Here is a 56,481-nt window from a genome sequence, read left to right on the forward strand (position 1 = left end):
CCTCACTCATTCTCTCCATGTGCCCAAACCATTTCAAAACACCCTCTTCTGCTCTCTCAACCACGCTCTTTTTATTTCCACACATCTCTCTTACCCTTACGTTACTTACTCGATCAAACCACCTCACACCACACATTGTCCTCAAACATCTCATTTCCAGCACATCCATCCTCCTGCGCACAACTCTATCCATAGCCCACGCCTCGCAACCATACAACATTGTTGGAACTACTATTCCTTCAAACATACCCATTTTTGCTTTCCGGGATAATGTTCTCGACTTCCACACATTTTTCAAGGCTCCCAGAATTTTGCCCCCTCCCCCACCCTATGATCCACTTCCGCTTCCATGGTTCCATCCGCTGACAGATCCACTCCCAGATATCTAAAACACTTCACTTCCTCCAGTTTTTCACCATTCAAACTCACCTCCCAATTGACTTGACCCTCAACCCTACTGTACCTAATAACCTTGCTCTTATTCACATTTACTCTTAACTTTCTTCTTCCACACACTTTACCAAACTCCGTCACCAGCTTCTGCAGTTTCTCACATGAATCCGCCACCAGCGCTGTATCATCAGCGAACAACAACTGACTCACTTCCCAAGCTCTCTCATCCCCAACAGACTTCATACTTGCCCCTCTTTCCAAGACTCTTGCATTTACCTCCCTAACAACCCCATCCATAAACAAATTAAACAACCATGGAGACATCACACACCCCTGCCGCAAACCTACATTCACTGAGAACCAATCACTTTCCTCTCTTCCTACACGTACACATGCCTTACATCCTCGATAAAAACTTTTCACTGCTTCTAACAACTTGCCTCCCACACCATATATTCTTAATACCTTCCACAGAGCATCTCTATCAACTCTATCATATGCCTTCTCCAGATCCATAAATGCTACATACAAATCCATTTGCTTTTCTAAGTATTTCTCACATACATTCTTCAAAGCAAACACCTGATCCACACATCCTCTACCACTTCTGAAACCACACTGCTCTTCCCCAATCTGATGCTCTGTACATGCCTTCACCCTCTCAATCAATACCCTCCCATATAATTTACCAGGAATACTCAACAAACTTATACCTCTGTAATTTGAGCACTCACTCTTATCCCCTTTGCCTTTGTACAATGGCACTATGCACGCATTCCGCCAATCCTCAGGCACCTCACCATGAGTCATACATACATTAAATAACCTTACCAACCAGTCAACAATACAGTCACCCCCTTTTTTAATAAATTCCACTGCAATACCATCCAAACCTGCTGCCTTGCCGGCTTTCATCTTCCGCAAAGCTTTTACTACCTCTTCTCTGTTTACCAAATCATTTTCCCTAACCCTCTCACTTTGCACACCACCTCGACCAAAACACCCTATATCTGCCACTCTGTCATCAGACACATTCAACAAACCTTCAAAATACTCATTCCATCTCCTTCTCACATCACCACTACTTGTTATCACCTCCCCATTTACGCCCTTCACTGAAGTTCCCATTTGCTCCCTTGTCTTACGCACCCTATTTACCTCCTTCCAGAACATCTTTTTATTCTCCCTAAAATTTACTGATAGTCTCTCACCCCAACTCTCATTTGCCCTTTTTTTTCACCTCTTGCACCTTTCTCTTGACCTCCTGTCTCTTTCTTTTATACTTCTCCCACTCAATTGCATTTTTTCCCTGCAAAAATCGTCCAAATGCCTCTCTCTTCTCTTTCACTAATACTCTTACTTCTTCATCCCACCACTCACTACCCTTTCTAAACAGCCCACCTCCCACTCTTCTCATGCCACAAGCATCTTTTGCGCAATCCATCACTGATTCCCTAAATACATCATATTCCTCCCCCACTCCCCTTACTTCCATTGTTCTCACCTTTTTCCATTCTGTACACAGTCTCTCCTGATACTTCTTCACACAGGTCTCCTTCCCAAGCTCACTTACTCTCACCACCTTCTTCACCCCAACATTCACTCTTCTTTTCTGAAGACCCATACTAATCTTCACCTTAGCCTCCACAAGATAATGATCAGAAATCCCTCCAGTTGCACCTCTCAGCACATTGACATCCAAAAGTCTCTCTTTCGCACGCCTGTCAATTAACACGTAATCCAATAACGCTCTCTGGCCATCTCTCCTACTTACATAAGTATACTTATGTATATCTCGCTTTTTAAACCAGGTATTCCCAATCATCAGTCCTTTTTCAGCACATAAATCTACAAGCTCTTCACCATTTCCATTTACAACACTGAACACCCCATGCATACCAATTATTCCCTCAACTGCCACATTACTCACCTTTGCATTCAAATCACCCATCACTATAACCCGGTCTCGTGCATCAATACCGCTAACACACTCATTTAGCTGCTCCCAAAACACTTGCCTCTCATGATCTTTCTTCTCATGCCCAGGTGCATATGCACCAATAATCACCCACCTCTCTCCATCAACTTTCAATTTTACCCATATTAATCGAGAATTTACTTTCTTACATTCTATCACATACTCCCACAACTCCTGTTTCAGGAGTATTGCTACTCCTTCCCTTGCTCTTGTCCTCTCACTAACCCCTGACTTCACTCCCCAGACATTTCCAAACCACTCTTCCCCTTTACCCTTGAGCTTCGTTTCACTCAGAGCCAAAACATCCAGGTTCCTTTCCTCAAACATACTACCTATCTCTCCTTTTTTCACATCTTGGTTACATCCACACACATTTAGGCACCCCACTCTGAGCCTTCGAGGAGGATGAGCACTCCCCGCGTGACTCCTTCTTCTGTTTCCCATTTTAGAAAGTTAATACAAGGAGGGGAGGATTTCCGGCCCCCCGCTCCCGTCCCCTCTAGTCGCTTTCTACGACACGCGAGGAATACGTGGGAAGTATTCTTTCACCCCTATCCCCAGGGATAATATACATATACACACACACACACACACACACACACACACACACACACACACACACACACACACACACATACATATATATACATATGAAAAATGTAAGAAACAATTTAGAAAACAAACTTTTAGCTTGAAATGAATGAAAAAATGAATATATATATATATTTATATTCATTTCACTTTGTTGCTGTCTCCTGCGTTAGCAAGGTAGCGCAAGGAAATAGACGAAAGAATGGCCCAACCCACCCATATACACGTGTTTATACATACACGTCCACACACGCAAATATACATACCTATACATCTCAACATATACATATATATGCACATGCAGACATATACATATATACACATGTACATAATTCATAGTCTGCTATTATTCATTCCCATCGCTACCCTGCCACACATGAAATAACAACCCTCTCCCCTCCGCATGTGCACAAGGTAGCGCTAGGAAAAGACAATAAGGCCACATTCGTTCACACTCAGTCTCTAGCTGTCATGTATAATGCACCGAAACCACAGCTCCCTTTCCACAGTATTCATTTATTTATTTATTTCATTTAATTGCTGTTTCTCGCATCAGTGAAGTAGCACCAAGAAATAGATGAAGAATGGTCCATCCACTTATATACAGAAATATATATACATAAATGCCCATACATGCACATTTACATATATACATTCATGTACATACACATACATATATACATTCATGTACATACACATACATATATACACATGTACACATTCATACTTGCTTGCCCTCGTCCATTCCTGGCACTAACCCGCCCCACAGGAAACAGCATCGGTACCCCCTGCTTCAGCAAGGTAGCGCCAGGAAAATAGACAGAAAAGGCCACATTGGTTCACACTCAGTCACTAGCTGTCATGTGTAATGCATCAAAACCATGGCTCCCTATCCACATCCAGGCCCCACAGACCTTTCCATGGTTTACCTCTGATGCTTCACATGCCCTGGTTTAGTCCATTGACAGCACTTCGCACTGGTATACCCCATCATTCCAGTTCACTCTATTCCTTGCATGCCTCTCAGCTTGACTCCTGTTTCCCTTTTTAGAAATTCAAAGACAGGGAGGAGAGGGTTTCCAGCCCCCTTTTGCTGCCTTCTATGACACACGGAATACGTGGGAGGTATTCTTTCTCCCTTATCCCCAGGGATAATATATATATATATATATATATATATATATATATATATATATATATATATATATATTATACTTTATATTTTGTCACTGTCTCCCACGTTAGCGAGGTAGCGCAAGGAAAACAGACGAAAGAATGACCTAACTCATCCACATACACATGTATATACATACATGCCCACACACGCACATATACATACCTATACATTTCAACATATACATACACAGACATATATACACATGTATATATTCTTACTTGCAATCTTCATCCATTTCCTTCGGCACCCTGACACACATGAAATGGCACCCCCATCCCCCTGCGCATGTGCGTGGTAGCTCTAGGAAAAGACAACAAAGGCCACATTCGTTCACATTAAGTCTCTAGCTGTCATGTGTAATGCACCGAAACCACAGCTCCCTATCCACATCCAGGCCCCACAAAACTTTCCATGGTTTACCCCAGACACTTCACATGCCCTGGTTCAATCCACTGACAGCATGTCGACCTCAGTATATTACATTGTTCCAGTTCACTCTATTCCTTGCATGCCTTTCATCCTCCTGTATGTTCAGGCCCCGATCACTCAAAATCTTTTTCACTCCATCCTTCCACTTCCAATTTGGTCTCCCACTTCTTGTTCCCTCCATCTCTGACACATATATCCTCTTTGTCAATCTTTCCTCACTCATTCTCTTCATGTGACCAAACCATTTCATTACTTACTTGATCAAACCACCTCACACTATATATTGTCTTCCAACATCTTTCTAATACTTCCACCCACCTCCACACAACCATATCTATAGCCCATGCCTCGCTACCATATAACATTGTTGGAACCACTATTCCTTCAAACATACCCATTTTTGCTATCCAAGATAATGTTCTTGCCTTCCACACATTCTTCAACGCTCCCAGAACCTTCGCCCCCTCCCCCACCCTGTGATGCACTTCTGCTTCCATGATTCCATCCGCTACCAAATCCACTCCCAGATATCTAAAACACTTTACTTCCTTCAGTTTTTCTCCATTTAAACTTACCTTCCAATTGACTTGTCCCTCAACCCTACTGATCCTAATAACCTTGCTCTTATTTACATTTACTCTCAGCTTTCTTCTTTCACGCACTTTACCAAACTCAGTCTCCAGCTTCTGCAGTTTCTCACCCGAATCAGCCACCAGCGCTGTATCATCAGCAAACAACAACTGACTCACTTCCCAAGCCCTCTCATCCACAACAGACTGCATACTTGCCCCTGTTTCCAAAACTCTTGCATTCACCTCCCTAACAACCCCATCCATAAACAAATTAAACAACCATGGAGACATTACACACCCCTGCCAAAAACCGACATTCACTAGGGGTGACTGTGTTGTTGACTAGTTGGTAAGGATATTTAATGTGTGTATGACTCATGGAGAGGTGCCTGAGGATTGGCGGAATGCATGCATAGTGTCATTGTACAAAGGCAAAGGGGCTAAAGGTGAGTGCTCAAATTATATGGGAGGGTATTGATTGAGAGGGTGAAGGCATGTACTGAGCATCAATTGGGGAAGAGCAGTGTGGTTTCAGAAGTGGTAGAGGATGTGTGGATCAGGTGTTTGCTTTGAAAAATGTTTGTGATTAATACTTAGAAAAGCAAATGGATTTGTATGTAGCATTTATGGATCTGGAGAAGGCATATAATAGAGTTGATAGAGATGCTCTATGGAAGGTATTAAGAATATATGGGGTGGGAGGCAAGTTGTTAGAGGCAGTGAAAAGTTTTTATCGAGGATGTAAGGCATGTGTACGAGTAGGAAGAGAGGAAAGTGATTGGTTCTCAGTGAATGTCGGTTCGCGGCAGGGGTGCGTGATGTCTCCATGGTTGTTTGATTTATTTATGGATGGGTTTGTTAGGGAGGTGAATGCAAGAGTTTTGGAGAGAGGGGCAAGTATGCAGTCTTTTGTGGATGAGAGAGCTTGGGAAGTGAGTCAGTTGTTGTTCGCTGATGATACAGTACTGGTGGCTGATTCGGGTGAGAAACTGCATAAACTGGTGACTGAGTTTGGTAAAATGTGTGAAAGAAGAAAGCTGAGAGTAAATGTGAATAAGAGCAAGGATATTAGATACAATAGGGTTGAGGGACAAGTCAATTGGGAGGAAAGTTTGAATGGAGAAAAACTGGAGGAAGTGAAGTGTTTTAGATATCTGGGAGTGGATTTGGCAACGGATGGAACCATGGAAGCGGAAGTGAGTCACAGGGTGGTTCCAACAATGACATATGGTTGCGAGGCATGGGCTATAGATAGGGTTGTGCGGAGGAGGGTGGATGTGTTGGAAATGAGATGTTGAGGAAAATATGTGGTGTGAGATGGTTTGATCGAGTAAGTAATGAAAAGGTAAGAGAGATGTGTGGTAATAAGCAGAGTGTAGTTGAGAGAGCAGAAGAGAGTGTTTTGAAATGGTTTGGTCACATGGAGAGAATGAGTGAGGAAAGATTGACCAAGAGGATATATGTGTTGGAGGTGGAGGGAACGAGGAGAAGTGGGAGACCAAATTGGAGGTGGAAAGATGGAGTGAAAAAGATTTTGTGTGATCGGGGCCTGAACATGCAGGAGGGTGAAAGGAGGGCAAGGAATAGAGTGAATTGGATCGATGTGGTATACCGGGGTTGACGTGCTGTCAGTAGATTGAATCAGGGCATGTGAAGCGTCTGGGGTAAACCATGGAAAGTTGTGTGGGGCCTGGATGTGGAAAGGGAGCTGTGGTTTCGGGCATTATTGCGTGGCAGCTAGAGACTGAGTGTGAACGAATGGGGCCTTTGTTGTCTTTTCCTAGTGCTACCTCGCACACATGAGGGGGGAGGGGGATGGTATTCCATGTGTGGCGATGTGGCGATGGGAGTGAATGGGGGCAGACAGTGTGAATTGTGTGCATGGGTATATATGTATGTCTGTGTATGTATATATATATGTGTACATTGAGATGTATAGGTATGTATATTTGCGTGTGTGGACGTGTGTGTGTGTATACATTGTGTATGGGGGTGGGTTGGGCCATTTCTTTCGTCTGTTTCCTTGCGCTACCTCGCAAACGCGGGAGACCGATAAAGCAAAATAAATAAAATAAAATATATACCCTGCATGATCCAGGTTCCCATTTTATCGACCAACCCCTAGGGTTGGATGAACAGCTGGGTGGATTGCGGAGTGAGTGCCACAACCAGGATTTGAGCCTGGGCAGCCTGTGAATGCATCACTGCTAAACGAGTCCATCTGCTAAGATTTCTTTAATCTCTTGCACTTTTTGTTGTTCCTGGTCTGCTTCTAGTCTTACATTGGATTGTTGCACAAATGTCCTCTGATTTGGGGTGTCTTATCACTGTTTGGTTGAAGAAAAGTACCATCAAAGTAAGTAGTTTCAGCTTTCTGATCTAGTTCATTCACCTGAATGATAGAAATTTATTGTCTTGTGACAAACAGATATCAATAACAGCCAGTATGGATTTCCTTAAAAATGAATGTACGAAGCTCAAGCTGTTTATGACTGAAAATGCCTTACAAGAATCAAAGCATATCTTTATCTCTTAAACAGCTCTACTGAATTTTGTGGCTGCCTTGCTGTGAACAAATATGTCCATAACATTTTTAAATTACCTTTTGGGCAAACCAGGAAAAATACAGTAGAGCTGAATTTTGTGGCTGTCTTGCTGTGGACAAATATGTCCATAACATTTTTAAATTACCTTGTGGGCAAATCTGGAAAGATACAGTATAAAGTATGTACTTACATATTGGTGGTACTAACTGGTTCATACAGTAATTTTCACTGCTGAGTGCTCTTGGAGTGCTACCTTTAGCATGCCTGCTGTGTGAAAGTAAGGTATAGTAACTGGTGTGTAACTCTTCTTGCACTCTGTAATAATGTTAAGAGTAACACTATTAGACAAACACCTGAGGTGTGCGGTCACTTTTATTTTTTTTGATAATTTTGGAGCCTCGCTGCCCCTAGAAACACTGCGCTGGAGTTGCTCTATGCCAGTGACCTGCCATGGGAGAGGCAAAAAAGGCTAAGAATCGGCACTGAGTCTACCAATTATGCCAAGGGTTAAGAGGCGAGCGATTGAGGGTGATGGTGCTAAATGTAAATGGGATGACTGGTGAGAGTAAAAGAAGGGAGATTGTGGAGGGTTTAAAAGTTTTAGCTTGGATGTGCTAGGGAATGTGAAGTGAAAATGGAAATGATGAATGTAAGTTATGGGAGGGCATGGAAGGAGGACTTGTATGGACAGGAATGAGTGAAAATTATCAAGAAAGAGGAAAAGAAGGATGTGCAATTCTGCTACAACGAAGAGTATGGGAAGGTGTTACAGGGCATGGATGGAATGAGTCAATAATAGGAATCAATAATAGAAATGTACCAGTGGAAGTTCAGCAAAGGAGGGAAGAATACTATGCAATTTCATGTGTGTCGGGGTGGCGACGGAATGGATGAAGGCAGCAAGTATGAATATGTACATGTGTATATATGTATATGTCTGTGTATGTATGTGTATATGATGAAATGTATAGGTATGCATATGGGCATTTATGTATATACATGTGTATGTGGGTGGGTTGGGCCATTCTTTCATCTGTTTCACTGCCTCGCTAATGAGGGAGATGGCGATTAAGTATAACAAAATAAAAATAAAGAACATATATATAAATGTGAATAAGAGCAAGGTTATTAGGTAGAGTAGGGTTGAGGGTCAAGTCAATTGGGAGGTAAGTTTGAATGGAGAAAAACAGGAGGAAGTAAAGTGTTTTAGATATCTGGGAGTGGATCTGGCAGCGGATGGAACCATGGAAGCGGAAGTGGATCATAGGGTGGGGGAGGGGGCGAAAATCCTGGGAGCCTTGAAGAATGTGTGGAAGTCGAGAACATTATCTCGGAAAGCAAAAATGGGTATGTTTGAAGGAATAGTGATTCCAACAATGTTGTATGGTTGCGAGGCGTGGGCTATGCATAGAGTTGTGCGCAGGAGGGTGGATGTGCTGGAAATGAGATGTTTGAGGACAATGTGTGGTGTGAGGTGGTTTGATCGAGTAAGTAACGTAAGGGTAAGAGAGATGTGTGGAAATAAAAAGAGCGTGGTTGAGAGAGCAGAAATGGGCGTTTTGAAATGGTTTGGGCACATGGAGAGAATGAGTGAGGAAAGATTGACCAAGAGGATATATGTGTCGGAGGTGGAGGGAACGAGGAGAAGTGGGAGACCAAATTGGAGGTGGAAAGATGGAGTGAAAAAGATTTTGTGTGATCGGGGCCTGAACATGCAGGAGGGTGAAAGGAGGGCAAGGAATAGAGTGAATTGGATCGATGTGATATACCGGGGTTGACGTGCTGTCAGTGAATTGAATCAGGGCATATGAAGCGTCTGGGGTAAACCATGGAAAGCTGTGTAGGTATGTATATTTGCGTGTGTGGACGTGTATGTATATACATGTGTATGGGGGTGGGTTGGGCCACTTCTTTCGTCTGTTTCCTTGCGCTACCTCGCAAACACGGGAGACAGCGACAAAGCAAAAAAATATATATATATATATATATTTTTTTTTTTTTTTTTTTATACTTTGTCGCTGTCTCCCGCGTATTGCGAGGTAGCGCAAGGAAACAGACGAAAGAAATGGCCCAACCCCCCCCATACACATGTACATACACACGTCCACACACACAAATATACATACCTACACAGCTTTCCATGGTTTACCCCGGACGCTTCACATGCCTTGATTCAATCCACTGACAGCACGTCAACCCCTGTATACCACATCGCTCCAATTCACTCTATTCCTTGCCCTCCTTTCACCCTCCTGCATGTTCAGGCCCCGATCACACAAAATCTTTTTCACTCCATCTTTCCACCTCCAATTTGGTCTCCCTCTTCTCCTCGTTCCCTCCACCTCCGACACATATATCCTCTTGGTCAATCTTTCCTCACTCATTCTCTCCATGTGCCCAAACCATTTTATATATATATATATTATCCCTGGGGATAGGGGAGAAAGAATACTTCCCACGTATTCCCTGCGTGTCGTAGAAGGCGACTAAAAGGGGAGGGAGCGGGGGGCTGGAAATCTTCCCCTCTCGTCTTTTTTTTAATTTTCCAAAACAAGGAACAGAGAAGGGGGCCAGGTGAGGATATGCCCTCCAAGGCCCAGTCTTCTGTTCTTAACGCTACCTCGCTAACGCGGGAAATGGCGAATAGTTTGAAAGAAAGAAGAAATATATATATATATATATATATATATATATATATATATATATATATATATATATATATATATATATATATTCAAACTCACCTCCCAATTGACTTGACCCTCAACCCTACTGTACCTAATAACCTTGCTCTTATTCACATTTACTCTTAACTTTCTTCTTTCACACACTTTACCAAACTCAGTCACCAGCTTCTGCAGTTTCTCACATGAATCAGCCACCAGCGCTGTATCATCAGCGAACAACAACTGACTCACTTCCCAAGCTCTCTCATCCCCAAACTTCATCCTTGCCCCTCTTTCCAACACTCTTGCATTCACCTCCCTAACAACCCCATCCATAAACAAATTAAACAACCATGGAGACATCACACACCCCTGCCGCAAACCTACATTCACTGAGAACCAATCACTTTCCTCTCTTCCTACACGTACACATGCCTTACATCCTCGATAAAAACTTTTCACTGCTTCTAACAACTTGCCTCCCACACCATATATTCTTAATACCTTCCACAGAGCATCTCTATCAACTCTATCATATGCCTTCTCCAGATCCATAAATGCTACATACAAATCCATTTGCTTTTCTAAGTATTTCTCACATACATTCTTCAAAGCAAACACCTGATCCACACTCCCTCTACCACTTCTGAAACCACACTGCTCTTCCCCAATCTGATGCTCTGTACATGCCTTCACCCTCTCAATCAATACCCTCCCATACAATTTGCCAGGAATACTCAACTGGAGGAAGTGAAGTGTTTTAGATATCTGGGAGTGGATCTGGCAGCGGATGGAAACATGGAAGCGGAAGTGGATCATAGGGTGGGGGAGGGGGCGAAAATTCTGGGAGCCTTGAAGAATGTGTGGAAGTCGAGAACATTATCTCGGAAAGCAAAAATGGGTATGTTTGAAGGAACAGTGGTTCCAACAATGTTGTATGGTTGCGAGGCGTGGACTATGGATAGAGTTGTGCGCAGGAGGATGGATGTGCTGGAAATGAGATGTTTGAGATCAATGTGTGGTGTGAGGTGGTTTGATCGAGTAAGTAACGTAAGGGTACGAGAGATGTGTGGAAATAAAAAGAGCGTGGTTGAGAGAGCAGAAGAGGGTGTTTTGAAATGGTTTGGTCACATGGAGAGAATGAGTGAGGAAAGATTGACCAAGAGGATATATGTGTCGGAGGTGGAGGGAACGAGGAGAAGAGGGAGACCAAATTGGAGGTGGAAAGATGGAGTGAAAAAGATTTTGTGTGACCGGGGCCTGAACATGCAGGAGGGTGAAAGGAGGGCAAAGAATAGAGTGAATTGCAGCGATGTGGTATACCGGGGTTGACGTGCTGTCAGTGGATTGAATCAAGGCATGTGTATGGGGGTGGGTTGGGCCATTTCTTTCGTCTGTTTCCTTGCGCTACCTCGCAAACGCGGGAGACAGCGACAAAGCAAAAAAAAAAAAAAATATATATATATATATATTTATATATATATATATATATATATATATGGGTATATATGTATGTGTCTGTGTGTGTATATATATATATGTGTACATTGAGATGTATAGGTATGTATATTTGCGTGTGTGGACGTGTATGTATATACATGTGTATGGGGGTGGGTTGGGCCATTTCTTTCGTCTGTTTCCTTGCGCTACCTCGCAAACGCGGGAGACAGCAACAAAGCAAAATAAAAATAAAAAATAATCCCTGGGGATAGGGGAGAAAGAATACTTCCCACGTATTCCCTGCATGTCGTAGAAGGCGACTAAAAGGGGAGGGAGCGGGGGGCTGGAAATCCTCCCCTCTCGTTTTTTTTTTTTTTTTCCAAAAAGAAGGAACAGAGGGGGCCAGTTGAGGATATTCCAAAAAAGGCCCAGTCCTCTGTTCTTAGCGCTACCTCGCTAACGCGGGAAATGGCGAATAGTTTAAAAGAAAGAAAAGATATATATATATATATATATATATATATATATATATATATATATATATATATATATATATATTATCCCTGGGGATAGGGGAGAAAGAATACTTCCCACGTATTCCCTGCATGTCGTAGAAGGCGACTAAAAGGGGAGGGAGCGGGGGGCTGGAAATCCTCCCTTCTCATTATTTTTTTTTAATTTTCCAAAAGGAACAGAGAACGGGGCCAGGTAAGGATATTCCCTCAAAGGCCCATTCCTCTGTTCTTAACGCTACCTCGCTAATGCGGGAAATGGCGAATAGTTTAAAAAAAAAAAAAAAAAAAAAAAAAATATATATATATATATATATATATATATATATATATTTTTTATTCATTCATTCCCTGGGATAGGGGATTAAGAATACTTCCCACATATTCCCTGTGTGTCGTAGAAGGTGACTTAAAGGGGAGGGAGCGGGGGGCTGGAAATCCTCCCCTCTCGTTTTTTTTAATTTTCCAAAAGAAGGAACAGAGTGGGGCCAGGTGAGGATATTCCAAAAAAGGCCCAGTCCTCTGTTCTTAATGCTACCTTGCTAACGTGGGAAATGGCGAATAGTTTAAAAGAAAAGATTTATTCATTCATTTCATTTTGCTTTGTCGCTGTCTCCCGCGTTAGCGAGGTAGTGCAAGGAAACAGACGAACGAATGGCCCAACCCACCCACATACACATGTATATACATACACGTCCACACACGCAAATATACATACCTATCCATCTCAACGTATACATATATATACACACATAGACATATACATATATACACATGTACATAATTCATACTGTCTGCCTTTATTCATTCCCATTGCCACCCCGCCACACATGAAATAACAACCCCCTCCTCCTCGTGTGTGAGGTACCGCTAGGAAGACAACAAAGGCCCCATTCGTTCACACTGTCTCTAGCTGTCATGTAATAATGCACCGAAACTACAGGTCCCTTTCCACATCCAGGCCCCACAGAACTTTCCATGGTTTACCCCAGACGCATCACATGCCCTGGTTCAATCCATTGACAGCACGTCGATCCTGGTATACCACATCATTCCAATTCACTCTATTCCTTGCACGCCTTTCACCCTCCTGCATGTTCAGGTCCCAGTCACTCAAAATCTTTTTCACTCCATCTTTCCACCTCCAATTTGGTCTCCCACTTCTCCTCGTTCCCTCCACCTCTGACACATATATCCTCTTTGTCAATCTTTCCTCACTCATTCTCTCCATGTGACCAAACCATTTCAAAACACCCTCTTCTGCTCTCTCAACCACACTCTTTTTATTACCACACATGTCTCTTACCCTATTATTACTTACTCGATCAAACCACCTCACACCACATATTGTCCTCAAACATCTCATTCCCAGCACATCCACCCTCCTCCGCACAACTCTATCCATAGCCCACGCCTTGCAACCATACAACATTGTTGGAACCACTATTCCTTCAAACATACCCATTTTTGCTTTCCGAGATAATGTTCTCGACTTCCACACATTCTTCAAGGCTCCCAGAATTTTCGCCCCCTCCCCCACCCTATGATTCACTTCCGCTTCCATGGTTCCAACCGCTGCCAAATCCACTCCCAGATATCTAAAACACTTCACTTCCTCCAGTTTTTCTCCATTCAAACTTACCTCCCAATTGACTTGACCCTCAACCCTACTGTACCTAATAACCTTGCTCTTATTCACATTTACTCTCAACTTTCTTCTTTCACACACTTTACCAAACTCAGTCACCAGCTTCTGCAGTTTCTCACATGAATCAGCCACCAGCGCTGTATCATCAGCGAACAACAACTGACTCACTTCCCAAGCTCTCTCATCCAGAACAGACTGCATACTTGCCCCTATTTCCAAAACCCTTGCATTCACCTCCCTAACAACCCCATCCATAAACAAATTAAACAACCATGGAGACATCACACACCCCTGCCGCAAACCTACATTCACTGAGAACCAATCACTTTCCTCTCTTCCTACTCGTACACATGCCTTACATCCTCGATAAAAACTTTTCACTGCTTCTAACAACTTGCCTTCCACACCATATATTCTTAATACCTCCCACAGAGCATCTCTATCAACTCTATATCATATGCCTTCTCCAGATCCATAAATGTTGCATACAAGTCCATTTGCTTTTCTAAGTATTTCTCACATACATTCTTCTAAGCAAACACCTGATCCACACACCTCTACCACTTCTGAAACCACATATATTTTTATTTGTATATATTTATATTCATTCATTATACTTTGTTGCTGTAATTTGTGTGTGTGTCATCCCTGGGGATAGGGGAGAAAGAATACTTCCTATGTATTCCCTGTGTGTCACAGAAGGTGCCTAAAAGGGGAGGGAGCAGGGGGCTGGAAATCCTCCCCTCCCATTTTACTTTTTCCAAAAGAAGGAACAGAAGGGGCAAGAGAGGATGTTTCCTCTGAGGCTCGGTCCTCTGTTCTTAACGCTACCTTGCTAATGCAGGAAATGGCGAATGTGTGGAAAAAAAATATGTGTGTGTGTGTGTGTGTATACCAGTGGATGAACCATTCTTTGTTTGTTTTCTAGCACTACCTTGCTGATGTAGGAAACAGCGATTATGTATAATAAAGTAATATATATATTATTGTTGAATATGTTTGATGACACAGTGGCAGATATAGGTTGTTTTGGTTAGGGTGGTGTGCGAAGTGAAAGGGTCAGGGAGAATGGTTTGCTAAATAAAGAGGTAGTGAAAGCTTTGTGGAAGATGAAAGCCGGCAAGGTGGCAGGTTTGGATGGTATTGCAGTGGAATTTATTGAAAAAGGGGTGACTGTGTTGTTGATTGGTTGGTTAGGATCACGGTGAAGTGCCTGAGGATTGGTGGAATGCATGCATAGTTCCCACCCCCAAATGTGAGAAACCCTGGTACCATAACAGTAACACACAAAAATGTTTCCTCTTCCTCATATTAAACTGAAACTCTCTGAATAAAAGACTTTGAACACTGCTTCATTTTATTGCAGTAGTTTACGAAACACTACTGTTAAACAGAATGCAATTTTTTTCTTCAAGATATTATTTTTTTCTAACTTTCTCTACAAAAATCATTTTCTTTTATCACTGTTGTGCTGTGACTAATAATTCTGTGCAACCTTATAACTCATTTATTTAGAAACATTACCGAAATATAACAAATATATGATTAAAGTAGATGTTATCAACATGAAGAATTGTAATAATAGTAACACTGAAATTTATCCCAAATTTACTCTAAGATAGTCTTCAACATGGGCCTTTTTGGCAAGGCAAAATTAATCTCCAATCCTGCATAATAAAACAACCAGTGCCATAAGATCAGACAAAAAATTATATCCATCTTTTATAGAAAAGAAAAATAAACATATATATATAAATAGAATCACTGGTCCATTAACAAAGCCTGAGAACCATTTGGAAATGTGCGATTGTCCCAGAGCTGAAGCTGTACTTCACAGCCACATGTAGTTGAGTTTCACAAGCTGTACTATTCAACATTTACAGCTGCCTACATCTTATCAAAATTCCTTACAAAAAAGGCAAATGAATGATGGATATGTAAGAACATTAAATAACACAATCTAAACCAGAATACCTAATAAAACTTTTACATACTTGGCAAACTGTTTCTTTCTTTTTTTATAGCAGACAGGACAAGATACACCAACAAATTCATTACTAAGACCTATGGCATATTTTTATTTCCAAGGTCATGGTATCTGCAAGTTTAGATCACAATAAATAGCAAGGTATATCAGTAAGCTATGAACTAATCCCATATAATACACAATTATTTTCAACATCATGGTTAATGAACTTTCACTATGTAGGTCCAGAAAGGTTATAAAATATGAAGCATTTTAGGTATAAATTACAAAACCACTACTTGTGAGTTATATTAACTTAATTACATTATTCCCATGAAGATGAAGATGGTCATCAATACATTTGTCCCTATAATTGTAGTTCCCTTCGTTGCCTCTTAGCTAACTTAATATGTAATGATTTCAATAAGACTAACAAAAGTCCTAAAATCAGATGCTCTAATGTTCTGCATCTGAAGATAAAATGCACTGGACGGAATTCATGAACACGTACCAACTTTAACATAAGCATAGGACTGAATAGTCTCACTTCCTAGAACACATACAGATCCCAGTATCAGAAATATTTGAAATACTTCTTATTCAAAATACATAATTTTATCCCTTACAATACATAATACTTCCAATCTTAATAGTATCTGAATAATGCATCTGCTGAAAAGATTGACTCCAGCAGCCAAATCTCTTGTACCTTAGAAATGATGCAGTTTAAAGCCAGTAAGACCTAAGTATATAACAAAAAAGCATGTAAGCAAGATATTCACCAATCTTTGCTTCTATGTAAATGAGCTTGCTTTCCATGGACAAGCAGAGGAAAGGCCCACTCATAACATAAAACCAAGTAAACATCCCTTTACTGGATAGTCTTGATGACAAATTTTTCACATCCCTTTACTGGATAACCTTGATGACAAATTTTGCAACTTATTCAAAATCTCTTCTCAAAAACAGTTAACTGATACAGTGAAGTTCTGGTCATACCAACACTTTATCATGCTGTAGCTGAATATGAGTCTGTTTAACAAACATTCTCTGTGATGCCATAGGTCTAAAACTATGAACCCAGGAGCACTGAGAAAACAGCTGGTGACACTGGACAAGTGCCCCTTTTATCTAAAATGCATATGGTTAAGGGCCACAGCATCTACTTATTCTTGTCTGTGGTGTAAATAAGATAAAGTATCAGAAAAGTTTAGAAAGTGCTCCATCTTTTCAAGACAAGAATACCAGCAATAAATGTCTCAATGCAATATGTAAAGTCATCATTCAATTACTTAACTTACTATAAACAAATCAAAACAATATCAAAGTTTTTTTTCTATGAGCTTATAACACTGATCGTACATCACAGCATCTCAAGGTAATGCAAGAGGCAGAATCTGTTCAAGTATTATGACCAAGTGTATCCAACAACACTATTCACTCAGCATCTTTTTACCTTGAGGTTAATTTCTTATGAGGCTGATGAAACATGAAAAAGTAAATTGGACCACTTAATTAGGTATATGTAATATTCCAGATAGATTTAAGTAAACAACAATCTACAACACAGGGCATGTTCTGGTGTTTCTTATCTTTTACTGTCTTTCTGTATGTTGACTGAACATTCTTTTATCAACATGGAGTAATTATTTCTTATCTATGAATAAAATTTCAAATCCACTGTTAGTAATGGCACAACTACACTAAAAATATTTCATCAATAACATATCAATCCAGACTGAATTAATTTAAAATAATACCGGTAATAAAGAATGAATAAGTTTACTTCCACGTGAATTTCATGTTAATGTTTTTGCCCATTGTTAGCTTCTGTACCCAACAGCATCTCTTGAGAATGAAAAAAAAAATGTATATATATATATATATATATATATATATAGATTAAAAATGATCAATTACTTGCTCCTTGCCTTCAAAAAATCCAAAATGTTACCTGACCACTTGTATTTACACCATTCAGTAAGGTGCAGGATTGGTAAGATGTTCCTGCTTTTACTTGTGTGAGACGAAAAGAATCAAAAGCCCTATAAAAGAAAGGGAAGAGAAAGGAAAAAACTGTAAAACAGTAAGGCCCAAAAATAGGGGCAATAGCATATGATAAGATACACTGGAACACTGCTTAGTGCTCAAAATGCTCCAACGACTGAAACTTTCAGATGTAAATGAATACCTCTCAAATTATGCCACTATGCCTTGAAAACATGGCAACTATGTAACAACTGAAATCTACAAATTGGGTAGTCATCAGATACTCTACAGGATGAAGCTGTACAGTTGTGGGGTTTCTGTACCCTTCTTGCTTTGTCTTGCATTTTCAACATTATAAACTGATTTCTAAATGTCTTTCATCAGTTTTGCCATGCTCATACTCCAATCTTACTTTTCCTTGATAATCAATTTCCGATACACATGTCTTCACAATGACGTGCCCAGTTGAGAATTCCCCATCGGACAGACAGGACAAAATACTGGCACCCCTTCTTAACTCTGAGCCTGTTGCTACTACCACTTACCTAAAGGCCTCATCATAATAGGTAGTTTTTCTCAAGCACTCAGCCCTCTTCTGTTATTTAGCACAGCTGTGTATCCTGATGATACTCTAAAGATAAGAGCATGAGAATTCTGAGTCATGACACAACAGTCCTCTAATAATGTCATAACCAGGGAGCAAGGTGTAATGCAAAAGTACCCAATCCCTAAAGTTGGCATAATAACATTCCTTCTCCATGAGTGCTCTTCCATATGCCTATGTGTACAATCTGACAATGCGCCATGAGGAAAGCATGTTGAGTCTTCACAAGTTTAGGTAATAGACATCTATTCAGTGTCCATTCTCAATAATATGATTGTGGCGGGCCCATAATTAGGCTGAGGTTAACCAAGGTGAACCTTCCCTCCCAAAACCCAAGTTAACAATGACAATGGCAGTAGTTTCCCAAAAGGTGGATTGTGATGTGCTTCCTCAAGACCTCAAAGAATTGGACTTGATATGAAGTAAAGACCATGGGGATGTGACAGATGGTACACCTCTGCTGCCTCTCTTGTGGGCTAACACAACACTGATTAGCTTGAGGTTGTGTGAAATGGTGAAGATGACAAATAAGTTTGTCCGAGAGGCAACTTCAGGTATCTGTCTGGTCCAAGTTGTCTGCAGCTTTCTCTACAGCCTATTAGGTGATAATCACTTCCCCAAAAGTGTCTCCTACTTTGTTCTCAGATTGGGCACAAGACCAAAAACATATCTGTCAGCTTATCTCTAGCTTGAAAGAGTACTATACACCCTCACATACAGCTTTTGTGGCATCTTACACATGATTACTCAGTCACTGTTTATCTGGTTGTTTATACGGCCCCATAGCAGAGGGAACCATGCCATGCTGTCAACAGAGTGAAAACAATTTGATGTTTCCTGGTATTGCAATCAGAGATTAAGCTTCATCCTCATCCCATATCTTATTCTGAGAGGCACAGATTTCTACATCAGCATCTCAAGCTTCATTGCAGACATACGATATGGTTGTACTGGCCCAATGAAGGACTAGTCTCCTCATCCACAACAGGAAGGCCCTGTTTCTGGGGTAAACCTTTCAGTCCCTGTCCATCATGCCAGTGTGTGCCTTGTCACTCTGTTAACCTGGTTGTGGAGAGGTAGTCAACTATGTTCCATGTTTGTCTATTTCAGGGAGGTCAGCCAGGATTTCCTTCCAGCTGGTGTCCTCATCTGCCACTGGATGGGAAATGGGGCTCCTCCCTAGGATTTTTCTTAAGGACACGAGTGCTTGGGAAGTTAAAGGCCCTGGGCATGAACATCTCTTGCTGTAGTGGACTAGCAGGATGGGGAATACAGTTTCCAAGAAAGCAGAAACAGAACTTGTTAAACTTAAGTGTAATCGCCAAAGGACCTTATCTATCATCAATGATGACAATTAACTTCAATCTACTGTCAGCAAAGATGATAACAGATTTATTGTTTTCAATTATCTACGACATCAACCTCAGGAGCCATTAATGGCAAAAAGATGACAGTCACTCTGAGATACTCACACTGCCTTTTTTAACCGAAGGTTGTTAAAAAAAATAATCCCTTTCAGTGTGACTTAAAAGATCCAAGTTTTATATCAGTTATTTTCTAATAATACAGCTATAAAACAACCGAATAATAGGTTGACAAGAATGCCTGAGAGTTGGACATGATATGGAATACCATAGTACACCTCAGTCTCTCATAGTAAGAAAAGTACCCAAGAAGCCTTCATAACAGTATGGCCAAATTGCCAACCAAATCACTCATATAGCTATCTTGAGACTCAGAAAGGTTTGGATTATATTCTGAGCAAAGCTCACCTAAAGGGCATGAACTGTGTAATCAACCTGCATATCACTTTGCCTAGTTTTACTCCAACAAAAAATAAAATCTACTTGCTAACATTGAGTTCTATTAATATAATGAAAAAGATTGTAAACCACAGAACAAAACTGAAACATCTGTCAACAATACAATGAAAAGCACATGAATAATATTCCATAACAAATCAGATTTTTCAGGACCAGGTTTCCCTCAGATCATCTAGCTCAGTACTAGGTCCTAACATGAAGCTGCCTTTTATGAAATGCTGCTTGTTCTATCTTAGTACATATATCCATGGATTTAATGGTTATAGACTGGTAAAATGATCATTACATCAGAATCTACACCATACATGTCATACATTTATCATGAAGTCTGATCCTCTACAAGCACTTAGGCACTATGGTTTATGTACCCTCTGAGTGAGACAAGACTCTAAAATCCTAAGGCAAGTACAATTCCTTGGACTCATCCATATGTAAATATAGTTTATACATTCAAAAATGAAATACTTTAGACAAAGCTGTACTATGTCTGGTGAAGGTCATACTGACTTTAGATCAAATCAAGGGAATACTTCTCGACAATAAAAAGAAAAAAAAACAGTGCTAGATGCAACATATAGTGTGCTCATCTTAATATCTGGGTGGCTACCCTAGATCAACAGGATGTCTCAAAATAATTTCTTAAATGAAACAAGAACACTAAGACTTAAAGCAGGTAATTGCTCATTCCCAAGTGAAATTATATTCTTTAGCCAGATCTCACTTTTCAAGAGAACTGTCAGGACAAGGGGCTATACAACAGGAAAGTTCAAACACAATCAATGGGACAAAAATCACACCATATTTTCCAATCCAGACAACATAGCTAGTTTGAAAGTATATATGCTGGGATATGGCAGCCTTATGATAGGGAAATATCAAGCCTTCTTTATGTGATGACTATTCCTAAGTGCATTTCCATTCAGTCAAGCATAGGCACCTTGGCTAAGTCACTAAATACCATGTTGTCAGCCACTTGTTGAGTGCTGGTATTGCCAAAATAATCTTTTGTTGAAACTACTCTAATATACTGATACAACTATTTCTTTTAATAATTTACGCAATTATTAGGACATCTCAAACTAAGCATAATTCTACAATTAATTAGATCACAGTGTAACTTGTCCTTCTTTCAGAAAATCAGTTCTTAATAGATAAATAAGTTTAGTATCTTCCCTATGAAGACATATCTCTATGTTTCATTATTATGTCAGCCTGACAGTTATCACTATCCCAATTCATCTCAAAATTCATGTTTCAATCACATGACATGATACAAATGCTATGGCATGTGTAAAGAAAGTAATATAACATCCATTATCCATGTCAAAGATATACTTCTCCCTTGTTATAACAAATGATTCCAATGAGAAAATTATCAAAATATTGTAATATACATGACTATGAACTGGAGAGTACCAAGATTTACACAAATTAATACAGTCTATTATCCGAGCCATATTTCTCATTCATTGTACTGGCCATCCCACCCTAATGGGGAACAGGTAATCTTCTAATGAAAGATACATAGTTTATATTTCCATTTCCTCCAACACATAACTGGATAACTATGATATGAGTAAATGCACTAGAACTTCAGAAGAAAGCATAAAGATTTCAAGAACAACGATGAAACCCTGCACATATATCAGTCATATCAAAGAAATGAATGAATCATCTGTAGCTGGCATAGATATACAAAACAAGAAGGGCATTCCACTTGTAGACATGTGATTACAACATCAATAGCCAAACTTAATCTTTTCAATATCTTGTGATAGATTTTGCAATCAAAATGCTAATCCATATGGTTAACTATATACTTATATTCTGGGAATACAGCAAAAATTTACCTACCACATAACAGTTTCATATCAATAATGCAAAGTAGTTTTTCATAATTTTAGATCACACATACATTTATAGAGACTAGAGTTATAAATGTGAAAAAGGTTATCATTAGAGAAAAGATGAGGCTTCAATAGTACACACCAATCACATCATTCCAAAAATGTCCTTTGGTTTTACAGCCTTAAAATGAAGTCCTTGCAATAATAATGACTACTGGCAATGGACCTGTTCCTCATGACCAATTCAACCATATTCAGAATAAACATAAGCTTGCCTAGAATGATAAATACATGCCCTCATTGGCACTATGTCCACATCTCTAGGGCATACGGATTTGTTTAGTGTGGCCAGCTAAAAGTTTAGAGATGCAGCATTATACACTACAACTGTGTGTGTGGGGCTCACCTTTATCAGTCTTGCCTTTCATTACTTTCATCATGAATATCTCTGCATACTTAAATACTTACTACATCATACTCATTGATATCTTATGGTGTAAACCTACACAGAAACTGTCAATGAATTCTTAAATGCACTTGACTAGAATATACTGTGTTGGTAAGATTTCTGTATCCTCAGCAGCAGTTTTGCAGTTGCTATTTGTTTCTGTTTTAAACTATATCATCACAATGTTCTTCTGCCAATTAACAAAAGTAAAATAAAAAAAAATGGTATAAATGATAGAAGAAAAAATTGGTCAAAAGAAACTTAACATTCAAGTCTATATGACAACATTTTCTATACTTCCTTTACTTTTTCAAACTTGTAGTACTGTAATGTTAGTTCCTATCATCACTAATATATTCACATCAAGGGTGATATAGTAGCAATTCTTAACTGGGGTATTAGGTATCCTTATCCACTTGCCAGAATATAGGGTTAGAGAGATTTCGGGTCTGTAAAGTAATTTCTACAAAAGTTGCATTTCTTTCATGTGCTTGGTCTATCCTATGTAAGCGTAGGTGGAGTTCAAGAAATAGATGGACTTTATGCTTTTTATACCTAACTGCTTCTCCCTCTTTAGTGTAATAACATCAAAAACAAATGAACAACAGCCTCACTTGTACACAGCCACCCTCTTGCTGTATTGTATAATGTACAAATCAGCATTTACTGTTTACAATTAATACCCATACATATAGACATGTAAATAATATCTTTCATTCATCAAACATTTACATCACATTAAAAAAGAAACTAACTATACATAACATTATTTTTCTATTACTGTACCTTACACTCATTCCCACTGACACGAGCTGAGACAAATAAAGACAGCCATTCTGCCCAAAGCTACATACATCTTTATGATTTAGCAAAAGTGAGGTCCCCAGCCCCAACCCTTTATTAGGCTGGCAAAAGGCAAGGATGCCTCATCCCCCACGGTGGACTTGATACCCTGCAGTGTCTTTCATTGCTAAATCAATCTTCAATTACCAATTAGCAAATAAAATAAGAAAACAGTTTTATACAAAGTAATTGTGTTATATCAGTCTCCTACAGTATTCTCAAGCTTCAACTCCCCATGTCTTCTGTGAAAAGAATTAGTTTTACAAACCATTCAGGGTATACCTTGAGAACTGGCTTTCAGATAAATTAAAAACATTTATCTTTTTCTTGGCTTGTTCAAACTCTTTTTATGTACATATACATTTTTTTACAGAATACATTTGGACCCGTGAACAAAATTCACATTCAGTACATACTCAGGCTATTTTGAATTTCTATTTTTATTCTCTGTTAGAACTTAAGACTGAAAAACCTTTGCTTCCAACCCCAAACAAGCCTCTCCTGTAACACAACTAATTGCTGCACATTAGTACTACCTGTACCACTTTATCAATTTTCATATCATCATTCACATCTTCCTATGCCTTCAACCAGGTATTCCATTCAGTCTCCAAATCATTTATCCAAAATACAGCAGATGAAGTTTCCATCAATCACACTTATGTCTGTCAGTTGATGTATTCCTTACTACTTATTAATCATGTCTAAATCTTTTATGATTAAACCAATAATCTATAACAAACATTGGTATCCACACTATATAAAGGAGGCAGGTACATACACACTTAGTACACTTTCGGCAATCACTCAGTGCCATACGACTAGCCACTGCCGTGATGTGCAAATCTCATTTGGTGAAATGATATATGTGTGCCAGTGCTGTACGCCCAGCAGCCACTCAGTAAAATGCGCGTGGCTGTGGCTAGTTACAAGCTTTTTCTGGCTAAGTGTCGCATGGACAACTGTGAATACATTAAAGACAAAAATGGAAGCCAGAATGAAAAATAATTCTGTCATCACAAGTAATTCAACTATACCCAATAATTTGTCTTCCCTTAAACAAGCATTCTGAGTGGTTTAAGGTGAACAGACAAAGTATAGTAAGTAAACTTAGGAAGATTTCTTCTGTAATGATAGTACTAAGGGGCTAGTATGGTATCCTTATATGTGTGTACAAGTTAGGTGGTGATAATTTCTGTTGCTACAATCTACATAATACAGGTAAACATACCAGGTTCATAATATGGGATCAAAATAATTCCAATAAGGAAAGGTGTCTCCCTACACATTAGTGTGGCACATCATGATAACAAGAATAAGGTATTTCAACAACCACAATAAATACATATATATCAATCCATAATAACAATCATTAAGTCTGATTGACAATTTGTTCCCAGTTTCCTATAAAACAGATTTATCTCATTCTGTACACAAGGGAAGGCAAATCTTCTTTAAAGTAACATTGAAAACTGCTGGGAATAAAAGATATGTCAGTGGAGACAGCCATAAAGAGAGAGGGAAATGTGCCAGCTTCGATTATCATTCCTTGAAAGATTCTGAACTTTAAGACTGTCTACAGACACTTCCGATGTCTCTTGATGAGGGAAGCTGGCGCCGCATCAAACGTAGAAGAGACGAACCTTTGATGTGGACACTAACAGATCATCATCAAAGAACTTTGTCTCTATCACAACATTCCCACTGAAAAAATATCAACATTCATAACAGTGTCAAACATATTCTATGACAGTGTAAAATATTAGGCATATATTTTCTAATGATGCATTAAAACTCTAACAGCAGCTACAGACTCTAAAATATTCTTTTCATTCTGTATCATCAATTTACACCATCTCACATCCATTCTCTACTTGTTATTGTAAAGCAACAAAACCAAACCCACCTATCCACAACATGGCTCAACAAACTTTTCCGAGGTTTTACCCAGCTGCTTCATATGCCCTGGTTCACTCCAATGACATGTCACCCTTTGTATAGTACATTGCTCCAACTCACTCTACTCCGTGAATACCTTTCACCCTTCTATATATTCAGGCCCTGATCACTCAAAGCCTTTTTCACTTCATCCTTCCATCTCCAATTTGGTCTCCCCTTCTCTTGTCCCTTCCACTTCAAACATAAACATATACATATATATTATTATCATTATCATTATTTTATTTTTTATTATTATTATTATTATTTTGCTTTGTCGCTGTCTCCCGCATTTGCAAGGTAGCGCAAGGAAACAGACGAAAGAAATGGCCCAACCCACCCCCATACACAATGTATATACATACACATCCACACACGCAAATATACATACCTATACATCTCAATGTACACATATATATACACACACAGACACATACATATATACCCATGCACACAATACACACTGTCTGCCTTTATTCATTCCCATCGCCACCTCGCCACACATGGAATACCATCCCCCTCCCCCTCATGTGTGCGAGGTAGCACTAGGAAAAGACAACAAAGGCCCCATTCGTTCACACTCAGTCTCTAGCTGTCATGCAATAATGCCTGAAACCACAGCTCCCTTTCCACATCCAGGCCCCACACAACTTTCCATGGTTTACCCCAGATGCTTCACACGCCCTGATTCAATCCGCTGACAGCACGTCAACCCCGGTATACCACATTGATCCAATTCACTCTATTCCTTGCCCTCCTTTCACCCTCCTGCATGTTCAGGCCCCGATCACACAAAATCTTTTTCACTCCATCTTTCCACCTCCAATTTGGTCTCCCACTTCTCCTCATTCCCTCCACCTCCGACACATATATCCTCTTGGTCAATCTTTCCTCACTCATTCTCTCCATGTGCCCAAACCATTTCAAAACACCCTCTTCTGCTCTCTCAACCATGCTCTTTTTATTTCCACACATCTCTATTACCCTTCCATTACTTACTCGATCAAACCATACTTAATTGCTGTTTCCTGGGTCAGCGAGGTAGCACCAGGAAAAAGACAAAGAATGACTCATCCACTCATATACATATATATACATATACAAATGCCCATACACGCACACATACATATCAGCATGTGCATACACAGACATATACATATATACACATGTACATATTCATACTTGCTTGCCTTTGGGATGAGAGGGAGATATATATGTCCACACATGCACATGTACATACCTATACATTTCAACATATACATATATAAACATACAGACATATATATACACATGTACTTAATTCATACTTGCTGCCTTTTTTCATTCCTGTCGCCACCCCGCCACACATGAAATAAAAACCCCCTACCCCCTCACGCATGCGAGGTAGCGCCAGGAAAAGACAACAAAGGCCACATTCGTTCACACTCAGTCTCTAGCTGTCATGTATAATGCACCGAAACCACAGCTCCCTTTCCACATCCAGACCCCACAAAACTTTCCATGGTTTACCCCAAACACTTCACATGCCCTGGTTCAATCCATTGACAGCACATCGACCCCGGTATACCACATCGTTCCAATTCACTCTATTCCTTGCACACCTTTCACCCTCCTGTTCAGGCCCCAATCGCTCAAAATCTTTTCCACTCCATCCTTCCACCTCCTCCCACTTCTCCTTGTCCCCTCCACCTCTGACACATATATCCTCTTTGTCAATCTTTCCTCACTCATTCTCTCCATGTGACCAAACCATTTCAAAACTCCCTCTCCTGCTCTCTCAACCACACTCTTTTTATTACCACACATCTCTCTTACCCTTTCATTACTTACTTGATCAAACCACCTCACACCACATATTTTCCTCAAATATCTCATTTCCAACACATCCACCCTCCTCTACACAACCCTATCTACAGCCCATGCTTTGCAACCATATAACATTGTTGAAACCACTATTCCTTTAAACATACCAATTTCTGCTTTCCGAGATAATGTTCTTGACTTCCACACATTTTTCAACGCACCCAGAACTTTCGCCCCCTCCCCCACCCTGTGAATCACTTCCGCTTCATTGGTTCCATCCGCTGCCAAATCCACTCCCAGATATCTAAAACATTTCACTTCCTCCAGTTTTTCTCCATTCAAACTCATCTCCTAATTGACTCATCCCTCAACCCTACTGTACCTAATAACCTTGCTCTTATTCACATTTACTCTCAGCTTTCTTCTTTCACACACTTTACCAAACTCAGTCACCAGCTTTTGCAATTTCTCATCCGAATCAGCCACCAGCGCCATATCATCAGCGAACAACAACTGACTCACTTCCCAAGCCCTCTCATCCACAACAGACTGCATACTTGCCCCTCTCTCCAAAACTCTTGCATTCACCTCCCTAACAACCCCATCCATAAATAAATCAAACAACCATGAAGACATCACACATCCCTACCATAAACCGACATTCACTGAGAACCAATCACTTTCCTCTCTTCCTACTCATACACATGCCTTACATTCTCGAAAAAAACTTTTCACTGTTTCTAGCAACTTGCCTCCCACACCATATACTCTTAATAACTTCCACAGAGTATCTCTATCAATTCTATCACATGCTTTCTCTAGACCCGTAAATGCTACATACAAATCCATTTGTTTTTCTAAGTACTTCTCACATACATTCATCAAAGCAAACACCTGATCCACACATCCTCTACCACTTCTGAAACCACACTGCTCTTCCCCAATCTGATGCTCTGTACATGCCTTCACCCTCTCAATCAATACCCTCCCATATAATTTCCCAGGAATACTCAACAAACTTATACCTCTGTTATTTGAGCACTCACCTTTATCCCCTTTGCCTTTGTACAATGGCACTATGCATGCATTCCGCCAATCCTTAGGCACTTCACCATGATCCATATACACACTGAATATCTTCACCAACCAGTCAACAACACAGTTACCCCCATTTTTAATAAATTGCAATGCAATACCATCCAAACCCGCCGCTTTGCCGGATTTCTTCTGCAAAGCTTTCACTACCTCTTCTCTGTTTACCAAATCATTCTCCCTGACCCTCTCACTTTGCACACCACCTCGACCAAAACACCCTATATCTGCCACTCTATCATCTAACACATTTAACAAACCTCTAAAATATTCACTCCATCTCCTCACATCACCGCTACTTGTTATTACCTCCCCATAAGCCCCCTTCACCAATGTTCCCATTTGTTCTCTTGTTTTACGCACTTTATCTACCTCCTTCCAAAACATCTTTTTATTCTCCCTAAAATTCAATGATACTCTCTCACCCTAATTCTCACTTGCCCTCTTTTTCTCCTCTTGACCGTTCTCTTGACCACCTTTTATACATCTCCCAATCATTTGCACTATTTCCCTGCAAAAATCATCCAAATGCCTCTCTCTTCTCATTTACTAATAATCTTACTTCTTCATCCCACCACTCACTACCCTTTCTAATCTGCCCACCTCCCACGCTTCTCAGGCCACAAGCATCCCTTGCACAAGCCATCACTACTTTCATAAATACATCCCATTCCTCCCCCACTCCTCTTATGTCCTTTGCTTTCACCTTTTTCCATTCTGCACTCAGTCTTTCCTGGTACTTCCTCACACAAGTCTCCTTACCAAGCTCACTTACTCTCACCACTCTCTTCACCCCAACATTCTCTCTTCTTTTCTAAAAACCTCTACATATCTTCACCTTCAACTCCACAAGATAATGGTCAAATATTTCCCCCAGTTGCCCCTCTCAGCACATTAACATCCAAAAAACTCTCTTTTGTTCGCCTATCAATTAACACGTAATCCAGTAACGCTCTCTGGCCATCTCTCCTACTTACATATGTATACTTATGTATATCTCTCTTTTTAAACCAGGTATTCCCAATCACCAGTCCTTTTTCAGCACAGAAATCTACAAGCTCTTCATCATTTCCATTTACAACACTGAACACCCCATGTACACCAATTATACCCTCAACTGCCACATCACTCACCTCTGCATTCAAAGCACCCATCACTATAACTCGTTCTCATGAATCAAAGCTGCTAACACACTCACTCAGCTGCTCCCTAAACACTTGCCTCTCACGATCTTTCTTCTCATGACCAGGTGCATAGGCACCAACAACCACCCATTTCTCGCCATCCACTTTCAGTTTTACCCATATCAATTTAGAGTTTACTTTCTTACACTCTATCACATACCCCCACTTCAGGAGTAGTGCTACCATTGTATTCAATCCCCAAACATTCCTTTAACATCACCCTAAATATCCCTGACCATAATCAAATTTCTCTCTAGAGCAGTCCATGTTTTTCATGGTCTTCATAATTATTCATATAACCTCACTCTCTCTAACAATTGATATTCATAAGGTATCATAAATACTTAAATGCACAAATGTCTACTTAGCATGAACTAACACCGACCTGTGACACTTAAATACACACCTTAACACTTGGGCAGGCATCATCTGAGATTCTGGTGCAGCCTCAATCAAGCTCTGCCATGTATTTGTTGAATTGGGAATTACTGTACCAAATTCAAAAAACCATTCCTCAAGCATACGATCCTGAAATAGTAAAGCTACATCAGCACATGCTGGAGGGGTTTAAAGGTTTTTATCATGCTAAGAACACATTACTTAAGTAGCATGGAATCAAGAAAATAATATACAATTAAAACTGGGATATGACAACGCAACAGTAAAATCTCACCATGATATACTTAATGTAGACACTCATTCAATAATGAAAGAGTTTAAAGCTGGCACCACAGAAATATGTAGAATTTGGAAATATAAATCAGAATACTAAAGTACCAACACAAGAATCAGCAAAAAGGTGACATATGAATAACAGATGAATATAAGAATGGAAAGGCAAGTATATGAAATAGAAAAAAAAGTCTCAAAAGTTTAAATGCTTGGATTCAGTTTATAAATGAAGCATAAAACAACAATGACAGGGATGTATGAGAGATTTGGTACAGCAGGGAATGCAAAGGGTATGAATCATGGAGCAACAGAGTAGTTGAAAAATAATACTTTGAGGTGGTTTGGGCATGAGGAAAAAATGCAAGATGATTAAAATAATGCTGATTTTACTTTTTAACTCATCAAAATGGACTACCAAACCACTCTGGCCATCTTCTCCTTACAAGCATCGGACACCTACTCAAACCTTTCTTAAATTTCTTCATTCTAGTTCTCTTGCCATCTCCTGTTGAACAATCATTTTCAAATGTAATCATGATATATTTCATTCATATTTATCATACTTTGTCGCTGTCTCCCGCATTAGCGAGGTAGCGCAAGGAAACAGATGAAAGAATGGCCCAACCCACCTACATACACATGTACATACATACATGCCCACACATAGCTATACACAGGCATATACATATATACACATGTACATATTCATACTTGCTGCCTTCATCCATTCCCATCACCACCTCGCCATGCATGAAATGGCGCACACACACACACACACACACACACACCCCAGTGCATGCGCGCACAAGGTAGCACTAGGAAAAGACAACAAAGGCCACATTCATTCACATTCAGTAATGCACCGAAACCACTGCTCCCTTTCCACATCTAGGCACCGCAAAACTTTCCATAGTTTACCCTACACACTTCACATGCCCTGGTTCAATCCATTGACAGCATGTCGACCCTGGTATACCACATCGTTCCAATTCGCTCTATTCCTTACACGCCTTTCACCCTCCTGTATGTTCAGGCCCCAATTGCTCAAAATCTTTTTCACTCCATCCTTCCACCTCCAATTTGGTCTCCCACTTTTCCTCGTTCCCTCCACCTCTGACACATATATCCACTTTGTCAATCTTTCCTCACTCATTCTCTCCTTGTGACCAAACCATTTCCACACACCCTCTTTTGCTCTCTCAACCACACATCTCTCTTACCCTTTCATTACTTACTCGATCAAACGACCTCACACCACATATTGTCCTCAAACCCTTTACTTCCAACACATCCACCCTCCTCTGCACAACCCTATCTATAGCCAATGCCTGACAACCATATAACATTGTTGGAACACTATTCCTTCAAACATACCCATTTTTGCTCTTCGAGATAATGTTCTTGACTTTCACACTTTCTTAAATGCTCCTAGAACCTTTGCTCCCTCCCTCACCCCATGTCTCACTTCTGTTTCCATGGTTCCATCTGCTAAGTCCACTCCCAGATATCTAAAACACTTCACTTCCTCAAGTTTTTCTCCATTCAAATGTACCTCCCCACTGACTTGTCCCTCAACCCTACTGAACCTAATAACCTTGCTCTTATTCACATTCACTCTCAGCTTTCTTCTTTCACAAATTTTACCAAACTCAGTCACTAACTTCTGCAGTTTCTCACCTCAATCAGCCACCAGCGCTGTATCATCAGCGAACAACTGACTCACTTCCTAAGCCACTCATCCAGAACAGACTGCATACTTGCCCCCCTCTCTCAAAAACTCTTGCATTTACCTCCCTAACCACCCATCCATTAACAAATTACACAACCATGGAGACATCACGCACACCTGCCACAAACCGACATTCACTGGGAACCAATCCTACTCGTATACATGTCTTTTCACTGCTTCAAGCAACTTATCTCCCACACCATATATTCTTAACCTTCCACAAAGCATCTCTATCCACCCTATCATATGCTTTCTCCAGATCCATAAATGCTACATACAAATTCATCAGTTTTTCTAAATATTTCTCACAAATATTCTTCACAGCAAACACTTGATCCACACATCCTCTACCATTTCTGAAACCACACTGCTCTTCCCCAATCTGATGCTCTGTACATGCCTTTACCCTCTCAATCAATACCTTCCCATATAATTTCCCAGGAATTCTTAACAAACATACGCCTCTGTAATTTGAACATTCACCTTTATCCCCTTTGCCTTTGTACAATGGTACTATGCATGCATTCCACCAATCCTCAGGCACTTCACCATGATCCATGCATACAATGAATATCCTTACCAACCAATCAACAACACAGTCACCCCCTTAAATTATGAATTCCACTGAGACAGAGAGAATCAGTTCTACATGGCATAAAAAGTACTGGAACAAAGAGAAAGTAATAAAAATCAAATTTAATCTACAGTGGTTGGCAATATGCTGAAACATTTATTGTCACTGAACTCAATACAGCATTTGCTTATGAAATATGGATCTGAACCTGTAAAATGGCTTGTAAGAGTCCCTGCAATTGAGGTAATTTTAGAGAGTGATTGGGGCATAAAAGAGTGCATATGAAATGGCATAGGAGAACTGTACAACATGACTGCATGCAATTTGGTACAATCACAAGTACACATCCAAGTCTTTCTGCAAAACAATATAAGCTTTCATGAAAGCCCAAGACCCAAATAAAAATCATCCATAAAAAATTCTTGGGAGAGGGAAAATTTGGTCCAGATACTTTTCCAGAAATTCACTTTACTTATCTCTCAGCATACATCTTATAATACAGTATTCTTATCTTGATTTATCACTATCTAACCTTAAGTATTATATCATATCATCATATTCTGATTCATCACTGCCTAAACATAAACATATATCATCATTTCATAAAGCTTAAATCATATCAGGATTTTATTTCCTCTCCTGAGACCATAATTGTTTCATCATGATCACAACCCTAAAACTATGCTGCCCAAGGTTATGCATACTGTCTCATCACTTAAGCTCAGTCAACTCATACTTAAGGACACCCAAAAATCATACTGATGTGATGTCAGTGTTACCAGCCAGTGGCATATTTGGAACTGCATTTCTTCCTCTTTCAAGTCAGTGAATCAGTTTCAGACTTTCTGAAATTATGCCAGAGTCCAGTTTTTCCAGAGAATATAAATACCATCTGTCTATCATTCTATATATCTGATGTCCATTCCTCTGGGAACTTTCATCAATGGGGTGGTCATGACAAAAAGGTCTCCACTTATTCTTGTCTTTACATTCCTCCCTCGCATACTGTTCCATGCATTCTTCAACCATTTATCTTCCTCTTTATCTTCCACTCTATTTCCCCACATCACAGGTAGTTTTCCTCTCACACCAACTACTTTAATTGTATACTATCATACATTCTCCTTGAAAGCTCCATCTTGCATTCTTTCCACATGCCTAAACCACCTCAAAGTATTATGTTATCACCCACTCTATCACTCCACAATTCATTCCCTTTGCATTCTCTGCCATACCACATCCCTCATACACCTCTTCATTTCTTTCTTCATTCCATCTAATCATACCACATGCTCCCCTCAAATAGCTCATTTCCACCTTTGTGATTCACTCCATCTCCATGTTTTGGCTGCATAGGTAAGGGTTGGGGAGACTATGCTGTCCCTTAATCAATTCTTCACTTTCCTACTTACACCTCTACCCTTCATTATTCTATTAAGGTACCGAATGACTTCTCTAACATGCATTGCTCTCCCCCTTATCCTTCCTTCCACATCACCAAACTAACCCAAGATAGCTCCAAAATACTTAAATTTTCTCAGCTCTTCCAGTCTTTCTCCCTAAATATCTAAAATGCAGTTTAGTCCACTTTCTTCTTTCACTTTACAAGGTTTTGCGAAACCTATACTTTCACTATTTTTCCTTTAGTACTCCTTTTGTACATGAAAGTGTAAGCTGCAAATACTGTAAGTGTTTTTGTCAACAAAGCACTGATAACTTAATGTTCATTTCTTTAAACATACAACTACAATCTCAATTATTTTGTTCATCTCAGTTCATCACCCCCTTGGCTTTTTCTTAATCCTTGTATATCTCTTTTAATCCTTGTATATCTCTTTCATCCTAAAATAACCTGTGTTAAATTCTAAGATGATAGGGACCACTCATTTGCCTAAAAATTCTTTTAATGTTGTTAGTCAATGATCCTCCTTTCATAATTCCTACCCTTTCTCCTCTTAATTTGCTCCTGCTCCTAACTTCAGTCCATTTACATGGAGTAGATCAGATGCATACAGAGAGGCACATTTTGTAGAACTGGGATCTCTAACCCATTCTACAAGCTGGCAAAGAGCAGGGAAATCCAGTTTCCTTAGGTAGAGTTGCTTTTTGTTTAACACAAGTCTATTTAGACCCATACAAATCATCTTATGATAAATTACTCCATTAAGTTCATTATACACAGTTCTCTTAGTTTACCTATAACACCACTTTAGTTGTTATCCATAGACAGTTTTTGCAATGATCTTACAAAGAACTAAGTTTCCTTTTCCTAAAGAATGAAATAAAGTGCATGTGGACACAACATACTTTGAAATGTCAATGGGTATTCTATATTCCAATCATGCATGCAGGAAACAAACAAATTAAAGTACATAATGGATGAAGGCATGGGCATAGCCAGAGGAGGGTCTGGGAAGCTAAGGCACTCCCAGTCATAGCTACTTTTCCTTGCTGTATGTTGCCATGCTTTGGACAATTTCTCTTGAATAAACTTACTGGTTACTTAATCTAAATAATATATATGGATTGTAAACTCTACCCTGAACTGATTACTAAATGCCATTCAAGTTTTGTGTGTTGCAGTCATAACCTCTAAAAAAGAAAAAATCTGGCAATGCCCGTGGCTGAGGGAAGGGATTTTTCAAATCAAAAAATAATTTGACATGCATAGGAACTAAAGTAGCATATTCGTAGAAATGGAAAAGTTTTCTGGTTACTAGTATATAAAAACAGGCAGTTAAGACACACTAGGCACAAAACAATGTGTTTTCTCTTTCCATTTCTGACATATACCTTAAAGTAAACTCGCTGCTCCAGCCTAAATTTTTCCATTGAATGGACAGAAGAGAAGGAGATTTCCCGAGAAACAGCTCGGCATTTGAGGATTTTTCTGGGAACTCTAGCTTCATGTTCTACATCTGGATTGGTACTGAAAAAGGATTACATACTGATTACCATAAGAAAAACTGTTGTTCTAATAATTACTCTCAAGGATCTACTTAAAATAAGCCAATGCATAACAGTGAATGAGTATACTTTTAAGAAAAATCATTATGTGTACTCTAATTCAGTTCCTCTATCCTTGTATTCTGCTACCTAACAGAAGTAAACAAGTACAATTACTGAAAACACAAAACTACCATAGGCATATTTCATCATTTTTCTTATCAACTTCTGATGACAGGAATTGATTAATCACTCCATGCAATATTGTACTATCATTAAATAATTTCAACAGCTTAACACATATCACATAGAACCTCACCATTTGCACTTTCTGAGATCCAGCCAATTATGATACAGCATTCTGTAGCCAACAGTATTTCCACATCCTCTTACAACCCCACCAGCTAGTGAACATGTGTAACATCCATGACAACAAAACTATCACTATTCTGAATTTGTCTTAACTAACCCTTGTTAAAAGATTACCATTTTACAAACTGTCTCACTAAAACACAAGAGAAAACCTTATTTTGGGCATCATTTGTTGTTTCGTCTTCAGTATGCCATACTTCGTTGCTGTTCTTTGCTGATTTCAAACTACTGCTGTAATTTTGGTTATTTTGTCTCCTAAGACCTACCTCTAATTCATAAGTCACTGCTAGGGTCATGCATTATGGTATTCAGAAATGAAGCTTCAGTATTCCCAAGACAGTGCAGTCCAAAATCATCAACTCCACTTCCGAGATGTTTAGTACTGTCAGAGATATGGAGCTGATCATACTATGGCAACACTTTTTAACTCTTACTCTTCGTTACAGATGCAAATTTCATCTAGTTTATTTCAAAACTGATAAAAAACAGTAAATAAAATAATGAACTTCTTACTTCTTCATACAATGAGTGTGATGCAGGTCTATAATGAACCCAAAAGATTGGTCGATAAACTGAATCATATTATTCTGGGGAATATGGTTTCTGAAGGGTATATGTCAAGTGGGTTGGCATTTATGACTGGAATAAGAGTTTGGCTGTTTAGGGGATGATGATGTTATCACAGAGTGAAGGTTGTTGATTGGTCATTTAGTAGACATAAGCCAAGCCAGCAAGCCATTTGCACCGAATAGGTGGCAAAAAAAGGGGTGAAAGGCATTATCAACTCAAAATTCATATCCTTAAAAATCACTTACACCCCACAGTTATAACATTCTAAAGATATAAAAAGTGCATAATCAAAATAAAATAACGAAAATCAAACTTTTAACAGTTTTGGTCTGTTTATAGAGTTACTGGAATAATAATGTAACACAATGTTTTGTAAATAAAGTACTGTACAGTATAATATTTCCAATGAAAATGATTGGGTCACTAATTTTCAAATATACACCATTTACAAATTAAATTTTCTGTACACGAATAAAATTCCTCATTGCATTTCAAATCTATAACAAAATTTTTCACAAAGCATTTTACTACTATTACAACCAAGTTCATCCAACTTTTCTCCTACACTAAAACTACTAACTCCATCTTTGATTACCATGTACAGTAAAAGATTCATTATTTGGCATTTAACTAAGCAGTATCTCCAAGGACCAACATTATCAAGGTAACCAGTACTACTATATCCATGAAGACTTATTTGGCATGTTTCAGCCTGTTCTCAATGTCTACTGAAAGCTTTTTCAAAACAAGAGTCAGAAAAAGCTGCTGCAAAGCAAAAGACCATAAAATCCTTAAATTAGAGCAGTTAGACACCACTGTATGAATGGTTCAGATCCAAAGTAAAGAGATTTATCATTTATTTTTCCCCTCTTGCCCAATGCTTAAAACTATAAGAAACAGCTAAATGAATACAGTGATTTTGAACATCCTGATGATATGAAAAATAACTGCTAATAAAATATCAAGGGAAAACAAAACACTCTTGTAACCAGCATATTGTCATATCTGGCACTACCTAAGTCTGGTAGATGCTGAATAATAGAGCTTTTTCTGTATATATATATTCATAACAACAGTAATACAATAAACATGCATATATGTAAAACAGCAACTTACAAATCATCGGTACCCTGCCAGAGAACCTTGCCACTGTCAGCATCACGAAGATTCATCCAATTGCTGTTGTGGATGTTAAGGATGTAATCACAGCAAAAAAATACATGGGGAATATTACATCCAACACTGACAAGGATGGGAATAATCTAATCTTAGTGGCAGTATTGAATTATCAATTATTTGGTTAAAACTAAAAGACTGCAGAAAAAAAAAGCCATACCCTCACTATAGTACATTTCTCTGACTTTTCTCATACAATATCTACTAAACTTTATGCCCATTTCTCTTAAGTAAAACATATCACCATTCATAAAATGGAAGGAGGGACTTCTAGAGAAGCTCATGACAATAATATATCTTAAAGTAACGATACAAAAATTACTGAAAAAATTTATTCATATACACATACACATACACACATGTACATATTCATACTTGCTTGCCTTCATCCATTCTGGCATTACTCCATCCCCACAGGAAACAGCATCACCACCCCTGCTTCAGTAAGGTAGTGCCAAGAAAACATAAAAAAGGCTAAATTTGTTCACACTCAGTCTCTAGCTGTCATATAATGAATAAATAAATATACTTACTTAACCGCCATCTCCCATGTTAGCAAGGTAGCGCAAAGAAACTGATGAGGAATGGCCCAACCCATCCACATACACATGTATATACATAAATGCCCACACACACACATATACATACATAAATTTCAATGTATACATACAAATACATATACATATAAACACATGTATATATTCATACTTGCTGCCTTCACCCATTCCTGTCGCCACCCCACCACACATGAAACAGCATCCACCCTCCCTTCCAGCGAGGTAGCGCAAAAAAAAAAAAAATAAAAGAAAAGCCATGTTCAATCACACTCAGTCTCAAGCTGTCATATGTAATGCACCAAAACCACAGCTCCCTTTCCACATCCAGGCCCCACAAGACTTTCCATGGTTTACCCCAGATGCTTTCATGCTCTAGTTCAATCCACTGACAGCACGTCGACACCGGTATACCACATCGTTCCAATTCACTCTATTCCTTGCACACCTTTCACCTTCCTGTATGTTCAGGCCCTGATCGCTAGTCCATCTTGGTTTGCCATGTCCTTAGACTTCTTCCCTAAAAGCCTGTCACAGAGGAAAAAAAGTTTTGATATCTTGCTGGGTTGTGTATAATAAATTTTTGTTTGTTTGTAATAAAGACCTCTTTTCACCTTTCCTCAGTATGTGATCTAAGTCTGTCCTTGTTATTTTCTCTTTCTCTCTCTTTTTCCAGAATTCAATGCTGTTGACTACTATTTTAGGGTGCTAAATTGAGACATTTAGCTTCTTTATCAACATGCTTATTTTGGGCTTGAAGAGTTCCTTTTCTTCTTGGTTATTTGCACAGATGGTCATGATACAAAAGGAGAGCTGTGTTTGCCCTGAACCCATACCCTTCCCTGATGCACTTGACAATTTCTCATTTTACAGAATTCTTTTCCTGTTCAGAGATATTTTTGTAGGAAGCCACCAACCAGGGAAGTATATTACCAGTACTATCACCTTGGGCATTGGGAGGGTTACTGATAGCTGTAGAGTGAGCCAGTACTTGAGCAGATGGCAAGTTGCACTCCTCTGACCCTGACAGCTGTCTTTCTTTCTGCCTCACCCACACATGAGCTGCTGGCATTCAGTTTACAAACATATAATCTCTCCTTGTCACACAAAACACTTAACTCACACAACTCATTCTTTGTAACTAAATTTTTCCTGCTGTAAGGGTTAAGCGCTAGGCCTACATTTTGGCAAAATGGTAGGAGGAATAGATAAAAGTAGTAGATAGGAACATTAGACCGGAGCATTAAGTAGACATATCAAGTAGGAGAATTGGGTGAAAGTAACAGATCGGAACATTAGGTAGAAAAAGTCAATAGGAACATTATGTGGGTGCCTCTAAAAACACTTTGCTATAGATGCCCTCTGGCAGTGGCCTGTTAAGAGTGAGGCACTAAAGGCTAAAAAGCAGCACATGAGTTCACCAGTTATGGAGACTTCTGCCATGGCAACCCCCTTCAGGGAGTTCTTGAAGGGAGCAGGCAACTGAGATATAGATAAGAAGATACAGAAGTATGGTAATTAGAGTGTAAATGAGATGGCGGAAGAGGGTTTGATGAAATGGTACGGACATGTGAAGAGAATATACGTGTCAGAAGTGGAAGGGAAAAGGAGAATGGTTAGATCAAACTAAAGATGGAAGGAAGGAGTAAAAAACATTTTGGGTGCTCTGGGTCTGAACATGCAAGAAGGTGAAAGGTGAGCATGGGAAAAAGGAACTGGAGCAAGGTAGTATACAAGGGGTGGGGTGCTGTCAAAAGGTAGAACCAAGGCTCATAAAACAGGTGGAAAAAACCATGGAAAGGTATGTGAAGCCTGGTTGTGGATAATGGAATATGGCTGCAGTGCATTACACACAATAGCTAGAGAATGGATATGAGTGAATGAAGCTTTTCTTCATCTGATCCTTACACTAACTTACTAATGTGGAAGATGGCACCTGTGCTTGCTTGTTTGTTCTGTTTCTGTATAAAAACCAAAAATTTTTCTTCTCCTTGGAAGCATGCAATGATACATCCCATCCCTAAGAAGGTTAACAATTCTGACCCATCTAACTACCATCCTATTGCTTTGACATCTGCCATTTCTAAAGCCTTCGAATCTCCCCTCAACTCCCATATCCTCAGACACCTCGAAACTCAAAGTTTACAGGAAGGTTTGACCATGGGTTAAACAACCTCTGTCTGTTGTCTCTACTGACATTTAGCGACAATTGGTACACTTCTCAATCATGGGTGTTTTTGATATATTTTAAGTAGAATTTTAAAAACTTACTCTCTCAGGGTCTTCATGCTTAACTTGTATGCAATCAATTTTACCCTTCAAAAGTTTTCATCAACATTTCACATTAACATATTGTTTATAATACTAATGGTGGCTTTACTGTGTATCACTGGATTTCATTACAAATAGTTTTGGTTTATAACAGCTGGTCTTAGGTCAATCACAGCTCATTTTAATACAATCACATGTGATCTGATATCAATTAAAGGTGGTCTCAAGTAATCAGAGTCTAGTTTTAAGTCAATCACATTTGGTCTCAGATAACAACAGCTATTCTGTAGTCAACCACAGAACGGTTTATGTCTGTGATAACTTGTCTTAGGCATATAATGATACTGACCTGAGATCAAATGTGATAAAAATATGTTTTGTGGAAGCATAAAGTACCTTAACAAGATCCTGACACTGACGACCACAAGGGCGTGAGTAATCCAGCCTGATAATCCGAGAGTTAGGATAAATCACATTTAGAGTTTATGTATCGAGTTCATAAGTTCTGTTGATATCTTTAAAAGTTTCACCTAATTCTACATTAATGAAACACACATACTCCCTGATATTCATTACCCTTACTACTTTTAGCAAATCTAAAGAGAAATAAATACTCAAAATCAAGGTCTGCGACTCATTCTCTGGGCAATGGTGAACACAATGCAGAACAACACTGCAAAATATCCATAGTAACCGATGCATAGCTAAAATGATGTTAACCTTACTTCTACATCAGAATATTAGACTGCAACAAAATGTATATATAAAAAGTAATGACAATTCTAATAACAACAACGTCATTTTCAGAGCCTCTCCAGAGAGTGTTTGAGCATGAGTCACAGTTATGGTTATCAAATAAAACATATGCCAACGATAGATCAGTCCCAATGTCTTAACATTACTAATACTGAACATGTCTGTCTTGTATCCTTGTTCATATATATATATATATATATATATATATATATATATATATATATATATATATATATATATACTTCAGAATGTAAACGGGAGAAATACATAGCTTCACCCAATACAACTACAGCCGACCAACTGTCAATTAATAAAAAGTTCGATTGCTCTAAGCTACCCTCTTTTGCACACAGGTACCTCTACGTTAGTCTCTGAATTAAGAATGCAAACCTAGACCCTGAATGATTTAAAGCTTATCATCTACCTCATAAAACATTTAGATGTAATTGTGGAAATATTCATGCCTTGCTTGACATTGTTTACATCGTTTCCCCTGGCAACCAAACACCCCCCACCCCCCCATGTTCGATCACATCCCTACCACACAACACCGTCTGCTCTACCATAAAGGATACATTTTAAATCCTTGTAAAATGTCTTCAGATCTGGATGGCATTTTGTGTAGTATAGGTCCACTAGAAGGGAGTTAGGAGTATGGAAGGGTGACGGAGGCACTGTACTGCTTCCCACTCACAATCTCATCCTCGACTGAGCCACACGAACGCTCGGGGGGCCACATCCGGATTGCCAGAGGCGCGACAAACCACTTGTTCCACAGTTAATAACAGTAATTATGACATTTTCTAAACTGCTCTGGAAAATTCGTAGTTGATACCGAAAAGAAGACAAGAAGAAAGAGAAAATTTATCAAGTAGAATACTGATTACAATAGACATGCCACAAATACTTCACCATGATCAAGTGATCTAGATAACAGGCCCTCAGGGACACTGACTGACCTAAAACTTTCCTACATTTAATTATCCTTATATTCCCACAAAAAGAGATCTGGAATGAAACTGGCTATTAATCTCTACTTGAACATCGGTTTACTTATAAATCGCTTATGCAAAGCGAGATATCTTCACGATTATCACTAGTTATTTCCATGATTATATTACAACGTTAAGATGGAGTTGTTTTCGTTACTGACATTTTCATGTTTATCAGAAATATTCGGGTAAACAATAAACGAAGAGGACAAAAATTTAACTGAACTAGGCATAATAATGATCAAATACTATATCATAATGACCAAAAAATTAGTATCAAAGGACTGAAAACCGCTTACTTGCACAGCAATAGGAGAATTTAGAATTTTAGAGAAATAAACAACAGAAATGCACGATGAGCTTTCTAACAGGGCAGCTTAGTAAGTCTGAGTCTCACATTTTGCTGATACAACGTGTGGCTGCCCAAAACACAACAATCTGGTCAAACGTAGTTATCTTATTTATTTATTTTGCTTTGTCGCTATCTCCCGCGTTAGCGAGGTAGCGCAAGGAAACAGACGAAAGAATGGCCCAACCCACCCACATACACATGTATATACAAACACGTCCACAAACGCAAATATACATACCTATACATCTCAACGAATACATATATATATATATATACACACACAGACATATACGTATATACACATGTACATAATTCATACTGTGTGCCACCCCGCCACACATGAAATAAAAGACCCCTCCCCCCTCATGGGTGCGAGGTAGCGCTAGGAAAAGACAACATTCGTTCACACTCAGTCTCTAGCTGTCATGTAATAATACACTGAAACCACAGCTCCTTTCCACATCCAGGCCCCACAAAACTTTCCATGGTTTACCCCAGACGCTTCACATGCCCTGGTTCAATCCACTGACAGCACGTCGACCTCAGTATACCACATCGTTCCAATTCACTCTATTCCTTGCACGCCTTTCACCCTCCTGCATGTTCAGGCCCCGATCACTCAAAATCTTGTTCACTCCATCTTTCCACCTCCAATTTGGTCTCCCACTTCTCCTCGTTCCCTCCACCTCCGACACATATATCCTCTTTGTCAATCTTTCCTCACTCATTCTCTCCATGTGACCAAACCATTTCAAAACACCCTCTTCTGCTCTCTCAACCACACTCTTTTTATTTCCACACATCTCTCTTACCCTATTATTACTTACTCGATCAAACCACCTCACACCACATATTGTCCTCAAACATCTCATTTCCAGCACATCCACCCTCCTCCGCACAACTCTATCTATAGCCCACGCCTCGCAACCATATATCATTGTTGGAACCACTATTCCTTCACACATACCCATTTTTGCTTTCCAAGATAATGTTCTTAACTTCCACACATTCTTCAACGCACCCAGAACTTTCGCCCTCTCCCCCACCCTATGATTCAATTCCGCTTCCATGGTTCCATCCGCTGCCAAATCCACTCCCAGATATCTAAAACATTTCACTTCCTCCAATTTTTCTCCATTCAAACTTACCTCCCAATTGACTTGTCCTTCAACCCTACTGTACCTAATGACCTTGCTCTTATTCACATTTACTCTCAGCTTTCTTCTTTCACACACTTTACCAAACTCAGTCACCAGCTTCTGCAGTTTCTAACACGAATCAGCCACCAGCGCCATATCATCAGCGAACAACAACTGACTCACTTCCCAAGCTCTCTCATCCACAACAGACTGCATGCTTGCCACTCTTTCCATAACTCTTGCATTCACCTCCCTAACAACCCCATCCATAAACAAATTAAACAGTAATGGAGATATCACACACCCCTGCCGCAAACCTACATTCACTGAGAACCAATCACTTTCCTCTCTTCTTACACGTACACATGCCTTACATCCTTGATAAAAACTTTTCACTGCTTCTAACAACTTGCTTCCCACACCATACATTCTTAATACCTTCCAGAGAGCATCTCTATCAACTCTATCATATGCCTTCTCCAGATCCATAAATGCTACATACAAATCCATTTGCTTCTCTAAGTATTTCTCATATACATTCTTCAAAGCAAACACCTGATCCACACATCCTCTACCACTTCTGAAACCACACTGCTCTTCCCCAATCTGATGCTCTGTACATGCCTTCACCCTCTCAATCAATACCCTCCCATATAATTTCCCAGGAATACTCAACAAACTTATACCTCTGTAATTTGAGCACTCACTTTTATCCCCTTTGCCTTTGTACAATGGCACTATGCAAGCATTCCGCCAATCCTAGGTCAAACGTAGTATCACTGAAATATGTTCGCCTTTTATAATTCGGTGAAGACGTTTAGGAATATGTTTTTCTGTTTCGGGAAGGTGAATCCTACCAACGGACGACACATTTCGAAAGGCATCACAGAATTATCTTTGTTATTACCATTATGTATACCATTCATGCATCAGAATGAAATATGTTTTGCCTTATCAATGTGAATGAGTTACCTTCAGGAAAACTTTGAGATATGATATATATCTCTGGTAAACAGAAGTATTGATTACTTATCTATCTATGGTACGTTTACTGCAGATAATGATTAAAAACTATTAGGTAAGTTCGCTTTTTAAGTTCTCGATTTGTCTGGTTATGTATTGACCTTTGGTTATGTTTCTACATTTCCTCATGGAAACACAAATGTATGATAGTCATATGACAACTTTTGCCATACCGACTTCTGTATTTTCAATGTAGCAAGAAGAATATCCAGGTAAATATTTTCCACTGTATCATTCTAAAAGAGGTCAGAACACTGCAAGTCTGTGTCATTTTTCAGCTGAAGTAATAATCAAATGTGAAAATGAGTTACTAAATGTTTTCTGTATTATCTCAGAAAGGAAGAAGACTCCTACAAAAGGGGCGTCATGCATGTGGGGTAGAAGTTACCTGGCTGACTGTGCATGATGATGGCACTCCAAAACTAAAATCAGCACGTTGCAGGCCTCTCACAGTGAACACCATGTATAAGAATGTACTTACATGATGGTGTAGACTGATAATTCTGTGTTACTTACTGTTTCAATGTTATTCTAGGATGTCTCCTTTTGACTATAAAACATAAACATGCTCACCAAAATAGTTACAGAGATAGTCGATAAAACGGTACCTAGCATCGTCTAGAAATTAGACATCGACTCCAAGATGACGTCTCAAGATGAGAAGATATGAAATTAATAGTGTCGTTTTGGTCCTGTGATGTGTTAGGAGATACGCTAGGAAGTTACTACACGCTAATCGGTAAAACGTCATACTCAGATGCCAAGAATTCATCCATTTCTTTGGCAGGATAGAATTTGCTGGATGTTGCGGTGATAGATTTTCTGGAAAATATGTTGGTGTTGAGCAAGGAAGGTTGTGCCGGTAATATGGGAGGTCATGAAGACGAACAAATGGGGGAATGATTGGTTATACCAGCAAACAATGCCCTTCACATGAGCGATCATACGAGGGCCTAAATGTGCAAGATTCCTGTCAAGAATCTCTATATTCCCAACTCATGGAAGCAAAAGATTCACAACCTTCGGAAACACTTGTGAAAGCAGCAAACTTACAAAAATGAGAGAAATTCCCCCTATAGTTGTGGCTGCTACTTCCCAGAGGCTGTGTGTGAAGACCAGAACAGCCACACAAAGACTGGCTGTTTGGTGATTTTCTTCCCTGGTACAGCAGCAGTGCTGTGGTAATTCTAAATCCCCCTTCTGCCATTCTTCTTCCCATAGCCTTCCTACCTTTGTAAATAAGGTTTACAACATCTAAGCAGATTTGATTATTTCTTCTTCATTAATCTGCACTCTTTATTCTTACTTTCTTGCCATATTTGCCTACAAGAAACGCTGGACCATCTACCTGACAAGTCAACAGTCTGCATCATCTCATAAAAAACGACAATCTTCCAGGGAACCATCACTACTTCATCCCAAAGACTAGGCTTGTTCTGTAACAATAAGAATGAATGCTTTAAACTTGGATCAAAATCTCGGGGAGCCATTAACCCAGACGATGATTATGATCATATGATAAGGCACTGATTGTAGCAATAAACAGACTGGACGGCAAATCTTGTCACTCACATTACGAGAGTCAATAGCTACGTTCAGTTTAACAAAGCCTGTCACAGTAATCTTACCAGAGAAGACAAACTAACGGGCATAAGTTACGTGTGCTCGGGGTCTTTCACATTTGGCACATCCAACAAAGGTCCATATTTTGAGATGATTAAAAGCAGGTGAGTGACTGATGAAGGGGAGGGAGTGTACACCAACTTGTTCACTGTTTCTCCAATCATAGTAATAAATGTTTTTGTTCGACCGTTCCAATTTGTTTGAATATATCTTTTTTATAAATAGGAATTTATAGATGCATATAACCACCCAAAAATCTTACTCCGGATTTAGGAAAGGTCCTGCCACAAGCTGTTTGCCCCGGTCCCCCACATTCCATTGTACAGTCTTTGATACAGTCTTTATAACTGTGTCCACTTCAGATTCAGAACAACAGTATCAACTGTAGAACTAAATGCTTATCCTATATTTACATATTATATCAGAAACGCTTTATTTGAATGTCAGAAAGACTGATTCGTCAGACATATTGAAGAAGTTAATGGGAACACTTGGCTACTACAATGGAAGAGGCGAAGCTGCATATAAAAAACAGCGGACATTGTTACGTGGGTTTAACACGTCACCAGTCGACGACACAGGATGACCAGCCTGATATTTTTCTGTAAGGTATCACAGCCTAGCATAACTTGAGGTAACAACTATGTCAACTTGAAAGTGAGTTTGGTGACTTTCCTTCTCCACGTCTCTAGCGATCGTGGAACACCACTTGTTTGACCAGATAATTATATGTTGACGTACTGGTAAAAACAAAAAAAGTTGGAAATTGTAGAACATACCGGAGGTACAGCTGCTGGTGAGGGAGGATGTTTGCTTGCCATATAACAGCAGGTGTCAAGGACATGATGGGACAAGAAAATGGACGCATCCACCTGACAAGCTGAATGTAGACTACATATATTAGTCTTCCTGATTCTCTGACGAATTTCATCAGTGCTCTGTCCATGGCAGGCAGAGGCATGACACACAGGAATAACTGCTCGAGCGATTGATTCTTCGTGGCCGACGGAATGTGTGTGTGTGGTATATACAGCATTAACACCTGGGAAGTAACGCCGGCAACCAGCCTCGTCGTGATCATGATCAATATAAAGTGGTTCATAAGTTGTACATATATTTATATTCTTGACTGGGGTTTTCTCAAGTTTTCGTGACTGTTCAAATGTTCCATCTCCAGGATTCTGCTCGTGAAATGCCTCTGATTTCTCTACAACTTTTTCTCTTCTTGTTTGGATGGTTACCAACACCGCATTTTTTTTTTTTTTTTTTTGCTTTTGACGTATTTAGTGAACATTTTCATGCTTCGGTTTTTCTCTCTGTGATAGCAGGAATTCTTTGTATCATATCATTAATTCCTTAGCATGATAGCGTTATCTTATCAGATGCTGTATGTGTCAACTCTGGTTTCTCAGTAATGATGACTCCCAAGACCTTTAACCTTCGTGCCATTTTTCTCATATCATGTATCACCTTCCCTACTGGACATGTGGACGGCGTCATCAGAATATTGTTATCTTTCAATGACCTATTTGCGCAAAATTACCTTCCGAGAGAGAGAGAGAGAGAGAGAGAGAGAGAGAGAGAGAGAGAGAGAGAGAGGGGGGGGGGGGAGCCTAGGTTACTGAAGAAAGCTAGAGGTAGGAGGAAAACCAGGTCTGGGGAGAGGAGAGGATGGGTAATGATGACCAGGGGTAGGGAGAGAGCTCGAGGGGGAGGGAGGGAGGCACGAGATGCAGTCAGGAGACAGCCAGTGGTAGGGAAAGCCAGGGTAAGAGAGAGGCTGGCAGGGGTGGGGAGAGAGACAAGGATAATGTTAGTTGCAGTTTACCTAATTTGAATTTCTCATTGTTAGATTCCATTAGGTTCTTCCGCCCATTAGTACATAACCTACGTTTTCTTCATTTTCCACGGTTTAGTGTCTCGTGTCACCTGCAGACCAGCTGACTACATTGTCATGTGTCATGATGACCAGTTATCGTCCGTGTGACACACAACTACTGAACACATTGTCCTCACACATGTTTACATGTTTCTGATGTGAACTTTCTTTACGGTAGAAGTTATTTGATACATTTTCTTATTTTCTCCATGGTGTCTCGTTGCTTTATGTACTGTATATGTACAATACCTCCACAGTTTACATTATACAGTGAGTGAACATTTAAGTAAGTGTCTGTTCTTTGCCCACTTGGTAATGTTTCATACATCATTATAGTGAACTAATAGTTACGTTTGTGTACTTTGACTAAAGAGATGACCCAGTATCTACGACGAAGTTTTTCCAAAAGGCAGTGCCAGCGCGTAGCACTCACAGCACAAAATTGCAGTCACAAAAAACTGGTTGTGTAAATCATGTATTGGCAAGTGCTGTGTATGTGATGGCGAGATTGTATGTTTGTGGACTAAAAACCAGCAGCCAACGTATAGGTAAAATAGAAAGAAAAGCTAGAGTTACCTGGGTGAACGGAGTGACACTTGACAGCCATCGCTGAACTGCTGGTTGACTACGCGACCGTCACTAACCCCCCCCTCCACCGCACCCAGATGTGTAGTATCGGTAATATACCTTCCTGGTTGGTGGCTCCATACCAGCTACTACTTAGAGAGAGAGAGAGAGAGAGAGAGAGAGAGAGAGAGAGAGAGAGAGAGAGAGAGAGAGAGAGAGAGAACTAGGGGTGAGGAGAACCAAAAGTTATGAGAGGAACGAGTTGACTGTGTGTGCGTGTGTGTGTGTGGGGGGGGGGCATGGTGTTATTGGGTCAGCCAGGGTCATGTGGTGACGAACATGAGTGAGTGTGGGCGGGGTGCTCTGTCTTGTGTGTGAACTGGTGGAGCACTTACAAATACTTACAAGTACTTACAACAACAGCGAAACAAAGATTAGATGATATTCCAATCACAATATAGATATGCTAATAATGTAAGTATACGTAAACATCTGACTTTAGCATATTGAGATCTTTTAAAGTTCAGAAGAGTTTATCATTACAAGACTTTGTATTGCTGATAACGTTAGATCAGAACTGTACCACTTACTAGGCGATATATATTATGGTCTTAACATCATAAGGAAGACAAAACTGAGACATGATACGTTACTGTAAGTCGCCAGGCCTTCACAAACTCGCAGTTTGACTGATGATAATTTCAAGATATTTTGTTATTTAGACCACTGATTCTCTGGATGCGCTATTCTATACATCGATTATTGGTATTTTCATTATGTATGAAATGTATTACTTTACACTGGTGACGGTCATTACACTGGTGACGGTCATTACACTGGTGACGGTCATTACTTTACATTGGTGACGGTCATTACACTAGCGACGGTCATTACTTTACACTGGTGACGGTCATTACTTTACAGTGGTGACGGTCATTACACTGGTGACGGTCATTACAGTGGTGACGCTCATTACAGTGGTGACGGTCAATACTTTACAGTGGTGACGGTCATTACTTTACAGTGGTGACGGTCATTACTTTACAGTGGTGACGGTCATTACACTAGCGACGGTCATTACTTTACACTGGTGACGGTCATTACTTTACACTGGTGACGGTCATTACTTTACAGTGGTGACGGTCATTACTTTACACTGGTGACGGTCATTACTTTACAGTGGTGACGGTCATTACAGTGGTGACGGTCATTACAGTGGTGACGGTCATTACAGTGGTGACGGTCAATACTTTACAGTGGTGACGGTCATTACTTTACAGTGGTGACGGTCATTACTTTACAGTGGTGACGGTCATTACAGTGGTGACGGTCATTACTTTACACTGGTGACGGTCATTACCACTCCCAACAGACTGACAAATCAAAGAGCACTGCTCAAGCTGGCGACTAGTCCATTTTCCTCCTACATTCTTCGAAATTTTACCTGATATCATAGCTTACTAAGTCAACTTCGCTACACACAAGTTACATGAAGACCTAAAGAAGATGTTGCTCAGAAATCTTATTGGATTAGTGCTACGGGTCCTGTTTATGTTTGGTATGGTGGAGTTTAGTTGCTGGATCTGGGCTGGAACCTGGTGAGTGGCCTACATGTAAACAATCAAGATGGCCGGCTTATGTACAGCCGAGACGAATGGCTGGCTAGTCTGAGAGAGGTGCATGAAGCTGTGAACCAAACCAGGAGGAAGAAGAGCAGGCAAGAAGGAGCCCGGGTGGGATGCAGAAGGCCGGATGTGCGGTTACCACTGCCTCTTGATGGTGAATTGTCAACATTGTGAAAGTGGAATGACGTGTATAGCGAAACATCGATAATTTGTTCATTGGAGACGTGGCTTCGAGAGAATAAAGACCCTGACAGTGCGTACTGGCTTGATGGTCATCACCACCAGGTCCGGGGCGACAACTGAAGCAGGAGGTAAGAGCTCGGGAGTAGGTGTGTGTGTGTGTGTGTGTATTTACTAATGAACGTTGGGGCAAAAGCTTCACCGTATTCGATAAACAGTGCAGTGAAAATATAGAACTTGTACACTTTCGTTACAACCGTATTATTTGCCATGGAAATTCAACAGGAATTTTGCGACCTTAGCATACATTCCCCCTGATGTTAATGTGGACTTAGCCAGCAAGTGTCTTAATACGACGTTAGTTGTAAGACGCAGAATAACTCACTGGATGATGATAAAATTATTACTAGGGACTTTACATTGTCACTTTAAAAACTCTGTAACGCATTGCCAACAGTTTTCTTTTTCAACTTCACGCATAGAGTATTATATCCTTTTTACTGTGATGGTAAAAACACCTGTTTCTGAACAGTTGAAATCACTTGGCTTGGACCATGGTATGTGTTTTTTAGCACCAGGGTACAGACGGACGCTGTTTCCCGCGTCAGCGAGGTAGCGCCAGGAAACAGACGGAGAATGGCACACACACACACACACACACACACACACACATATATATATATATATATATATATATATATATATATATATATATATATATATATATATATATATATATATATTATCCCTGGGGATAGGGGAGAAAGAATACTTCCCACGTATTCCCTGCGTGTCGTAGAAGGCGACTAAAAGGGGAGGGAGCGGGTGGCTGGAAATCCTCCCCTCTCTTTTTTTTTTTTTGATTTTCCAAAAGAAGGAACAGAGAAGGGGGCCAGGTGAGGATATTCCCTCAAAGGCCCAGTCCTTTGTTCTTAACGCTACTTCGCTGACGCGGAAAATGGCTAATGGGAACTTCAGTGAAGGGCGCAAATGGGGAGGTGATAACAAGTAGTGGTGATGTGAGAAGGAGATGGAGTGAGTATTTTGAAGGTTTGTTGAATGTGTTTGATGATAGAGTGGCAGATATAGGGTGTTTTGGTCGAGGTGGTGTGCAAAGTGAGAGGGTTAGGGAAAATGATTTGGTAAACAGAGAAGAGGTAGTAAAAGCTTTGCGGAAGATGAAAGCCGGCAAGGCAGCAGGTTTGGATGGTATTGCAGTGGAATTTATTAAAAAAGGGGGTGACTGTATTGTTGACTGGTTGGTAAGGATATTTAATGTATGTATGACTCACGGTGAGGTGCCTGAGGATTGGCGGAATGCGTGCATAGTGCCATTGTACAAAGGCAAAGGGGATAAGAGTGAGTGCTCAAATTACAGAGGTATAAGTTTGTTGAGTATTCCTGGTAAATTATATGGGAGGGTATTGATTGAGAGGGTGAAGGCATGTACAGAGCATCAGATTGGGGAAGAGCAGTGTGGTTTCAGAAGTGGTAGAGGATGTGTGGATCAGGTGTTTGCTTTGAAGAATGTATGTGAGAAATACTTAGAAAAGCAAATGGATTTGTATGTAGCATTTATGGATCTGGAGAAGGCATATGATAGAGTTGTTAGAGATGCTCTGTGGAAGGTATTAAGAATATATGGTGTGGGAGGCAAGTTGTTAGAAGCAGTGAAAAGTTTTTATCGAGGATGTAAGGCATGTGTACGTGTAGGAAGAGAGGAAAGTGATTGGTTCTCAGTGAATGTAGGTTTGCGGCAGGGGTGTGTGATGTCTCCATGGTTGTTTAATTTGTTTATGGATGGGGTTGTTTGGGAGGTGAATGCAAGAGTTTTGGAAAGAGGGGCAAGTATGAAGTCTGTTGGGGATGAGAGAGCTTGGGAAGTGAGTCAGTTGTTGTTCGCTGATGATACAGCGCTGGTGGCTGATTCATGTGAGAAACTGCAGAAGCTGGTGACTGAGTTTGGTAAAGTGTGTGAAAGAAGAAAGTTAAGAGTAAATGTGAATAAGAGCAAGGTTATTAGGTACAGTAGGGTTGCGGGTCAAGTCAATTGGGAGGTGAGTTTGAATGGAGAAAAACTGGAGGAAGTGAAGTGTTTTAGATATCTGGGAGTGGATCTGGCAGCGGATGGAACCATGGAAGCGGAAGTGGATCATAGGGTGGGGGAGGGGGCGAAAATTCTGAAAGCCTTGAAGAATGTGTGGAAGTCGAGAACATTATCTCGGAAAGCAAAAATGGGTATGTTTGAAGGAATAGTGGTTCCAACAATGTTGTATGGTTGCGAGGCGTGGGCTATGGATAGAGTTGTGCGCAGGAGGATGGATGTGCTGGAAATGAGATGTTTGAGAACAATGTGTGGTGTGAGGTGGTTTGATCGAGTAAGTAACGTAAGGGTAAGAGAGATGTGTGGAAATAAAAAGAGCGTGGTTGAGTGAGCAGAAGAGGGTGTTTCGAAATGGTTTGGGCACATGGAGAGAATGAATGAGGAAAGATTGACCAAGAGGATATATGTGTCGGAGGTGGAGGGAACGAGGAGAAGTGGGAAACCAAATTGGAGGTGGAAAGATGGAGTGAAAAAGATTTTGTGATTGGGGCCTGAACATGCAGGAGGGTGAAAGGAGGGCAAGGAATAGAGTGAATTGGAGCGATGTGGTATACCGGGGTTGACGTGCTGTCAGTGGGTTGAATCAGGGCATGTGAAGCGTCTGGGGTAAACCATGGAAAGCTGTGTAGGTATGTATATTTGCGTGTGTGGACGTATGTATGTACAAGTGTATGGGGGTGGGTTGGGCCATTTCTTTCGTCTGTTTCCTTGCGCTACCTCGCAAACGCGGGAGACAGCATTCACCTCCCTAACAACCCCATCCATAACAAGTAGTGGTGATGTGAGAAGGAGATGGAGTGAGTATTTTAAAGGTTTGTTGAATGTGTTTGATGATAGAGTGGCAGATATAGGGTGTTTTGGTCGAGGTGGTGTGCAAAGTGAGAGGGTTAGGGAAAATGATTTGGTAAACAGAGAAGAGGTAGTAAAAGCTTTGCGGAAGATGAAAGCCGGCAAGGCAGCAGGTTTGGATGGTATTGCAGTGGAATTTATTAAAAAAGGGGGTGACTGTATTGTTGACTGGTTGGTAAGGTTATTTAATGTATGTATCACTCATGGTGAGGTGCCTGAGGATTGGCGGAATGCGTGCATAGTGCCATTGTACAAAGGCAAAGGGGATAAGAGTGAGTGCTCAAATTACAGAGGTATAAGTTTGTTGAGTATTCCTGGTAAATTATATGGGAGGATATTGATTGAGAGGGTGAAGGCATGTACAGAGCATCAGATTGGGGAAGAGCAGTGTGGTTTCAGAAGTGGTAGAGGATGTGTGGATCAGGTGTTTGCTTTGAAGAATGTATGTGAGAAATACTTAGAAAAGCAAATGGATTTGTATGTAGCATTTATGGATCTGGAGAAGGCATATGATAGAGTTGATAGAGATGCTCTGTGGAAGGTATTAAGAATATATGGTGTGGGAGGCAAGTTGTTAGAAGCAGTGAAAAGTTTTTATCGAGGATGTAAGGCATGTGTACGTGTAGGAAGAGAGGAAAGTGATTGGTTCTCAGTGAATGTAGGTTTGCGGCAGGGGTGTGTGATGTCTCCATGGTTGTTTAATTTGTTTATATATATATATATATATATGTATATATATATTATACACACACACACACACACACACACACACACACACACACACACACACACACACACGTAAACGCCCATACACGCACATATTCATACATATTTATTCACAAACATTTATATATTATACTTTGTCGCTGTCTCCCGCGTTTGCGAGGTAGCGCAAGGAAACAGACGAAAGAAATGGCCCAAACCCCCCCCCCCCCATACACATGTATATACATACGTCCACACACGCAAATATACATACCTACACAGCTTTCCATGGTTTACCCCAGACGCTTCACATGCCTTGCTTCAATCCACTGACAGCACGTCAACCCCGGTATACCACATCGCTCCAATTCACTCTATTCCTTGCCCTCCTTTCACCCTCCTGCATGTTCAGGCCCCGATCACACAAAATCTTTTTCACTCCATCTTTCCACCTCCAATTTGGTCTCCCTCTTCTCCTTGTTCCCTCCACCTCCGACACATATATCCTCTTGGTCAATCTTTCCTCACTCATCCTCTCCATGTGCCCAAACCACTTCAAAACACCCTCTTCTGCTCTCTCAACCACGCTCTTTTTATTTCCACACATCTCTCTTACCCTTACGTTACTCACTCGATCAAACCACCTCACACCACACATTGTCCTCAAACATCTCATTTCCAGCACATCCATCCTCCTGCGCACAACTCTATCCATAGCCCACGCCTCGCAACCATACAACATTGTTGGAACCACTATTCCTTCAAACATACCCATTTTTGCTTTCCGAGATAATGTTCTCGACTTCCACACATTTTTCAAGGCCCCCAGGATTTTCGCCCCCTCCCCCACCCTATGATCCACTTCCGCTTCCATGGTTCCATCCGCTGCCAGATCCACTCCCAGATATCTAAAACACTTCACTTCCTCCAGTTTTTCTCCATTCAAACTCACCTCCCAATTGACTTGACCCTCAACCCTACTGTACCTAATAACCTTGCTCTTATTCACATTTACTCTTAACTTTCTTCTTCCACACACTTTTCCAAACTCAGTCACCAGCTTCTGCAGTTTCTCACATGAATCAGCCACCAGCGCTGTATCATCAGCGAACAACAACTGACTCACTTCCCAAGCTCTCTCATCCCCAACAGACTTCATACTTGCCCCTCTTTCCAAAACTCTTGCATTTACCTCCCTAACAACCCCATCCATAAACAAATTAAACAACCATGGAGACATCACACACCCCTGCCGCAAACCTACATTCACTGAGAACCAATCACTTTTCTCTCTTCGTACACGTACACATGCCTTACATCCTCGATAAAAACTTTTCACTGCTTCTAACAACTTTCCTCCCACACCATATATTCTTAATACCTTCCACAGAGCATCTCTATCAACTCTATCATATGCCTTCTCCAGATCCATAAATGCTACATACAAATCCATTTGCTTTTCTAAGTATTTCTCACATACATTCTTCAAAGCAAACACCTGATCCACACATCCTCTACCACTTCTGAAACCACACTGCTCTTCCCCAATCTGATGCTCTGTACATGCCTTCACCCTCTCAATCAATACCCTCCCATATGATTTACCAGGAATACTCAACAAACTTATACCTCTGTAATTTGAGCACTCACTCTTATCCCCTTTGCCTTTGTACAATGGCACTATGCACGCATTCCGCCAATCCTCAGGCACCTCACCATGAGTCATACATACATTAAATATCCTTACCAACCAGTCAACAATACAGTCACCCCCTTTTTTAATAAATTCCACTGCAATACCATCCAAACCTGCTGTCTTGCCGGCTTTCATCTTCCGCAAAGCTTTCACTACCTCCTCTCTGTTTACCAAATCATTTTCCCTAACCCTCTCACTTTGCACACCACCTCGACCAAAACACCCTATATCTGCCACTCTATCATCAAACACATTCAACAAACCTTCAAAATACTCACTCCATCTCCTTCTCACATCACCACTACTTGTTATCACCTCCCCATTTGCGCCCTTCACTGAAGTTCCCATTTGCTCCCTTGTCTTACGCACCTTATTTACCTCCTTCCAGAACATCTTTTTATTCTCCCTAAAATTTAATGATACTCTCTCACCCCAACTCTCATTTGCCCTCTTTTTCACCTCTTGCACCTTTCTCTTGACCTCCTGTCTCTTTCTTTTATACATCTCCCACTCAATTTCATTTTTTCCCTGCAAAAATCGTCCAAATGCCTCTCTCTTCTCTTTCACTAATACTCTTACTTCTTCATCCCACCACTCACTACCCTTTCTAATCAACCCACCTCCCACTCTTCTCATGC

At 40.1% G+C, this 56,481-nt stretch overlaps 1 protein-coding gene across 2 annotated transcripts; it reads right to left on the minus strand.

Annotated features, from left to right (window-relative positions):
• Positions 1 to 22,232: 22,232 nt before the first annotated feature.
• PrBP (Prenyl-binding protein) lies at positions 22,233 to 41,832 on the minus strand. Of its 2 annotated transcripts, XM_071673324.1 has the most exons (5): positions 41,685 to 41,832; positions 37,469 to 37,531; positions 35,258 to 35,393; positions 29,896 to 30,017; positions 22,233 to 25,176 (listed from the first exon to the last, which is right to left on the minus strand). In XM_071673324.1, the coding sequence occupies exons 1-5, from the start codon at positions 41,723 to 41,725 to the stop codon at positions 25,095 to 25,097; spliced, it is 444 nt and encodes a 147-aa protein (XP_071529425.1). In that variant the 5' UTR covers positions 41,726 to 41,832; the 3' UTR covers positions 22,233 to 25,094. The 2 variants fall into 2 exon arrangements, with proteins under 2 accessions (XP_071529425.1, XP_071529426.1); XM_071673325.1 differs by lacking the exons at positions 37,469 to 37,531; positions 41,685 to 41,832 and adding an exon at positions 41,534 to 41,595 and having other exon boundaries at positions 24,960 to 25,176.
• Positions 41,833 to 56,481: the final 14,649 nt, after the last annotated feature.

Source organism: Panulirus ornatus, chromosome 18 (assembly GCF_036320965.1).
Source record: "Panulirus ornatus isolate Po-2019 chromosome 18, ASM3632096v1, whole genome shotgun sequence".
Lineage (NCBI taxonomy): Eukaryota > Metazoa > Arthropoda > Malacostraca > Decapoda > Palinuridae > Panulirus > Panulirus ornatus.

Excerpts from the sequence above, each read along its gene's own strand:
- PrBP (XM_071673324.1), bottom strand. The coding sequence starts at position 41,725 with ATGCCATCCAGATCTGAAGACATTTTACAAGGATTTAAAAT. Across the intron at positions 30,018-35,257 it reads AGCAGCGAGTTTACTTTAAG|GATCGTATGCTTGAGGAATG; the intron begins GTATATGTCAGA and ends TTACTATTTCAG. Across the intron at positions 25,177-29,895 it reads ATGCCTGCCCAAGTGTTAAG|TGGGAATGTTGTGATAGAGA; the intron begins GTGTGTATTTAA and ends ATATTTTTTCAG.